The 72,089-nt window shown below is 39.2% G+C and overlaps 1 protein-coding gene and 2 long non-coding RNA genes across 4 annotated transcripts in view; 1 reads left to right on the forward strand and 2 right to left on the reverse strand.

Moving 5' to 3' along the window:
* Nucleotides 1–11,788: 11,788 nt before the first annotated feature.
* Nucleotides 11,789–59,331, forward strand: LOC118018795. Of its 2 annotated transcripts, XR_004681485.1 has the most exons (3): nucleotides 11,789–11,833; nucleotides 56,132–56,190; nucleotides 58,789–59,331. It is a non-coding gene; the product is annotated as an uncharacterized LOC118018795 (long non-coding RNA). The 2 variants fall into 2 exon arrangements; XR_004681484.1 differs by lacking the exon at nucleotides 11,789–11,833 and having other exon boundaries at nucleotides 56,074–56,190.
* On the reverse strand, nucleotides 39,134–55,938 carry LOC118018793. Its single transcript, XR_004681482.1, has 3 exons — nucleotides 55,188–55,938; nucleotides 54,623–54,678; nucleotides 39,134–43,447 (listed from the first exon to the last, which is right to left on the reverse strand). It is a non-coding gene; the product is annotated as an uncharacterized LOC118018793 (long non-coding RNA).
* Nucleotides 59,332–68,566: 9,235 nt separating the features above from the next.
* CYYR1 (cysteine and tyrosine rich 1) overlaps nucleotides 68,567–72,089 on the reverse strand; it is a 100,918-nt gene continuing 97,395 nt past the window's right edge. The window contains exon 4 of the mRNA XM_035017534.1: nucleotides 68,567–71,965. Coding sequence (XP_034873425.1) covers nucleotides 71,781–71,965 — 185 coding nt within the window. The 3' untranslated portion in view covers nucleotides 68,567–71,780. The remainder of the gene's footprint in view (nucleotides 71,966–72,089) is intronic.

Below are 72,089 nucleotides of genomic sequence, written 5' to 3' on the forward strand. Positions count from 1 at the left end.
ATACAGTACAACAGAACAGTACTGGTCAATAATTGGATTTAAAGCCAGAGGTGCACGCATGAGTGCACACGCACACGCACACATGCACACACACACACAGGTTTTACAACATATTCTTAATTATTATATTTATAGAAGTTTGAAAGGTAACTACTATTATAAATAGGCTACTATTTATAACTACTAAATAACTACTATTATAAATAGGCTAAAAAAGCTATAAAAAAAAAGGCTAAAGGTAACTACTATTATAATGTAAAAGATCGGACCTCTAAGTGGCAAGGTCATACCAATTCTAGCAGTCTACAGGGTTGAAACCTAAGTACAATTGAATCACATCTTTTCCACTCTAATTATCAGTCCTTAAGGATACATTTGATCTAATGCAGGCCTTTATTATACTTTTTATCAAATTATATTCTGCTTGCCTTGAAATGATGATAACATTCTTTAAGAGACCATTAGATTAACCCACATCATGAGCTTTTGGTGGCAAGTAGATGGATATTTGGGGCCAGGAAGACATAAATGGTGACAAGAATTACTTGTTTTCTCAATAAACATAGCTTAGGGGAGTGTTTTCCTGGGAGAGCACTCTCCACTTCCTCTAGTCATCTGACCCCCTACTTCTTCATGTAGGCTAATGTACCACTGGCCAGAATAGTCTTAAGATACACCTCCACCCCACCATGCCCAGCTTCCTTTTATTGCTTTCTCATGCTCTCTCAGGACAGCTACGAGAAGAAGAATAGAGAATCAAATTTATTGATGCCCCATAACATTTCTAGTCAAGGTGTGGACATGGAGTTCCTGTGAGTAATTTAGTGGCTCACTTCTATAAATGCCATATGTGTGATTAATACGTTCTTGAGACATGTCCAGGACAAAGCAGCCCTCATCCGTGCTATGATTTATGCTTTGTTTGCAAACATGGACCTTATTGTGGCCTGCAGCTCCCCACTGGCTCTCTCCCTTAATTGTCAAACCTCTTCCAAAACAAGCTTTGCCATGTTGGGGCCACCTTCTCTCATCTCAACGGCTGCCATCCTGCAGAGCCTTTATTCTCAACCAGCTCATTTCAACTGGTTTTGACTGTGGCAGAAATGTTGACATAGCAGATGGTCTTGATATTTCTGAAAACCAGCAACATGTTTGCCATTTCCACCTCCACCCTCTTGGCTACTGTTTCTCCTTTGAGTGGTTTGGGTCATTTTTAGCAAACCTGTATATTCTGATGATTTTTCTTAAATATCAGATTTAGAGCAGATTAACACATAAATACCCTTACAGAATATAGACAGAGGAAGAATTTTAGGGCTCTTCCACATACATAAAAGAAACCCTTAAGCTGAGATCAATTTTGTTTGGTATGAGGGATTCCTAGATGAATTAGACTGAGCAAATAGTGAGTAGATTTTGAATATTTCCAGCATGAAGTATCAAGCAGTGAGATGTAGCTAATGGGTTGTACTAGAAGAAATAGAGCCTAATATTCATGGTGTTTGAAACCTTTTCTAAGAGTAATATACCATTGAGTAATGTTTCTCCTTATTGAACACAAGAGGACTCAAGAGAAGGGTGAGTATAATTGGGTTAGAGAATATTCCCCAGCATTGACTCCAGAGCCAAAGCAAAACAAAGGTGCCATAACAATTTGATGATCTGGGACCCAATCCAGCCATTCTGAAAAATTAAAGCAGACTGATTTATTCTTTCTTGTTTACCCCATACAGGCAGGCAATGTGAACAGTCTCTTAACTCACTAAATAATGGTATAAAAACCTCTGCTTCTCTCTGAGCTGTATAAATACAATTTTGGAAAGTGCTCATTCTCCCAGAAAGGACTGCACAGATGGGAAGGAGACATGAGTAATGGTGGCCCCACAAGGTTCAGCCAGCCTCTTGTGAGTCAGCATGCTTCTCCAAGTCTGTAGGGCTCACTGACTGAGAGTGTGCTTTGGGTTGGCTAAGAAAGGATGGGTGAGGACCCTGACTCCAGAATGTCACAGTTAAGACACAGTTTACCCGGTACAAGTCTTTCCTTCTCAAGGCAGTAGTAATGATCATAAGAGCAGTGAAGTTTAGCTAATTGATTCCTCCAAATGCCAAAAGCGGCATTCTAAGGATAAGGACATAGAACTGTGGATAGGGTGAGTAAGTAAAAAGGATGGGAGGCATTTGTGTAGGTGAACATCAGATGTCCCAGGAATAAGGAAAACCAATTTGAGTGTGAGGTGTATGTGGGGGGTGGGGGAGGAGTGGGATGGGAAGAAGACATACACATTGCACAGTGGAGCAGCAGAACCAGCTCCATGGGTCATTATGAGAACCTAGGGGTAGAGGGGCACTAGGTATATGATTTAATTTTCAATCCTGCCTGCCCTGCTGATAATGTTAGTAGGGTCTCCAAAGTAATGCACTGCTTGAATTAAAAGGTTTACTCCATAATGGAAAACAGCTCACTCAGCAAAGAATATTCTTTGACGGTAGCCCTACCGTCAAATCTAGCTTGCTATTGCCAAGCACAGTAGAGCAAGAATAGTGAAGAGAATTTAGGTAATATGAAAAGTATTTAACAACTAGATGGACTGCCTAACAAGCAATCAGAATAAACGCAGTCATCGAACTGGAGTATTTGCCAGATCCTGGGGGCTCAGGGGGCCAGAGGTGGTGGGGGAGGGAGTTCTGGGATAATTCTCAGGGCACCCAAGGATTTTAGTACTTTAATAACCAGACATACCAGCAAAATATAAGCCCTGAAGACAATCAACACTCCTATTAAGTCATGTAGTGAAATAGATTTGTCTATAATAGGTTAAGAGTCCATTCAGAAGCAGTGATAAAGTTTATAGAGCCAAGAGCCCACATCTGAGACCCTTCTCACCTGTGAAGGCTCCTTACTCTTTATCAAACTGTATCTGTTAACCAAATAAGACAATAATAATAATAATAAAATAATAATAAAGGATTCTCCTATGCCTTTTCTCTTTGATAGTAGACAGGAACTTCAAGGGAAAATTATAAAGATTCCGCAAAATGTTTAAATTCAGATCACATTACAGGGCACCTGGGTGGCTCACTTGGTTAAACATCTGACTCTTGGTTTCAGCTCAGGTCATGATCTTGTGGTCATGAGACTGAGCCCCACATCAGGCTCCATGCTCAGTGTGGAGTCTGCGTCAGATTTTTTCTCTCTCTCAAATAAATGAATAAATAAAAAAATCTTCAAATACAGATTACATTAAACACAAGGATCATTAAAATATAAGTTAAGTTGATCTGGTCCTTCTGGGTTAACTTCTAAATTCTTTCAGTGTTCACCAGTAAATAGCTGTTGAACCCATCAGGGGTGCAATAATGGCCTATGATCCAGGTTATTCCCTGGACTATAGAACCCTTGACATATTTGAGAGTAGTGCTAATTCCCAGAGCGTATTTGGGTTCCAAAGCATTTTGAAAACATTTGGTAAACATGTGCAAACACACTATATGTGTAATTGTCCTTGAAAACAGGTATCTAATTATCTATTTAGTGACTATATAACTTGGGCCTTTTTTCTGAAGATACTGGAGGTGGTCAACATTTTAGGAAACTACACTTCACACAAACAAACTCATGGAACATAGCTCAAGTGATGTGCCTATGTGTCTTGAATATTTATTACTCTTTCCTAATAGAAAATGCATCTATCCATCCATTTTCTTACTACTTACTACAAATACTCCTTTTTTCTTTTTTAAGCAAAGAGTAATCTCAGTGATCTTATAAAAAGAATAAAGAATTTTATGTTAGTTTAAAAAATTGCTTTATACCATATCTCAGAAAAAATATTTCATATATTTTTTCACAAAGACCTTTCCTTTGAATTTAAAATAAAATATTTGATAAAATATGCCATATATGGAAAAATATGTATGGAGAGTTTGGGTCAAGCTCAAAATAGTATTGTAGATGTTAAATCGTACCAACTAGAGGTAGATTCCAATATTAGAAAAAGTTGTTTTCCAGGCTTTCTGTGGTTTTATTTAACAGACATTCCACCTGAGTTCTAAATTTATTTCTCAAAGCAGCTAAGCTTCCAGGGGAGAAATTATGCTGCAAGGTAAGAGTTTATAAGGCAACACACACAGATACTCCCTCACAAATGACAGTGAATGCAATCCCACCCCACATCCACCACTTGATAGTCTACTAGAATTCCAGATGAGATGAAAGGAAATATGGAATTAAAGTGATTCTTTCAAAATCATAATGATTAATCAACAAACAAGTCCTAACATAGGATTTTAAAAATTCATCTTTAATGACCTGTATTTTTAGCCTACTTGGGTATTACATATATCCATTTACAACCCTTCCCTCCCCCTACACCTTGAATTTACCAAAAGCCCTTGGACTTTGTCTTGCAGCAGGCAATGTAAGACATCATGTTTGTTCTACCTCTGCTTTTTCTTTGCTCTATTTCAAGGCAGAATCCAGGCTTTGAAATTCCTTGCTGCATAGGCGTTAGCCTGGCAGAAAATATTAGCAATCTTAAATACAAGCCTTCTTTTTTGTTTCATATACAAGCCTCAGCCCTTTAGAGGAGGTGGATTCCCTGAGTTCATGAGGAATGGGGGAGAGGTTTTAAAAGCAGGGAAAAAGCTAAGTCATAATGGGCAGGGAAGAGAGGACCACAAGTTGCTTGTGTGGTGGACAAGAGCCATCTGGCAGCAAACGAGGAGTCATCAGAAGGAATGGTTCTGTTTCCAGACTCACCCAAATCCCCATGCCCTAAATGTGACCTAGGGGCCAGGTTACAGGACGCAAGGAGAACATAAGTATTCTCAGAACTAGAGTAAAAATCGAAAGGTCTTAAAAGGACCTTTCCAAAAACAGTAACTTAGTTTTATCCTAACTAATGCCTTTTCCATGAGTGTGTGAGTGAGTGAATGAGTGTGTGTGTGTGCTTGTATGCACACATAGGGGTGGAGAGGTTGGAGGATGGGGCTAAGCATATGTGTGAACTCCAGTGGTATGGGTCACAGTTGAAATAAGTTGATTTAAGGAAATAAAAATGTGATATTTCTCCTACTTAATGTAGACTAAATTCAACTCTATCCCAGAGGACCATTGAGGATTATACATAAAGAACCAAACCTTTAAGCTTAAATATAAATGGAACCTATTTTTTTTCCAGAAAGATAAATACATCATACTTATTATGTTTATCTCCCACAGTTACTTCATGTCAAATCGTGCACATGATACACATTACCTACCCTGCCAAATAAGGTCATTTATTGTTTTAACACCTTTGTCCTCTAGAAAGGTGCAGTGAATGTTACTTTTTGCTAAAACTCAAAATGCACTGATTCACTTCACAAATGTTTGCAACTAGGATTCATCATACACTGTGTCTACTAGACACTGAACACTGACCTAGGTTTTGGAATGTGAAGATAAACGGCATACCGTCCAGCTCCCAAGGCACTCGGAATCCTTGTGCTGACAATCTACTTTACTCCCAGATTTCTTACCCTCTGAGGGAATCCTTGTATTTAACAGAGATCAGACAACCAACAGTTCCCCACTTGTGGATGTTTTGCCATGGAGTGTTCATCAGTCCCACTCCTCTGGAAGATAAATTTGTACCTAGAGCAGATAATGCTTCCCATTCCCCATCGTGTCTTAGGATGCATATGGCAGGAGTGATGACTATGAGCATATGCCAGAAATAAGACTATATTTCACCAAAATAGCAGCAAATCTTTATATTTCAACATGGGCTTACAGATCTCCACATAATGTGATTTCAAGTAAATTTACATTATATAGATTGGCCAACTCCCTAAATATTTGCTACACTGGTCAGTATCTTTATCAAATATCTCTTCATTGTCTTAAATGGGATTATCACCATCCAAAAATAACTTCTACTCCTTTTTTAGTCATTCAAGAATCTGTATAACACAACAGAAGTGCCAGGAATTGGTTGGATCAGGGAATGCAGGTTAATGGTTAGGCCATCCTTGATACTTTGGTTAAGCTCCATATCTTTTCTTGATTATATCAGCATTTTTTCAGCTTCTTTTATTTGAGGAAATACTTTTTTTTTTTTTTGAGAAAAGACCAAGTTATGATTCAACAGTGTTGAAAGTGAGGTAAAGTTTAGAGATATTTTTTAAGTGGTACTATAAACTAGACTTTTGTCCTAAGGACTTTTTTCTTCCTTTTTTCCCCTCTTTCTACAGCATTTATTTCCTCTGGTTCAAGCTATCTGTAGCAGAAAGAATGACTCAGAGATTAAACATCAGTGTTATTTTAAAAGCAATCATCTGCAAAATTTAGATTCTCTCTACAATGACTGCCTTGAAAAATGAAAAATTCAGTCACACAATTGGTTTTTTGGCCTTGAGAATATCAAGCAGTTTATTTGACTGACTTTTGCTAGAGTGACTGTTTAGTCATTTGTGAGATGATGTGCCCCTTAGGTAGGGCAGTCTGCCAAGTTGTTCCCAAAGCATTTGGGACTCACAGCTTTTTGTACCCCAATTATCGGCACAACTTCTAGATCATCCACTTAGCTACCCAGACATCTTGTAGGGCACAGATTTAAGAGAACTGGTTCTAACGAGTCACTTTTGCTCCTTTATTCCATAAGTTTTCTTCTTTCAGTCCCAATCTGAGGGCAGAATGTTTTCCTCCCACTCTTTAATATTTTTGTTCACCTATAGTCACTGTTCAAAGGTAACCTGGAAATTGTTCACAGGGAGAAATTTATGATGCAGTGTATGAGACTATAGTCCTATGCTTTGCATGGTTACTATAGCTCACATATCAGTCAGAGTTGTAATCAATAACTAGTTGCAGAGTAAATGAATGAAAGAATGATTCAATGACTATAACCAAAAAATAAGTGGGTGAAAATGAATATAGGAGTTGCTAAGTAATAAGATACCATAGGAATAACTTAAATATTTTTAACAGATTGCATTTTTTTCCAAGTAAGACATATTTTCAGTTCCAATATTAGCCAACTTAGAATATCCTATTGTTTCACCCAGTGTCCAGGCAGGAAACAACATATTCAAACGCACCATTGGAGGAGTTTAATGGAGGGAGTGTTTACAGTGATGAGGACAGGGGTACATATAGTAACACAACAAAAAGTGGTGTAGTAGCTTGGAGGCAGTGAAAGCAGGAATTTTGAGGGGCTCTGTGGAAAGAAGTTTGTTACTGGAATATAGAGAGAGTAACTGGGTGAAACACTTACTCAATAGAAATTGTGGCCTTAAGTAGAGGGTCAGACCTGACTTGTGATGATGTGGTAGGGAGTTTGCTACTGGAATAAAAGTGCTTGCCTCATTCTCCACTAATCTTGCAATTTCTTGGTGCATGTCTTCCATTGGTTGGAGTGGAAACTGGAGAACAAAGACACCTATTGGTGTAGTCCCTAGAGGTTAGTCTTGGGGCTCAGAGCAGAGTGGAGAATGAATCTGGAGGGGCAAACAAAACTATCGAGATGCCTTCCTTATTAGCTGAGGTGGCTAATTGGACTACGAACGATTGACACTTTCTCCATATCTATATATGCAGGGTAATCGAAAGTAGGAAAAACACGTGTGTCAACAATGAAGGTCCAACAAAAAGAAAAAAAAGTATTGCAACAGAAAAGAAAAACAGAGCTTCAATCTATTTTAGATTCCTAATGGTGTCATTTGTAGAATATCAAAGTGAAACAGCATTAATGTGCCTCAAATTTATTTGATAAAAGGGCTAAAAATTGTCCACATTGGTTTTTTTTTTTTACCATTTATGTTAGAAAGAAAAAAGTCTTCAATTCTGTCTTTAAAAAATGCATTTGGGTTCTCTAAAAATGGAGTCTGTACAGGGATCCTTTGAGGGAGTGCTTTCAGGAGACATCTTCAAGGATATGAAGAAAGCAGGGAAGTGAAGGGGAGGAAGCTAAACAGAGGTGTGGTACTGCCTCCTAGTATCAGCCTGATTCCACAGGGAGCTCTGGAGTGTGAATGGTACCACGAGACTGTCCTGCAAGGAGGCTAGGCAGAGAATGGGTCATTAGGTGCAGACTACCCTGGTGGTGGTGGACGCATTCCTCCCAGTCATCTCCAGGCAAGAGAGTTCTCCTTGGCTGATGGCAAATATCCAGAAGAGGGTGCATCTGTGAACCACTAGAAACCAACACCAGCAGCCAGGGGATGGGTGCATTGGCCTAATAAAGGAGATCCTAATAAAGTCACATCTGCTAGATACATGTAAGCTGGTAGGCAGAATCCTCCTTACCCTCAAATACTCCCGAATTCTAACTTCAGGGGCTGAGTATGTCTTTTATTACACTGTAGAACACAGTAAATCAGCTCATCTCTGACTAAATGTCAACCAGGGAGAGTTATTTCTGACATTATTTGTTGTCATTGTGATTGTTGTGCTGTTTTGGGTTAAACCTGAATAGCTGTGGCTTTGAACCTTATAGCAGTCCCTCAGATAACAGAAGTCAGAAACCCATCCCCATTACAATTACAATCATAGCTCTAACTTAACCCCAAATCAAGATTCTCATGAAACTTTGGCATCTAGTATAAAACAAAAAGTTAAATAGGGATGTAGCAACTTACTGTTACTATTAGGTCATTATTTATTATACATTTTGACAGCAGGTGGATAAGAACTTTCCAATCACAAGTTACAACCTTGAGGAAATGAGTAGGTATCAGGCTATCTTAGCTGGCATGTCTGCAGCCAGTGATTTTTCTATTCATAACTTTTTAAACTGTGGCACTTTAATGCATGGTACTGCTAATTTATTTTTTTCCAGCATCATTTGTACAAAGTCTCCTAAAATCCATCACAGTTGAGAACAGAGTCTAGACAGTTATTATGATACAATGAAAGGGAAACCTGGCAAATAAAAAAGGGAAAGTGAATAGAAGTGCTGATTAAAATAACAGTACAGTTTATATGAGGCTCCTTTTAAATTTGTATTTTCCAAATTTCATCTTTTGGAAGACTGAAATCACACTAAAGTATTGTAGTACTGGAAGTCAGCTTTATTTTATAGGCCTAAAAAGGAAAGAAGAAAGATTTACATTTATTTCTCCATAGAAAGAGTTCTGCAACCTAATTAAATAAATATTATGGCAGTGCATTCGAATAGTTTTCCTATCTGTGAGGAAAGAAAATGCTCTGTTTTCCTAAAGCCACACATTTTCTGTCACTGTTGAAGAGAAGAAAGGCAAGTCAGCCATTGCTGAATAAATGGTTTTATCAAATCTATATCGGATTTGAGGAAGTCAGCTTTTTTTATGGAAACTAAAGATGTGAAATTCACATAATCCGGTCCTTGAACACAATCTTTCCCTTTAGGTTTCCAGAAGATCTCCTACTTCAGTTTTAGAGCCATCTGCTGTTGTCTTTTGCCGCTGAGTATGTGGATGGATAATTTCTCCGGGTGTGGTTAAATGAACATGAAGAAACGTGTTCTGGGATCTGGAAAAGCTAACACATAAATGATAACATCAGTGAAAGGTGTGAAGAAAGGGAGGAGGTAGAGCACGCACATTAGGCACACACTGTCAATACAGAAGTCCAAGTTTCAGGCAAATAAGCTGAATGGGACAATGATTTCCAGAACACAAACTCATCCCTGTCAAAGGGGTAGAAAGAATGAATAGTTGGTCAGATGCATTCACGGGGCATGGAGAGGCGCAAGCAACTCAACTGATGCCGTAAAGAAACAAAAAACAAACCCAGCCCCGCTTGAATGACAGACTAATGAAAACTTTCCAATCTAACACAGAATTTCATTAAGTCCGAAGTGTCATGATGGAGATTGTCTGTTCTTCACAGGGATCATGGTTTTTGTTCTTTCTTGGTCCCTGCATCACATGCCCCTGTTGTAAGACATTGGCAGATGAGCTTCGTAGCAATCCTTTTCCAGGAGGGATGTCCAGTCCTTCATATGGCAAAGTCACAGTTTGGCAGGTGTGAAGAGATTTAATTTCACTAAAAGCCTACAGCAGAGGTTGCTTTCTCATATTCAACACAGAGGGTGCCCATTGGACGATTAATGCAATTTTCACATCCTCTTCAATTTGGCTCTACAGTGTCTCTTTCAATGACCATAATTCTCTGACTGATAACTTTTTCCGGATGGACCATTTAAAGCATTTTCACCACTTCAGATTAATGTGGAGAAAGTTTTTCATTAAGTCTTTATTCTTGGTGTTAAGCATCTTATTTTTTAGGGTCAATTTGAGCTTAGAGCACTGCAAGTGTTTGGACCTCAAGTTCCAAGCAAAGGATTAAGCCAGAGGCAGAAGCCTCTATTCGTCTTATTTCTGTATCTCCGACTGCCTCTCCTCCTCCTCATCCCCACCCACCTTTCCATCTTTTTCAAGGCTGAACTCAACTCCCATTTCTCCCTTTAAACCTTCCCTGGCCCCAGGGTGCCTGGGTGGCTCAGTCTGCATCTGCCTTCCACTTAGGTCATGATCCCAGGGTCCTGGGATTGAGCCCCCTGTCTGACTCCCTCATCCTCTCCCTCTGCCCTTCCCCCCCACCCCCCGGCTTGTGCTCTCTCTCTCTCTCTCTCAAATAAATAAATAAATAAAATAAAATGAAAATAAACCTTTCCTGGCGCCTCTAGTATTTATTGGCCACACTGAACAACTCATGACTATATTGGTGAGCCTTCTTGCCATGGTAGGGCTGGGCTTCCCACAACTCAGCCTGCACCAGCATTACCAGGAGGGTTTGTTAAACACAGATGTCCAAGCCCCAGTTCATAGTTTCTGATTCTGTAGAGGTGAGAAGGGGTCCCGAGCATTTGCATTTCTAGCAAGTTCTCAGGGGAGGCCGATGCTGCTGGTCCAGGGACCACACTTGGAGAACCTCTGCTGTGGGGATGGCCTTTTTCTCCTTCTACACCCACTGCCACATTTGAACTCACTTTTCAAAACTCTTCTCCATATCATAATTTTCTAGGGCTGCTGTAATAGAATACCACAGGCTGGATGGTTTAAACAACAGAAATGTATTTTCTTACAGTTCTGGAAGCTGGAAATCCAAGGTCAACGTGTCAGCAGGGTTGGTTTCTTCTGAGGCCTCTCTGCTTGGGTTGCAGATGGCCGTCAGGCTGTCCTCACATGGTCTTGCCTCTGTGATGTCTCCCTGGGTGTCCTGAATCTCCTCTTCTTATAAGGACACAGATTGGATTGGAACCCATCCTAATGGCCTCATTGAAGCTGAATTGCATCTATCAAGGCCCTATCTCATAGTACAGTCACATTTCGAGCAATGAAGGGTTAGGAGTTCAACATAAGAATTTAGGGGGACACAGCTCAGCCCAGAAGAGTAGCAAACTCAGATACCTAAAGGCGCCCAGATAGTTCTGCAAATCTATGCATTTGGTGAGATGTAAGACATGAGAAATGAAAAGTGGTCATGCTGGTGGTTTCCCAATGGATCATAAACATCTTCACAGAATATATACACTGTTCAGACTGAGCTACACAGTGACCATATTTGGGACACGGTTACTGTTCAGACACGGTCACACTGCAAACACAAAAATGACTAATCCCCACCCCCTTTTGTCTGCTACTTTTACCCATGATAACTCTAAACCTCAATTTAACCCTCCTGCCTCCTACATAAAAATTAATAATCAGTCATGAAAAACGCTACCTCCTGATGTCCTCCAGCCCACACCTCCATCTTCCTTAAATCCTCCTCAGAATCCTCCACATCCCGTAAGAAGCTCCTCCCAGCTCCTCCCAACTGCCCTGAAATGGCTGTGGTTCCTCAGGAATGCGCTTCTCCTGTGCACACGTAAGTTCAATAATGGGAACTCTGACCCAGCTCTGATCCCAGTGCTCCTTCATCACTGGGATTTATGGACAGTAGGAATGATGTGGTTGGCTCTAACATGAGAATGGGTTTCGAATGATGTGCCATTTCTCAAGGTGTTCAGAATAAACAAGATGGAACCTCATGCATGTCACATCCCAGAAGCTGTGGGCATGTTTTGCTAGCAGCATATTGCCAGCTCGTTGCCCTTGTTCAAAGGTTGAAGACTTCTACTATGAGATCTTTGACATCTTCAGTTCTTATCAGTTTTTCTCACCCTTCATGGACACAGTGAGAGTAAGCTGTGAAAAAAAGCAGCAGACATTTGCACTGTTTCCTGTTTACAACCCTTGCCTCATTCAATTTACATTCACAGCTACTAGTGAGGTATGGTAGATTCATTTTAAAAATGAGGAAACTGGTCCTCAGAGATGTAGGTGTCTCCACCAAACTTAATATCAGTAGTGTGACCAACTGCATACAGTAATTAAGTAAAAACGTCCAGGCCTGAACCCAGGTTCCTGTGTATCTTTTTGCTCTACTGTTGCTCCCTCAGCCTCCCAGGAACCTGCTCCCTGCCACTGAGTGAAAACAATGCTCTCCTCTGCTCTTGTGTTTTGTTTTCCTTCCCTTCTAGAGCATAGCATTCTTCAAGTTAGAGATGGTGTTATGTATTTCTCTGGCATCCCCTGGAGATAGATCTAATGTAATGCTGAGCACATAGCCGACCCTCAGTAAGAAGTCACTGACTGAATGAAACTCATAAACATTTCTCAGAGTCCAACAAAGGGCAGGCATTGTTTCAGAGCAGGGAAACTTTTCTGTCTTTGTGTCACTGTTGCAGGACCAGAGGCTGTAGTTACTTTAATTCTTCAGGGTGCTTGGCAGCAAAGAATTTTTCCTACCTCACAGTTTTTCTTATCCTTTTCTGATCCTCCTCAGAATCTGCCCTGAAAACTGTTGGGAGGTTCAGACTTCAATTCCATGTGCACTTCCTGGGATTTGGTGCGTATTAGAAATACACCTGAGGAGAATGTGGTAGAGACTGTGATGTGCTATCCAGATCCTCCTTTAAGGAAGGATTTGTTGCTCCAGCTGTTGGGGGGCACTGTCGTCACCAGCCTTCACCTATCAGCCCCTGCTGGGACTGCCTGAGCTACAGTGAGCTACCCTGCTCCCAAGGGTGGCACCTTTTCCTGGAATGGCATCCAGTGATTAATCAGTGAAGGTTTGAAGTCTTGGCCATCTTGGTCCAACTCAGGACAACTCTGAAGGGATCTCATGCATCAGCGCTGTCCATTAAGTTGTTGAGGTTGTCCTGCATCAGGATTATGACTCAACTTCTTCTGTCAAATCCTGCTTTCTTTTCTTTCCGTCCTCCAGTGTTGAATCTTAGGACTTTCCTAAATAAACATTTTTGCACGTTAAACTCTGTCTTAGAGTCTGCTTCTTGCAGAAACCAGCTTGAGACAGAGAAGATTGGTGGGCAGTGAAGGTATGGGGAGAAGGAAGGGCTTAGTTGATTCATGTGAAGAAGATGAACACTGAAGCCTCAAGAACATAAATGAATAGAATGTGTTTGGCTGTGGTCTGTTACAGCTGGCCATGCATTACATGGAGAATGTCTTGGTATGTCTTTTGGTGTTGTTAAACACCATTTATGCCTCCTTTACCCTGAGGGTGATAAAAGGAAGGGGCACAGGCTGGAGAGGGCTTCTCTGAGCTACTTGGGGCCGCTCAGGGTTCATTCAGCTGCTTAATATCTTTCTAGGTCCTCTTCCTTTAAAGCTAAGTAGACGGTTTATTTGCTTTTATAATATTTGCGTGATCTGGATCATTCTTAATCCAGTGAATGGGGCCCATGTGCATCACGATGGCCCTCCTGTTTTCTCCCTAACATTGTTGGTAATCCCTGAACTTCTGATTGAGTTCGTGACATTTTTTTTCATTTCCACCCAAGTTCAAGCCTGGTAATAAAGACTTCAGGTGGTCATTGGTTTACTCTTTTAATCTTCCTTTCTTCCCTGGAACCAAAGGCACAGGCCTTCTACTAATTAGCATTTTTTTGGCCGTGATGTCCACAGTAGCAAGCTTGGGGCTCCATTTACTCCTATACATTCCCTGTCACTTAGATGAATTTCGGGGCACTCTTGGACCAGGCCTCCCTCAGGAGTTTCCTCAGCAGGACTAATTTGATATATTGCCTCGACAAATCCCATCAGCCCTGCCTGATTTGGAACCGAGGGTAAAAATAGTTTATTGGGGCAATAACAACAGAACTGTTCTGTCTGAGACAGGCAAATAATTTCCTCTCTGCGCCAGTCCAGTACTGTTTCCCTTAATCTTCTTAATGCCTAAGAAGCTGCTTCTTCCAATGTCCTTAAAGCCATTTTCTCCCCTGAAAGTTAATGCCCTGAGGGGAAAGCAGGCCCATCATTTCTGCTCCTTTGGGCAGGCAGCCTATTTTCTTTAGTTTCATTTGGCATTATATTAAAATGGCTCAGTGTTAAAACATATGATTCATAGTCATTGATGGCATGGGTTAAGCTAAGACCCCACATTGCCTCATCTAAGAGTCCTTTAAGACAGAACCAAACTGGCTACCTGAGTCCTCCTGGGTCTCTTGACGACTGCGACTGCTGATGACCCATTAGCCTACTCACCCAACTTGTGTCCTTGTCGGCTTCTAGGCCCCCGTCTCTCTTGGTGCCTAGCTCAACTTTATTCCCATTTCCTCCATATTCCTGCACGGTTTGTCCCTTACCTTTCTCCCTACACTGAGTTTCCTGTCTTTCCACCCTTCCTTAACTACTCTGGAAAGGACCTCACGCCAGTCAACTGACATCTTCCATCTCTGACTACTTCTGGTTTAGGGGAAGGAGGGGCCAAGGCTGGACTGGTGTGAGTGCCCCCCCTGAATCTTTAGTGACTTCACTGAAATCTACTTTGTTTCACTGTTTAATCAATGCCTCCATTCTCAAATTTTTAAAACCCTCTTTCCTTCCTAAAACAGTTCCTGAATTTTATTCACAGTTCTGGTGTGCCTGTCCAGCTAGCCTAGTATTTTCTCAGCTGTCCTCTTGGATGAAGACCTGCTGTGCTCTGTTGACAACACTTTTTGATGGAAAAGGACCAGGACACCTTGACCTGGAAACCCTCTGCCTATAACAGCTCCCTCCAGGTTTCTACTATTTTTTTTTCGTTCAGAGTCATTTTTGGTGAACTTATAAGGAATGGGATTTTTTGGTAGCTTTATGGTAATCACCTATGTGGTACATGAATAACTAGATCATACAACTTTAATTATAGAGGATTATTTTTATTATTTATAATCCCCCCTTCCATTTTTTATGGATTAAGTTACAAATTCCTTAGGTTCATTCAAAAAGAGGGTATGTGCTGTTGAGATTTTTCAATTAGTTGTCTTCTTAGTGATCTCTTTTATATTAGCTATTAATGTCTGGATCCAAATGCTGTCAGGATTTTAAGCAAGTTCTTAAAAACCCGAAAGGTGTATTTTAGAAGTTGGGGCTGGAAGTGGCATACTTCTCATTTCCTTTCGCTGTGCAATCCAATCAGTTGTGGCTTTGGTCCCCTCTGCCTCTCTTTGGCTATCTGGGCCTTAGTTTATTTATGAACAAAATGAATGTCTTGTACCAGATGACCTCTAAATTCCTTTCCAGACCTGGCATTCTATGTGTCTATGGAAATTATCAACATTTTGAAGTTTGGGATTAGACATTCCAAATCACATTTGAATATGCCATTTTGAAAAGCATTACACTTCCTTTTGTTCAGAAATATTTTTTTGCACACCCTGATTGGAGAATTGTTAGAGGGAGGATCTCTCAAATGAGACTCAGATGGGAGAAAAGAGGGGGAAGGGAGAACTGAGTTTCAAGAATTGAATGAACGCTTCACAGATTGTAAGTAGCTATCTTCCAGTGGGCCCTGAATTCTGGGAAAGGAAAAAAAATGTAGAACAAAGGTTTAAACTAAGTATTGGGAAATTTTTGTGGTTCCAAAAGTGGGGTAAAGTGTCAGTAAGGAGTGTACTATTGATTCTTTCCACTGCAGTGAACTCATTGCTAAGGATTTCTTTACCCCAAACAACAACTTTGTTTACCTTGATCTTGAATCCTTCCTTATCCTTCTTCAGTAATATATATATTTTTAAAGATTTATTTATTTATTTGAGAGAGCGAGAATGAGAGCGAGAGAGTACATGAGAGGGGGGAGGGTTAGAGGGAGAAGCAGGCTCCTTGCTGAGCAGGGAGCCCGATGCGGGACTCGATCCAGGGACTCCAGGATCATGACCTGAGCCGAAGGCAGTCGCTTAACCAACTGAGCCACCCAGGCGCCCCTTCAGTAATATATTTGGTAAAACATTTTATACACACACACACACACACATATATTTGCATATATGATAACTACATTCATATTTATATATTTATAATATATCTACCAAATCAGAGAGAAATCCCATATATCTTGGATATATATTATACAAATATATATGCATTAGGTATCTCTCTGTTTTGGTAGCTAAATTATAGTAAGTACAACATCCTGTTATTTATGCTAGCTGGAAATCAAAAGCTTTCCATGGAATAGAGAGTTGGCTTTCATAGACATTTATTTTCCATGTCACATTTTTTTTCTACACAGGCTTCCCATCTGAGTCCAGGCAGATCTCTCTTTTTTGAATTTCTGGTAACTAAGGACATTTGTGCCTTTCTGTGTAATCTCTTCAAACCTTATAATCCAGTTAAGAATGCCCATTTCACATATTGAGCAGTAATTGATTCCCTTAATAGGCATTTCCATGAACCATTCTCTCTCTTTCCCAGACACTTTTTATCTGTCTGGAGAAGTTTCTTTCAATAGCTGTCTACAACACTCAAGCCTTTTTTTCCCCCCCATACCTGATTCACTTCCGTCTGTTATACTCTTTGTGGCTTCTACTTCCCTCCAAGCCTTCTGTCCTCTGCCCCGAATCCTATTTCCAATGTCTTGGTCTCCAGTTCAAGTATTCATTCTCTTGCTCACTGATTTCTTTTCAGTCATTAAATTATAATTTAAAAATTTTTAAATATGATATTTACGATTAATGTCACTTCCACTTCATGCTGGAGCAAAGATATGTACAATATTATTTTGGACATATACGTGTATATTTTGGGAAGACGTATTTCTTCCATGGGTTCTGGAAGAAGAAGCTTCTTTGCAGTGCTGATGGACTGAATGTCTAAATGAAATAATATTTTTTAAGACACCTAGCTTGGGGTTAGACTTTTAGAAGGTACTCTGTAAGTAAATGTCCTTTTCACTGTCATTGTGGACTTTCATAAAACTCAGTTGATGAATCAGGGAAGATGTTTTCCTCAAGAAGGTTCAACTTACCTGGATCCCTCACTTCATACCATTAGTGTCTATTCTGCCTATTCCCAAGGCCCCCACAGACACACTTCTCATTTTCTCATGGCACGAAACAAGGATTTATGTTTCCAAAATCAAGCCTTTCAAGAGAGATTCACTGTCATTTCCAGGTCCAAAATTCCCATGGAAAGAATTAGTATTCATTCATCTTGTGTGAGGTCCTCACTTCCTGACTATCCAAAAGGTTTAGGTCTTAGGAAGGATGGGATTAACCAAGTTTAGATTTTGCTAGGGGGCATCTGTAGTACACATTCCACAGAGAGGGCAGAGAATTAAAAACTCTCCCAGGCAACTATTCATACCTTTTGCTCTCTTCTTCTTTTTTAAAGATTTTATTTATTTATTTGAGAGAGAGAGAGAGCGTGAGCGTGGGTGGGGGGGAAGGGCAGCAGGAGGGGGAGAGAGAATCTCAAGCAGACTCCCTGCTAAGTGTGGAGCCCGACTCTGGGCTGGATCTCATGACCCTGAGATCATGACCTGAGCCAAAATCAAGAGTTGGATGCTTGATTGACAGAGCCACCCAGGCACTCACCTTTTGCTCTCTTCTGAAGCCTCCAACATCACCTTTTCATTTCTCAGTCTCAGCCTTGCTTTTTATTTCACTGATACATAAAAGCAATTAAAAAAGAGAATTTGACATGTTCTGTTAGTAAATCGAATACTTCTTTTCTTTTCCTTAACTCCAATAACCATGGTTGATCTGTCCTCCTTCATTCTGTCTAAAGCCATTTCCTCTACTTTATCATTAGTTCCCATTTTCTGTCTGTTACCCTAGGACTTCTCTCTTCCTGCATCATCAGTTTTCCCTCTCACTATGTAATTTCCATAAGTATATGGATGAACCATAAAATCTTCTGTTTAAAAAAATCCTCCCTTGACCCACATGTTCCTCCAGCTATGACTCTATCTCTCTGCTCCTCTTGGAAAACCCTCTTAAAATAGTTACCCATGTTCTATATTTTCCTTTCATTCTTCTTGAACATCCTATTGTTAGGCTTTCTTCCCCACTACTTCTCATAAACTATTCTTGTCATGGTCGCCAATGACTGAAAGTTATTAGATTCAAAGGTAAATTTCAATCTTCATTATATTGTAACCATTAGCAAAATTTGTCATAGTTGATCATTTCTTCCTTCCTAAGACATTTTTTTAAACCAGGTAAACAGGGAATTAATTTGGTTAATTACAATATTAGAACTCAACACATATTCTACACAAAGCACTACTAAAATCCATTAAATACTCCTTGTCAAAATACAGATGATAAGCATTTGAGATACATTCTGGTTCTGCTGATAAATGAACTGAGAGTTGTGCCTTCCACAGTTTTTAAAACTGAGGCTAAATTATTTAATAAATCTGGATGTGCAATAAGCCAATGCCCCTTGAGAGAGGAGTTAATTTTTCTTTGCTATCTGAGAATGTTCATTTATTTCTACTACATAAACCATTACTCAAGATCTATAACTCCTACATCCATGAAGAAGCATCATACTCTTAATGGACTGGTGATCCTTTAGCCTAATCCACAAAAAATAAAACAGTTCTTTTCTAAAATACAGGATGTTGCCCCCTCTTAACTCTAATGCAGGAGAAAGATATCCTGAACATCTACTTTACTATGTTACATCATTATTATAGGTCCACCAACACAACACATCCTTATTTAAATTCACACCATACATCTTTTAGTGATTACATCTTATAATGGTTACCATATAAATGTTTGCTGTTATTATCTCTAGGCATCTCAAACATACCACATCTAAAATTAAACATTTTATTGTTCATCTTCCAATCACCTTCAAAACACAGAAGGCATAGACAATTAAATACTTTCCCAATTAGTTCTCCTTTCTTCTCAACCTCCAAATCTCCTCTTCATTTTACTCTCAGACCATAATATTGCTTCTTATTTCACTGAAAAAACCTATTCCTCATGCTGACTTTTCCAATTGAAGTGAAGGCAGTTCTTTTCTCCTGGGTACATAGACCAAAATGCTTGGTGTCAGGACTGGCCCATTTTTCTTATTATAACTCATGTCTAATCTGTCAGCAGATCCAGTTGGTGTTATAGAATTCAGTAATTTTCACCATGGTTACCACCCTATACCAAGAAGTGTCCAATTACCTCTTGACTGGACAACCTCAAGTGGATAACTGACCTCCCAGTGTACACCTTTGCTCCTCTTCATTTTTTTTTTAATCCTTAAAGCATCCTGAGTATTTACTGTCTGCTTTCCTTACTGGAGTGTCACTACCATGAGAATAGGAACCTTTTCCCTTTTGTTCACTGCTATTTTCCTAGCACCTAAGACTGTGCCTGGCATATCGTAGGCATTCAAAGCAATGTTAGTTGAAAGATCCGCTAATTTGTGAGCTCCTTGTCAAACAAGGACCTTGGCTTATCAAACTTTGTATTTCTTATACATAATGCATTATAGACAAAGAGCAGGTGCTCAAAATATATTTGTTCAATGAATCCCTGAGTTACTGGAGAGTAATACAAGAAAGTCCAAATTTCCCTGTAGCTCCTTTTACAGGTTGTCTTTTGTTTTCTTCATTGTAAGGGCACTATAAAAAGTCAAAGGGATAAATCTCTCCAGAATTAATAAAGGATCATTTGTTAGGATGAAAATCTGCAGATCACAGTGGATAAAAAAGGCTGGAGGTAGGGATTTGATTCAATAGGGAGCACGAGAACAGAGCTACCTGGGAGATTATCTGCAGGGAAATGAGGTAATGGACTCTACCTGGGACATTACAACACCTCTTGTGGCAGGATAATGGGGTCTATGAGTTTTCAGAAACTGAAGAAAAAATATCCTGAGACTTTAGCATAGTGAGAAATAGCTGTTGTCCCATCTTTTATCCATTCATTCTTAACTTTCTGTTTGCTCCATTCCTTCTTTCTTTCCTTCATTCATCTACTTGTATTGAGCACTTACTATGTGTCAGACATATGATGAGATGAAGAGACAGACAAGATTCTTTTATCTATAGAATGGATGGCACTGGATTGGGGGGAGGAAGGAGGAAGGAGGAGACAGGCTGAGAAGTACAAACAGAATAAGGTGATAAAAGCTTTAATGTGTTTATAAGAAGATGTAGATACACCCAAGGTGCCATTCCCACACATGAAGACGAATCTCTAAATGAGACTGTGGGAAAGAGGATTTTCCCAGGAAATTTTGAAATTTGTTCTGAATTTTAAAGAATGAATATGAAGCTAGCTGATAGAAAGGAGAAAGACACTTTGGATAGAGGTGATAGCAATGTAGATATGCTGAGAGTACAACAGGGTATGTTCTGGAAACTACACTGGTCCCATGTGTCTAGAGTAGAGACAACATGTGAATGTGATTAAGGAAATAAAGTTAAAGGCAGGTAGAAACCAAATTATGAAGTTCATGGAAACTAAAATGAGGAGTCTGGACTTATTCTGGGTGCTCCAGGAAGTAATTTTAGGATTATAATCAGGAAAGTAAAATAACTACTCAGATTTGTGTGGTAGTAAGGTAACATTAAAAACGGGAGAGTCTCTTTCTTGAGAATTTTTGTGGCAAGCAATGCTTAAGAGCTACTCATTTAATTCTTCTACCAAACCCCTGGAAAAGTATTATTAGGCTCATTCTAACGTTAAGGAGACAGAAATTTAGACAACTTCCCATAGGGATATGGGAATTCTCAGAATTCTCAGATCTCTCACTTAAAACTCTGTAATTCTTAATCATCACTACCATAGTTGTGCCTAGAATAGAGGTGAATAGTGGTGGAGTTGGTACAGGGAGATGAGTTAGCACACTATTTCACTACATCTGGAGGGAAATGATTAGAGTGTGAACTGTGACAATGGCAGTGGAGATGAGGAAAAAGATGATTTTGAGACAAATGAAGGAGATACAATTTATAGGATGGTAACTAGCTAGATGTGGAAGAGCAAGTAAAAGAATGAATGTGAGGTTGATGGTCATGGTAAGTGGGTGGGAGGTAGGGCCATTCACAGAAATAGAGGTAGATCAGGCCTGGAAGGGGTCAGATGTGTGGAGTGTGAGGGGCTTGTAGAACATGGGCAGTTGGATATACAGGATTGAAGCCCCTTAGAGGGCTATGAGCTAGAGGACAACTAGCACATAAACATGGATAATTGACCAAGGGATGATTGGTAGCATAATTAGAGCAGAGGGCTTAGGATAGAGCTATGGAAACTAAACATTTAGTAGATTACAAGAAGAAGAAAACCTGCAAAAAGAGTCTGAGAGGGAACAGAAGGAGAAAAAGAATAAAGTGAGGCGAGAGAGATCCCAGACCCAGGAGGGATTCCAGATTGAGGAGATGGGCAACAATGGAAAATATTACAACAAGGACAAGTAAGGTAAGAACAGAAATATGTCCATTTTATTGGATGGTATCAGGCTCATCGTTCAACTTATCCAAAGAAATCTACTTGGTAAGGAAGTTGGTGGACCCATGTGGCAGATGGAGGGAGTAGTGGGAAGAAAGTGAGGGATTGGAACAGCCCAGGGGTAGGCAAGGGAGGTGTGAAATGCTGGCTAGAGCAGGTTGAGGTCATGGGAAGGATTTTTGGAAAGGGCTGTGGAAGTGATTTGGGAGGGATAGACTCCAAGAAAATGTTGGAATGATGATTCTTTGGTAACAATTATGTTGGGAAACCTCAGAAATAGATCTTTGACTTGTTTCAACTGTGCATGTGAGGTGGGGGGGGGCATTTATGTATATCCTTTCAGCTTTATTCAGACAAATTTATTCAGATTTATTCAGCAACCTGCACAAATATTGCTACCTCTTTATGTACAAAATAGGCTTTTTAATTTCTTTCCTCCTTCTTTACCTTTCTTTTTTTCTATCAACTGAAGCATAGGAACTTGGAGAATAGAAGCTGTGATTTTAATTCACCACCAGTGAATTTTTTTCTTTCAGTAAGTTAGTGTTAGCGGTTCCTACCAGAGTGCTGCCAGGGGAAGATTTTGAGCTGGACTAGGATCCCTGTTTGATACAGTGCAGGATCCAGAATTATCAACAATGTCAAACTGACTATTTCCATAAGCCTTTATCCCTCTCTTCGAAGCAGTCTTTGTCCTTGAACCCAGCTTTTGTTCTCTTGAGTGAAAGACTGAACAATGTCCTAGTTTAGGTGTTTCCATACAAGGATGAGAAATAGCTTCTCCCTCTCTTAACTAGAGTAGGGGCACAAAACTTATAATCACATAGAGGGACCATTGTGAACATTGTCATCATCTTTATGTTCAAAAGTAAAGACTTTAGATAAGTTGGAGTTCATTGATTTCAAAAGCATTCGATTGCAATGAGGATGGTTGGGGAGGGAGTAGAGATAGCGGGGGTAAAATGGATGGGGAAAATTCCTCAGATGGAGTTGTGTTTTTAAAGATTTTATATATTTATTTGAGAGAGAGAGCAAACGAGCAGGGGGGAGAGGCAGAGGGAGAAGCAGACTCCCCGCTGAGCAAGGAGCCCGACGCAGGACTTGATCCCAGGACCCTGGGGTCATGACCTGAGCTGAAGGCAGACACTTAACCAACTGAGCCACCCAGGTGTCCCTGGAGTTGTATTTTTATACCTCAGAGACTGAGGATGCTGGAAGATGTAGAATACTAGGTTGGCTCTGTCCTTTGGCACTTGTATGTAGACTTTAACTTTTCCCAAGGATAAGTGTGGCAATCTGCACTTTCTTCACATCTGAGTGCCACTGGCTTCACTCATAGGCAGTATCAAATGGCCTGGAACCAGTGACATTTGCCTGTTCTGCCAGGGGTTTATGCCAACCCTACCTGGAATCTGTGGTTGTTCTGGTAAGGAGGACTTTGGTGCTCTAGCTGGGCACCAATGAATGTCTAAAAACTCAACAAAATCTTCACACTGGTTACTGCAGATACTCAATGGTAGTTTAAAAGCTGGCACTGACTGAACTATAACCCGTAAGTTAGTCAACCAATAAATAGTGTTTGGGAGCCTTAGCACAACTTGGCAAAAGTGTGACTAGCTGTGGTGAGTTGTTTGTTACATTTAAAAATTGAAGTTTGCCTGTTCTCCTGGTTTCCGAAGAAGCTCACGGTGCTGAAGTCACTGATTACTTGCACACTTGTATCATGCTCACTAATTATTAAGAATAACAACTGAAATTTGTATTATGCTTTCTATTTATACTTTCCCATATGTGACCTTATTTGAAGCTCATAACAACATTGAAGAGAAGGTAATTACTATTGCTAATTTAGAGATGGGGAAAACAAGGCTCAGCATATGTCAGTGCCATAGCTAAAGTCACAGAGCCGGTAAAAGGCCAAGGGGAACTTCGTCTTCTGTCTTCCATGGCTTTTCTCCACCATGTAGGCAGAGAAGTTTGCTCCTATTCTGGTGTCAGGAATCTTTCAGAGTTATATCAGCTAGTAAAATCAGTAGGTTCCTGGGGTTAGGCATTCCAGGGCAAATAGAGCTTGGAGGTTGCTGGAGAATGAGTTTCTTAGCATTGGTCAGCCTTGAGGTCAAATGCAATATTAGTAACACTGAATAGCTTTGCCCTTGAGAAATTAAAACCCCATCACCTCTAACCAGACTTGGATGAAGCATGTTCTTAGGTCTCATGAAGGGTTTAGCACATTCTATTTTAATGTAAGGCATGGGAGCCTTAATAAGTTTTTGCATATTTTCCACAAAAGCATGTAAAGGAAGAGTGAAAAGAAGAATAATTGGAACAAAATCAATAAGTTACCAATAGCCTTTTTTCTGTAATTCAAGCATTGAGTTTTTTTCACCATAAGCCAATCTTCTAAAGGAAACAGATAAAAAAAATGAAGTAATTTATTAATATATGGTACATTAAAAATACTGTATTGGTTGAGTAAATAATGGTGCATCCACACAATGAGTCACTGCAGTCTTTAAACTTGATGATGCTGCAAATATCTCATGAAACAAACACATACACAATATATTGTTATTTTTTTCAAAAGCAGCATATGTAGCAATATGAATGTGTGTGTGTGTGTGTGTGTGTGTGTGTGTGTGTCTAGGGAGAGATGGAGAAATAGGGAAGGGACTGGAAGGATACATACAAATGCTTAGCTCGTTTCTACCTCTGGCTCAGGGATGTGCTGGTTGGGTTATCTGGGAAACAGATATTGTGACACAGGAGTGCAAAAGGATTATTGGGGATTCAACAAATGGTGTTGGGAAAACTGAATACATGCAAAAGAAAGAAATTGGGCCCCCTCATCCCATGAAAAGGAAAGAAGTTGGACTCTTACCATATACAAAAATTAATTCAAAATGGATCAACCACCTAAATGTAAGAATTAAAGCTATAAAACTCTTAGAAGAAAATAGGGAAAAGCTTGATAGCATCGGATTTGATGATGGTTCTTTGATATGACAACAAAAGCACAGGCAAGGAAAATAAAAATAGATAAATTGGATTCCATCAAAATTAACAACCTGTGCATCAAAGGACACAGTCAACACTACAAAAAGGTAACCAATAGAAGAGGAGAAAATATTTGCAAATTATAGACTTGATTTGAAGTAAGCATCTAGAATACATAAATAATTCTTACAACTCAACAAATAATCCAATTAAAAATGGGCAAAGGACTTGAATAGACAGTTTTCCAAAAAGGATATACAAATGCCCAACAAGCATATTGGAAGATGCTCAACATCACTAATCATTAGGGAAATGCAAATCAAATCCACAATGAGATACAGCCTCACATTCATTAGGATGGCCACTATCAATCAATCAATCAATCAATAACAAATGTTGATGAGGATGTGGAGAAAATAAAATCCTTGTGCAGTGTTGGTGGGAATGCAAAGTAGTCCAGCCACTCTGGAAAACGATATGGTAGCTCCTCAAAAATCTAAAAATATTTTTACTGTGTGATACAGCCATTCCATTTCTGGGTGTATTTCCAAGAGAATCAAAAGCAGAGTCTCAAAGCAATATTTGCTCTTCCATGTCCAGAGCAGCATTATTCACAATAGCCAAAAGGTGGAAGCAACTCATGGACAGTGGATGGGTAAACAAAATAGTCTATATACATACCATGTAATAATGTTTGCCTAAAAAGGGAAGGAAATTTTGACACATGCTACGACATTATATTAAGTGAAATAAGCTAACCACAAAAAGACAAATACTATATGATTTCACTTGCATGAGGTGTCTGGAGTAGTCAAATTCATAGAAACAGAAAGAATTGTGGTTCCCAGGGCCTGGGGGAGGGAAGGATGGGCAATTGTTGTCTAATGGGTACAGATTTTTAATTTTGCAAAATGAAAGCTCTGAAGGTTGGTTGCTCAACAATGTGAATGTACTTAACACTACTGAACTGTGTACTTAAAAATGGCTAATTAGGTAAACATTGTATGTTCTGTGTGTTTTACCACAACTTAAAAAAGATTAGTGGGGAGTAAGGAGTAACGTCTGTTAAGGAAAAAGGGAGGAAAGAGAATTAGGCACGGGAACTATCACACTGTGATGTAGACAGTCTCTAGGAGACTGTCTAGGAGAATTCTCGTAGGAGTTCTGGAGCAAAGCTCACCTATTAGAAGGGGTCACTTTGGGTGGATACACCAGGCCTTTGCATCACCTCTTGACTTTGGTTATCATGAATTTGGCCACCGTGCCTTACTCAGTCATTGTCAGGGGCTGCCCTGAGATGAGTAGGACCTCTGCTTGAAAGCTGACAAGTGCTGAAGGAGTTAACAGTTGGAGGCTGTCAGGCAGGCACACTCCTGGAGCTGGGCACCAGTTCCTTCTTTGAAAAGGGATCTGAGTGACAGATCTCCATGTCTGCCACATGGGAGTAAGAGGGAGTTTTATCTTCCTTCAATTTGCATTTCTGTGTATCCCATATTTCTAACAACGAATAAAAAATGACTTTTTAATAAAAAATAAATGAAAATAATTATAATATATGGCAACCAGTAATCTTAACTGTTATTAAATATCCATTTAAGATTATTATGTGTAGACCCCTACCATGTAAACAAACACATTCTATCCTAATAAATCAAGGAATTATGAATTCTCCTGTGAAGCTGAAAGATGTTTGTTCTGCCATGTTGGTTGATATTCGTCAATTTGATTTTGGCATATGAAATGGGCATCACTGTAGATATTGCCTACTTTAATTTTATCCTACCAGAGTACAGAAGGCATTCAGATGGATTATTGCAAAAATATTAACCACAATACACAAACCTTGGAAAGTATCATTTTATTTCTGTTGAAACAATGAAGTTATCACAACAGGCTTAAAACAGTGGTGGAGACTTCCAAAGCAGGCAACCATAGATGCAGGAAGACAGTCAGGTGTGGTCATCCAATAATGCTATTAAAAAATTGTCAGATCCTCACATGAAAGGCAACTTCTAAGAAGAAGATGCAAGGGAAATCATCAGAGTGACAGCTCTTTTAACTTTAAATTACTTATGGGTTATGTACCTGCATCTTGGGTAGGCTGGTGTCAAGAGGGCTTCATTCACAAAAGAATAAAAATTCCCTAATTTCAATGAAAGGAAGATGAACTAACGGAGCAAGAAAATTGTAGAGAGAGTTACAGATCCAAAGGCTGAGAGAAATGCAGGGCGGTTGGCTTTTCTATATCTGTCAGGAATAACTGCATTGAGGTATTGGGAATTCATCCATGCAAAATTACTTGAGTAAAAGATTACTTTTTCCTACAAACTCACAAAATAGAGGATCGATATACTGCTAGGAGATAGAAAACACTGAGTAATCACACATATCAAACTAAAACTGTTCCTGCTGTACACTTCTGAGACCTGGTTTTATGTCTAATTAAGCAACTGAAATGATTTATGGGCTTTAACATTTACTTTAAAAGTGGAATTTGAAGGGCAAATCTGTCTTTCTAAATTTTACCGGTTTAAAAAGGTATCTTAAGTCACCAATGGTGAGACTCAATAAAATCTCCAGTTAAATGACTCTCCTGAGTTTGGATAAGGCTAAACTGATCAGAGTAATTTACCAAAATTTGGCAAGATTTTCAAGCTTGCTTAACCTTGTGGGGGTTTAGGAGGGTTTTTGGTTTGTTTTGTTTCTGTTTTTGTTTTGCATGCATTCAAAAAAAATGTCTATTCCATGATAGGCACTGTTCTAAGTGTTCATGATATAGCAGTGAATAAAACCAAACAAAAGTTTCTGACCTCAGGGAGTTTAGCACCTAGGGGGAAGAGGGGGGAAAGCCATAAATAAAACACAGAAGTGAATAAGTTTATATAGTAGAGGATGATAAATGCCATGGAAAAGAACAAAGGATGAAAAATGTAGAGGATGATAAGTGCTGTGGAAAGCAATAAAGTAGGAAAAATGTACAGGGAAAAGAAGGTGAGGAGAAGTGCAGTTCTAAATCAATCTATAGAACAGGGAAAGGTGACATTTGAGCAAAGACTTGAAAAGGGCTCCAAAGTGAGTGATGTGCCTGTCTAGGAAGAGTGCTGCAAATAGGGGAAATAGCATGTGCAAAGGCCCTGCATCAGTCTGAGCAGGATACTGATGACACAATCAAATGGGGTACTTTGAGGAGAGTTGAAAAAAGTGATTATTTACAGAGATGTGCACAGGTTGTAGGAGAAATGACAAAGAACAATACAGTATTCAGGAGGAAAAGACAGTGGAGCCCCATGATCATCACTGAGCCTGAGTGGGTGACTGGTAAGTGGTTATTGGAACTCAGAGTAACAAACAACTGTGTCAAAAGTCTGCCTAACAGGAGCTGTGTGACCTAAGGTTAAGGAATGTGTGCCTGCAACACTGCAGGAAGGAAGCACAGGGAAGGAGAGAAAATGAAAGACTAATCTCACTTTCATCCCTCCTTCAGATCTTCTGCTGGGCTCCCCATTGACCACGTGAAAATTAAGAAAGAGAAACCTCACTAATGTGGACTCCAGGGGCTAGAAGGGGAGGCTGGAAGGGGGGTTGTGCCATCCATGTCAATTAGAGGAAGAATTGGACCCCAATGGAAGAAATGCAATAGGAAAGAATCATCAATTACAGGCCCTAACAGGGAAAGATGTTTATTGCGTGTTCTAGAAAAACTATCCGTGCAACTCAGCAGATGAGAAACTATCATCATCCTGAACTCTTGCTTTTCTCCAATGGGCTTTCATTCAAAACAACCCCTCTCTACTTCCTCTTTCTTCTCTATAAAATAACATTCCTCTTTTTTGTTTGCTGGACTTGTCTATGATTTTTGCCATAGCTTGCATGTCCCAAATTGCAGTTATCTGTTATTCCCAAATAAACCTCTTGTTGCTGATAAAATAACAGACTGATTTATTTTTAAGGTTAATAGCCAAATCCACCTGGAAGCAGAGGGCCAGAGAGATCATTGTGGTAGGTCATAAAGTTTATCCTTACAGGGCACAGAGCAGTGATGAGAAGGAAGGAGACTAGGTATCGGGGGTGAATGGAAAATTTATTTTACAAGCTTTGAAGTGAGATTATGGCTGACGTGAAGAGGAATAGCAAGAATGCCATTGTAATTACAGAAGAGGGATTGCGTAGAAGAATACCAGGAAATGAGGTCAGAGAACTAGCAGACTAGAATTTGATGGGCATTGTCAGGGATTGTAAAGCCCTTAGCTCTTACTATGAGTAAAACAGGGAGCTGTTGGAGAGTTCTATGAGAAAAGGTGACAGGAGTTGGTGTGCCTTACAAGTGTATCGCTGGATGTTGAGTTAAAAATAGACTCTGTTGAGGTGGCTGGGTGATGGACATTGGGGAGGGTATGTGTTGTACTGAGCACTGGATGTTGTGTAAGACTGATGAATCACAGACCTGTACCCCTGAAACAAATAATACATACATGTTACTTAAAAAAAATAGACTCTGGTGAGACAAGGGTGGACTCATGAGACCAATGAGGATGCGGTTGCTTAATTCAAGCAAGAGAAATAGCAGTTTATAGGTGGACACAGTGAACAGGGTGTGTGTGTGTGTGTGTGTGTGATAGAGAGGGAAACAGGAATCGAGGATGATTTCAAGTAGGAAGGACAGAGTTGCCATTGATTGATTTGGGAAAGACTGTAGAAGAACCATTGTTTTTGAGAAAATCTCAGCAATCAGTCGGGCATCTTGTATTTGAGGTGTCTGTTAGGACACGGTGAGCAGGCAGTTGGCTTTATATGAGTTTTGAGTTTAGGAGGAAGGTCTCACTGGGAGATAGAAATTTTGTAGATGTTAGTGTTAGAAGGTATTTAAAACCATTAGAAGAGATGAGATCACCTAAGGAGCAAGCATGGAGAGAAAAGAGAGGGGGGTGCAGAACTTGGGCTTGGAGAAGCCAACAGAGGGGACGGAAGGAACATCCCAGGTAGCAGGGAGAAAAAATTAAAAAGAGAAGGTGGTTTCCTGAAAAGGAAGTGAAGAAAGTGTTTCCAGGAGGAGGGAATGATCAACAGTGATGATCAATGATCAATCACTGCTGATAAGTACAATGAAGATGGAGTTGCTACTTAACCATTGGGTTTAGTAGCATGGAGGTCATCAGTTCCTTGATACATCCAGATTTCAAAGAGTAGTGAGGGGAGTGGCTTTAATGAGAATGGGGATAGAAAGAAATGCACTGGAAATAATTAGTATAGATTTCTCTTAAGAGCATTTTGCTGTAAAGGTGAGCAGAAAAATAGGGCAGTAACTGGAGAGAAAAATAGGGCAGTAACTGGAGAGTCAAAGATTTTTTTTAACAAGAGCTAGAACAGCATGTTTTAGGAAATTAAGAATGAGCTAGTAGAAAAGACAAATTGAAGATGCAAAGGAAAGAATAGAGAAGAGAATTGCTGAAACAATGTCCTTGAGGAGGCAAGAGGGGGTGGAAGAGCCTGATGAAATTGACAGATTGTCTTAGATCTGGGTATGGACATTTCATTCATAGCAGTGGTTTCCAAACTTTTGTATTAGAATCACCTGGGAAGCTTTTAAAACTCCTGAGATCTACATCTCATTCCACTAAAAATTAAAACAGAGTATCTGCGAGAGGACCCAGCATAATAAAAAAAAAATGTTTCCCAGATGGCATTATCAAATCACTTGGGGAACTTGATTGCTGGCCCTACTCCCAGCGTTTCTGATTCAATAGGTCTGAGTCCATCTGAGAATTTGCATTTCTGATATCCCTGGTGACACTGATGCTCCTGCACTGGGGACAACTCTTTAAAGATCACTGATGTATAGTAACAGGAGCAAAGTTACAGTGTATGGGGGCCAATGCTGGTTGGTGGGTCAAGGTAGTGGTGGGAACTTGAGGACGTTCTCTTCTTATTTAAATATTCTCAACGAAGTGAAAAGAAAGGTCATCATTTGGAAGTGTGCAAGGTTAGGAGGGTATGGAAGAGTCGAGAAAGGAGAAGGTATCTTATAAAATTTAGTAAATGGGACTGTGAGTGGTCTAAGGAAATGTAACACAATTTTGGAGCAATTTTGGGGCATCAATAGGGCTCACGTGAAGTTGTAAGTCATAAATTTAAAATGAGACCAACCAGCATGTTTGTGCTTTTCACTCTAGCCACACTTATTTGCATAGATGGAAGTGTAGATAAGGTAGAGAGATGCATTTGACCAAGGTTCAGGTTTTGCTAAGAGTGCAATAAAGTAAGAGGGGAGCCAGGGATTGGGAGTGTTCACAGGGGAGGATCTATAATGATTGAAATGGAATTGAAATTTGAGTAAGGAGGAAGAGAAAGACATTAAGAGAATGAGTAGAAAGGGGGCAAGGTTAAAGGAATGAAGATTCATTGGAGCAGAAGGATTGTTGTATGTCAGACAAGAGAGTTTTTGAAATTGAGATTAAGGGGGAGTTGCATTTATTTATTATGACAAGGCCAGTCTTATGACCATGGGAGTGTGTGGTTGAGGAATTGTTGAGATTGTGGTTATGGAGAGGAGTTTAATGAGCCGAGAGCCCATGGTGTTAAAAAAAGCATTCATATGAATATTGAAATCAGTAGGATAAAAGATAGACACAGTTTTGGAAAGAGACTAACAGTAAGCCGGATGCTGAGGGTTTTTGCAAAACAAGAGGAATTCAAAGCTGGGTTTTTTAGGAATCATACAGTGGTGTGGAAGTGGCAATGAGAAGCAGAGAGGACACTGTTCAAGCTCCCCACTTAGTGTATGGGGTTGTGGGAGAAGACAATCATCGCTTGAGAGGGCTTTCGAAGCAGCATGCCCTCACGAAAATCCAGATACTTGTTAAACTAAGAAGATCAATAAAGCCCCAGAGAGAGGTTGAGGTGGTTGGGTGTTTGGGGATGTTTGGTCTGAGAACCAGGGGGCACGTGGAAGAGTTTTAGGAGTTGGGAAAGAGTCAAGGACTGGAACAGACTCGGGGATATGGAAAGATGTGGAGGATTAGAGGAGGTTAAGTGTTGCTTAGGAGTTTGAACCTCTTGGGATGATGCATATAAATAGTGCAAAGGGCTATAATGTGATGAATCCTGGCGGCCTCAAGACAGAGAGTGGTGTTGAATTTTCAAATGTAGAGAAGTAGTCAGGGGTGGGGACCTGGGACACCCCCTTCACAGCTTCTGAGTGATGTGTGGAGGCCAGGGAGGGGTGGTGTTATTTTGAGTACATGAGGTTTTCTCTTGTCTCCTGAAGATGGAGTTTTGAGTGTATGGAGAGGGGATGTTACCTCAGAGTGCCCAGCCAAAATTATTTTAATTAAAGGAAATGATCTTGTAAGTGTTGCCAGACTCAGAGAAAAGGAACTCAGATGATTACATGGAGAACTGATGCAATATTTGGAAAGGGTTCACCCCTTATTTCTGGTAAAGGAATCCATAAACAGTGACATAAAAATGGAGGAGAATCCCCACCACCGATCCATCTCTTTGTTGGTTAATGTGGTTTCATTTTTCTTGCTTTTACAGATTTTGTGTTTGATGTTTCGTATCCAAATTGCCCAAGTCATTGCTTTGGCTTTCTACTACACTTTAGGAACAAGGCCAGTTTCTTGGCAGAACCCTGATCTGCAGGCAATCTCAGATACTTTGTTTTGGTGTTCCTTTAAACCTTAATTTCTCAGGATTTGGTGGCATAAAATTCATTCCAACTAGAATTTATTGAGTTTTGGTATGCATAGTAATTGGTGATGTCCTCTGGGAGCTGCAGAAGAACTTTAAGATGCTGGGTAGCTTAAATGAAACTGAATGTTGCTTTGCATTTCTCAGCATTTTTTTCCCCACTGAACATTTCCAGATAATATTGAAAGTGCACCCTGAGCTTCAACTTGCTTTATTATGGCTATTATTAAAATTAGAATTTATAATTTAAGAGAAGGCCTGCACATTTAGAAACCCCCACCTATGAACATTGAATTGATTATAAGGCAGAAGCTAGTTTATAGCTGAACCAGAAAATCTAGGATACTTAAACAGGCTTCTCCTTCAGCTACTGCCACATATCTCTGTTCTTTAGAGCAAAATTCCTGGAAAAAAAAATTTTTTAAAGATTTTATTTATTTTTTTTGAGAGAGACAGAGACAGAGAGAGAGAATATGAGTTGGGGGAGGAGCAGAGGGAGAGGGACAAGCAGACTACATGCTGAGTGTGGAGCCCAACACAGGGCTCCATCCCAGGACCCTGAGATCAGGACCTGAGCCGAAACCAAGAGCTGGATGCTCAACCAACTGAGCCTCCCAGGCGGGCCCCTGGAAAATGTTTTTATCCTTGTTAGCTACATTACTATTACCTTCCTTGCTCTCTGGCATCTATTCCGTTTGGGCATTGCCCCTGTATTGTTCACGGAGATCATTAATGTCTCTGGGTTGTCCATTTTTAGTCTCCAGCCTGATTTCTGTGCAATGAATGTTTAGCACCCATCCTGTTCTCTCACCACATTTGACTCCATTGATAATTTTTTCCATCTTGAAATACTGCTGTTGCCTTCTTAGATCTCACATTCTTTAATTTTCTGCTTCTTCCCTAGAAATTCCTTATCAGACTCCTTTGCTGGCTCTTCTTGGTCTTGCGAGTCTGTAAGATGCTGTTAAAAACTCAGCCCTGTCTTTGGCTCTCTTCTTTCTGAATAGACACTCATGTTGCAGGTGCTCTCATCAATCCTGTTGTTTTAAAAATTATCAATAGAATGGTGTTTCTCCAATCGTTCTTTCTAGCTGTGAGCTCTCCCTAAACTCCAGGCTCAAGTATTCAACTGCGGGACATCTCTAGGTGCCTAGTGAACATCTCAAACTTCCCAGGCCCCCAAACTGAATGCTGATTTCCTCCTCTCTCCAGGAGTCCCTGTTTCAGTAAATGACACCGCCACTCACCTGGCTGCTCAGGCCCAGTGATCATGGTTCTTTCTCTTATACCCAAAATACGTTTGTAAATCCTCTGGTTCTATCTCTGAACTATGGCTAAAATCCAACTACTTCAAAGCTCCTTGTCATTATTTCCCCAGTCAAAGCCTTCACCTGGAGCCCCAAAGAAGGCTTTGTTACGCGTCTTCCACTCTTGTTGTTCCCCTAGATTCTAATTTGCATACAGAAAACAAAGTGACCTTTTAGAAAAGCCAGACAGATTATGTACCTTCTTATCTCAGAACTTTCCAAAAGACTTTGCATGACATTGACTACAAAATATAAAGACAAGCCCCTACATTTCTGTCATGCTCCCCCTGTCCCACACACCTAAGCTATGCTGAGCTTGATTGATGTTCCTTGAACACACTAGATACATTTCTGCCTAGATCTTTGCCCTTGCTATGTCCTTTGGCTACAGTGCCTTCTGCCAAGATCTGTACAGACTTTATTATTTTATTCAGGTCTCTGTGCAAATGTCATCTACTCAGAGAGGATTTCCTAGACTGTTATATTTGAATACTAACTCCCCACCTATTACCGTCTATCTTTCTGAACTTTTTACTGCCTGACATTCAATTATGTATTTATTTGTTTATTTTTGTTTCTTCCAATGGAACGTAGGCTTCCTAGAGTCAGGAATTTATTTTATTTCTCTGCTGTGCCTGGGGCACCTAGAACACTTTGAGCCTAGGAAAAATGGAATTACTGCTGGTGAGGTGAGCCAGAGTTTCATCTCCCTCCAGGGAGAGTTTTGAGAATGGTAAGCATTTGACAGATGGCCTGGAGTTATCTTCTTCCAACAGTTGTTATGGTCTAAGTGACTATTTCTGATCAGGAAATAGAAAGAACATTTAAAACATCTTATATTTTTATGTTTTAGTGGTGATGTTTTATATTTTTATAGTGATGAACCAGACCCATAATTAGGGCTTAACAAATTTTTGTTTAGTAAAGAATGAATGCAAGTAAAGAATGAATGAATGCACATGTATATATATATATACACACACACAGAGATCATGTTACAAATTACAAGATCTTTAGATAATTTCTTATTTTGCAACAATTATGCTTCTAATGTTAAGGATGTTAGTTAAAGAAGTAAAAAAAATACATTTCACTTAGCTTTATGTGACTATCAGGATGATTGTGACATTCTTTCTCTATGGCTTAGTTAGGTTTCAAGGCAAAGAGCATTCTATAAGGGAAAGAAAAATATGAGTGTATCTTAATTGACTAGAAATATGAACTCTTACCAGAAAGTGTTTTTCTGAATCCTAGAAAATTAATCTCTAGGATTCCGTAAACCTCAACTTCAACCTCAGGCAGTATTTAATGTGTTACTACAGAGTATGGCCCTTTTATTTTACTTTATTCACATTTTAAACATAGCTTATGAAATAATCTTATTTTAACCAGAAAAAAAATATGAACTCTTACAAATATACTTAAATTGTAGCTTGAGAACAATTTAAGACAAAAATTATGTGTGTTTTCAAGCTTCCACACATCAAGTAACTCCACATTACAGAAATTTCTTGCAAAACTACATATCTACAGGAAAGACATATCCATATATAAGCAATATAATTTATTCAATTTTGGAGTATTGTTTTCTTCCATTCTCACATTTTTAAAAAGGATTTATTTATTTATTTGAGAGAGAGATCGAGTGCAAGTGGGAGGGGCAGAGGGAGAGGGAGAGAGAATCCTAAGCAGACTCCCTCCTGAGCCTGAAGTGGGGCTCCATCTCAGGACCCTGAGATCATGACCTGAGCCGAAACCCAGAGTCAGACGCTCAACCAACTGTGTCACCCAGGCGCCCCTCTTGCATTTTTATCATACAAAGAAATTAGTGTTTGACGTTCCTGGACATGAAATTCTGTCTCCTTCTTTCTGTGCTGTTCATGTTAAATGCTTCCTTCTCTCCTTTGCATTTCACACAGAGCATAACAAGAACTGAGTGTGGACAGAGCAGGGGTTTGGAATGAGCATCAGTTAAGTTGTCAGGAAATGTGGTTTCCAGTCCCTGTTTTACCTCTCATTAGCCGTGTGACCTTGGGCAAAGCACCTAACCTCTCTAAAAAGAAGACATTCTTGTTGGCCTCTAAGAGGGCTTTTCATTCTGTAAGTCTCTGGATTTATGGAGTTCCCCACAATTCATTCCAGGGTAAGATTTCCTCCCACTGAAGTACAGCCCTCTTCAACATTGCGCTCCATGGATGAAACCCAAGTAAAGGGGTTTAAAGCCTTTTGGGATTCTAAATTTTGGCCACTCTTTTTATTACTTCAACATTAACTCCATTCATATTCTTATGTTTTAAAAAAGTCAGCTCTTTATCAGGAAATCACTTGGTTTGTGCAAAATATAAGCAGCATTCAACAAGACTTGGTTCATGTTATGTACCAGGATGAACGGGACAAATGGGCATCTTTTATTCAGTTTAATATGCTGGCTCTAATATAATTTAAAAATGTAGGACAAAATCAGAGCTCATCCTTTTAGCACCCTATTGTACTCAGAGAAGAGCATAAGTTCTAATATGCATTTTACATGTCAAAATTTTCATAGATGTCCAATTTTTCTATAATCAACTTTATTGAAGTATAATTTACATGGTTATAATGTACACATTTTAAATGTACACTTTTGTGAGTTGTGTCAAATGTATAAACCATAGCTATGGGTTGAATTTTGTCCCCCTCCCCCCAAAAGAGATATATTGGAGTCCTAGACCCTAGTACCTCAGAATGTGACCATATTTGGAGAAAGAGTCTTTACAGAAGTGGTCCAGTTAAAATAAGGTCATTAGGGCAGGCCCTAATTTAATATTACTCTTATCCTTATAAAAAGAGTAAATTTGGACACAGAGACACGCACATAGGCAGAATGTCATAGAAAGACTGGAATTATACTTCCAGAAGCCAAGCAACTACCACAAGCTTGGAGAAAGGCCCTGGTCAGAACCTTTAGTGCCTTCAGAGGAAACATGGCTCTGCTGATACCTTAATCTCAGATTTCCAGCTGCCAGTATTGTGAGACAATAAATTTCTGCGGTTTAAGCAACTCAGTCTGTGACACTTTGTGATGGCGACCCTAGGAAACTAGGATATACCTTGTAGCCATTACTCCAAATAAGGTATAGAATATTCCCATAACCCCAGAAATTTCCCCGGTGTTTCCATGTAGTCAATCTTTACTCCCTACTCCAGGCAAAACACTGATCTGATTTCTATCACTATAGATTAGTTTTGACTGTTTTCAACTTCCTATGAGATGGTGCAGTATGTTCTTTTCTGTGCCTGGTTTCTTTCACTCAGCATATTATTTTTGAGATCTATCCATGTTTTTGAGCATGTCAGTACTTCATTCCTTTTTATTGTCAAGTGTTTTCTACTCTCCATGAGTTGTTGCAACTCAACTGAGCGTAAATGTATGAGTCTGTTTCTGGATTCTCTGTTCTGTTCCTCAGCTGTTCTGAAACATGTGTTCTGCTACTCCAAGTAATATGAAAATAAATAATTCGTATACTATCGAAATAAATTATTACTGAAACTCAACTCCAATCCTAAAAGAAATGGTTTGACTCAGTTAGTCAGTCAGTCACGAAAGATTAATACTATCAACACATCTTATTGTAGAGATGTCAAACGAAGCCATCAAAGAGGCCTTTCAGTGGTACCATTTTGCCTATTGTGTGAGATCCAAATACTCGAAAATATTGACATATACCCTAATTTGGGGATATTCCTTCCTTTTGCTTCCTCTTTCTCCATACATGTGCTTTACTGAAAATCCTCTACACAATGAACCCTGTCATGCCTTGATGCAGAAAGTGATCCATTAAATATTTATGATGATATCATGAAGCTTATACTTAACTTTTATCCAACTCCATTCAGGTAATAATGACTCTTCTCTCCAAAAGTTGCTATAAAAATTCCTTAACATTTATGTGGTACTGGACCTTAGCATTATATGTTGATTTTACATTTTCTAACACACTATGCCCATTACAATCATGTCATTCTTCAACATGTCCCCCATGCATGTGTACACTTGTGACTTTTCATTTGGAGTGTTTTTCCCCCTACTATCCACAGGACCTTAAATGGATTTCTTTTTCTTCTACAAAACATTCCTTAACAGTCCTACTTGGCAGTGACCATTCACTTGGTCTACTGAAACAAGCACTATGAAGAACACATGATGGACACTGTAAATATTTGTTGAAAGAATGAAAGAAATCAGTAAGCACATCAGTATGATAGAATTTCAACTTGGTAATGTTTTTCTCCCCAACTCTTAAGTTCTATGAGGACAATGATAATTTCCTGAACATAAGGATCTTTCTTATACATGAAAGGCTAATCTTCAGGGTTCAAACTGTATAATCATTCTAAAATGATTTTTTATGAGATCTCATTTTTAAAAATCATTCTGTGGTGATAATTTACAAAGAGTCCACTTTGAAGAGAAAGATGCTTGGTGAAAAAGTGTTAAGACAGTCTACTGGATGTGTGATCTGGGGTGAGCTCTAGATATTTGATGTCAGTCTATCAGTGACAGAGAACCATTGGAAGCTTTTAAACAGAGAAGCAGAGGATAGTTGTAGATTGAAAGAATGAAGGACTAAGAGAAGGAAGCATTTATAAGAGTATTATAAGATTTAGGATTATGGGGATTTAGGAATCATGCATGACACCACTACACCAGCAAAGCTGATGGTTTAGTTATGAGGATTTGGAAGAGGCAGTAGAGGATTTGGTAGAGGCAGTCTTGGGAAGAGAGACTAGAATGTACATATATTTAAAAATAGGCTTATTGACCAGTTGGATATAGGGCAGTGGAGTGGAGAGGGAATCCAGAATGGCTTAGTCTGTTCAGGTTCCTACAACAAAATACCATAGACTGGGTGGTTTATAAACCACAGGAATTTATTTCTCACCATTCTGGAGACTGAAAAGTCCAAGATTAATATGCTGGCATATTTGGTGTCTGGTGAGTTCCTGATACCTGGTTTATAGACAGGGCCTTCTTACTGTGTCCTCACATGGTGGGAAGGCAAGGGATCTCCCAATGGTCTCTTTTATAAGGGCACAGATCCTGATCATGAGGGCGCCATCCTCATGGCCTAATCACCCCCGTAGGACCCACTTCCAAATGCCATCACGTTGAGGATGAGATTTGAACGTATGAATTTTGTGGGGACACAAATATTCAGTGCATAGCACAAGACAGCTTAGATTTTTTAAATTAAAATATTGATAATATTTTCAATGCTCCAGTTCCTCTCCATTTTATTTATTTATTTGTTTATCTAAAGATTTTATTTTTAAGTAATCTCTACACTCTATCAGGACTTGAACCCACAATCCCAAGATCAAAAGTGGCATGCTCCACTGACCGAGCCAGCCAGGCACCCCCAGTTCCTCTCCATTTTACTTTCCCCTGTCTTTTTTTTTTTCTTCCTTAGAGTGTAAAGGAAGCCATAAGGCCAGAACAGTGGCTTCAGAATTTGTCTCCATTAGATAGTCTCTGACAAATAATAGACATAATCACTGTATTACGTAGACGTTTCAAAGTGCAGTCTATTTTAGTAATGTTTTTATGTATAATCAAGTGACTTTAAATTCTGTACATAAGGACAGAAGACTTACTTGGCTGAAAATCAGGGAAATGACACCATTTTGAAGGGAGAACAAAGTAAAACATACAATGTGGGAAGGATAGGAAGGAAAACATAGAGGAAAGGCTGTTGGTAATATCTTAATGCTTTTGAGCTAATGCTATCTTCTGTCAGTGACTAGTATGCAGACATTATCTAACAATTGCTCTTAATAAATAGCATTTCTGATGAGCCTGACATTCCACATTCCTTTTGGCTTCTCTGTACTTCATCATATTTTGCTACGATTGGAAAGCTGTTCAATCTGAAAGTAGCATATTCCCTATATGGCTTGGGTAGAGAAGTAAAAAGAGAAACAAGGAAGAGATGAAGTAAAAGAGAGATAAAATGGAAATAAAAAATGTCTCGCATTATCCTTATACAGTCATAATTGTAGTATGTGTTTGTAGCACTTAACATTCTTCACATGTCACTTTCTTATTTTACATTTATGGTAAGATTGAGAAAGCAACATCACCTCCCCCTCATTTTACAGATAAAGGAATTGAGTCCCTGAACATTTAGGTAATGTCTAGTATTTTATAATTTATGAGTGGCACATCCTTATCTTGACTTTTGGTTCTCTAACTCTTTACTCAGGTTTCTTATTCCAATGTGTTTTTTTGTTTGTTTGTTTTGGGTTTTTTTGATGGGGGTGAGGGGTGTAGCAGAAATAATTGGAGGATTAGCAGAGAAAGACACCTTCCTTTTCTAAGCCAGTTGTCTCTCCTGTACTCTATCTCACACATGTGAAATTCAATATCAGTGGTGACAGCTCTCTGCAAAGTGAGTTTGGCCAAATTCCACTACCCTCAGACTCTGCATAATTTTCAGTAGGTATTAGTCACTGTAACTACTGTTTGCTCCACCATCTCTGACTATATGGTCTTGGATATGTGGTAGTTTACTACTTACATATCTGATTGGTCACTGAAGTGGTTTTACACACCTGATTCTTCTGATACATGAAAAGTGAAGAAGAGCTAGAGCAAGAACTTAACAGTGTGTGCCTTTTGTCAGGACTTTAAAGAATGAAGTCATGATGGGAGGGCAGACCCATGAACTCCCCAGCTCCCTGGTTCCCCACCTGTTGCATTAGTGTGTCACTTCTACGACACCTTTTTGGGTCCCAGTCTGGCTTTGTCTTGTGCAGACGGAGCTCAGCTTTGCTCTGACTCAGCTGGCTGATGCTCTGACTTGGTTGGTTCCCATTGTCTCTCTTAGAATTGCTGCCAACCTGCCTTTTCAGCAGTTTCTAGCTCCAGCAGCTCTTGGCTTCCTGCCTCCTGACCACTCACCTCTCCATTGCTACTTAATTTGCCTCTGTCTTCTGTTCCACCCCAGATTTCCCAAGCCATATGACATTCCCTGTCCAGCAGGGAGCAAGCCCAGGTGTTTTGGCTCCAAGTTTTGCCTCTTTTTTGAGTCACTTGAATCCTATCTTCTGAAATTGCTCTTGGGAAAAGGGCTAGTGGACAGTACTTACTTTTGTGCTTTTCATCTCCTCCCACATCTGATGTGCCCTGAATGAGGTATATGTCTTAGCTTAGAGTGAGGATCTACTTTCAGAAAGGCTGCAGCCTGGCCACCATCTTAACCTTCTGGGTTTGGGTTGGTGGGGGGTTAGCTCCTCCTGGGGCTTGTGCTCATTATTTCTGGGGCTTGCTACTAAGTACTGAAAAACTCTACAAGGAAGTGTGAATTAGATTCATTCAATAATCCTGGTTGCTCTAGTGACTGACGATAGACAGCAGATCTGATTCCTACCCAGCTCTGAAGATATTATTTGAAGCTGAAGATCATGAATCCTCATCTAGAATACTTTTTCCATGCTAAAATAATAGAATACATGTGTATTAAAATTGCATGAAATTCTAGTTGTCCATCAAGTATCTGAAGAGACTCTCAAGGGGGTTAGCAATCTCTTTCTCTTACTGACTTAACCCTTTCTGTAGCCATGTTCCAACAACGTTGAGGAATAGCTGATATCAATGTGGGGGAGAAGCAGAGTCTTGAACATTCGTGCCACCTATGTCACAACAGATTTCAGCAGTAAATTAAAGCTGAAGGAGTCAAATATGAGAAATGTCAAGTTTAGGATGACAGGGCCATATCCCAATGTAGGTGAGCTTGGCTATATGTTGGGCTGGCATCTCCAACAATGCAAGCGAGTGGAAGAATAGAGAAGTCAGCACTGAGAGGAACCAGGGATGGTTGCAGAGGTGGATGTTTGCCTACATTATGATGCTCAGAGGGATAGGTTCATCTCAGCTTGACCTGGGCTGGCCTAGATTCTCTTTCAAGACTGAATGGGAGGTTTGGAATAGTGAGAGGAGAGCCCAGTTTGGGGGTCATTGTAGAAATGAAAGAAGTAGTAGAACTCACTATCAGGTGGGAAGTTGAACTGGTTCAAGAGAAGACTCTGGCTTTCATCAGGGAGTACAAATGGCAGGCACAACCCTTTCATGAGAATGGGGGAAGGGTATGGCAGGTTGTCAGGGCCATAGATAAGGGGTCAGGGGGTAGCAAGATTTCAGATCCAGTACATTTCTTGGTTGAGATAAAATCAGTAACTGAGTGGAACTGAATCTTCTGACTGAGGGTATTAATTCCTATGGGAGAGAGGAGCTATGGAGGATGTGGGTTGGAGTGGCAGTAGTAGTATGGTAGTGACATAGGGTGACTAGCCTTCCTGGTTTGCACTGGCCTAGGAGATTTCTGGGACATGGGCCTTTTGAGTTGTAAGACTGAGACAGTCCTGTTTTAACTGCTGGTCACCCTATGAGGAAATAAATGTATTCGATAATCTTGGTCAAGTGCCTCAAGTATTGCTCAGGGTTAAATATGAAAAAAAAAATAGTTCTTTATGTTTATACAAAATGTGAAATGTGGGCTTGGAAATAATTTTAGTGAGAAACTAATATTCACTTATTTTTGCTGACATATTTAATCATAGAACCTTAGAATTTCTGAATCAAGATGGAAATTAGATGTCATTTAAGCTCTCATTGTGAGAATGATAAAATTGAGAGCTAGGGAGATTCAATAAATAAGTCAAGTTTGGATAGTTAATTAAGGGCATACATTTTTTTTGCATCCAAAGTCTTTACTTGGCCTCATTATTTTTTCTCTGCAGCACCTAAGGATTTTTCCTTTTTCATCTTGGCAAGAGGGTTTAGGGGAAGAGATCCTAAGAATTTTTCATCACAGGGGAAAAATAACCATTTTTTTTGTATCTATATGAGATAATGGATGTTAACTGAACTTACTGTAATCACTTTACAACATATGAAAGTTAAGTTTTTATGCTATATACCTTAAACTTATACAGGGCTGTATGTCAGTTATATCTCAGTAAAACTGGGGGTTGGGGGAGAGTCTTTACCATACATAGGCTGATAGGTCTTTTTTCAATTAGGTTCAGTCAGCCTTCTTCAGAAAGTTATAGCAAAATCTACTATAGAACTCTAAGAATATCAGGTTTTAATGTTTCTATAACAGTTATTACTATTATTACTAACAACATGACCACCATTACCACAATTACTGTAGTATGGGGAATATAAGACCATGTTTGTTTCAACCCCAATTTCTTAGGTGGGTTGAAATGAAGAGCACCATAAATTCAAGGACTCTAGAAGTACTTCTTGGCTACTAGATATCTCTTCATGGTCCCTACCGTAAATCTCTGAGATGGATGCTTAGCTCTGGGGTCAGTCAATTTATTCTTTCCTACATGTTGTCATTTTGGTTACTGCCTGGGCTATAAGTCATATACGGGTCTTCCATCTCTGCAAAAGGAAAAGAAATAGAATACTGCACAGTGACCAAAGCTTCGACCCCATGAACTGTTACAAGAAAATTCCATACCTGCAGAGTGAGTGAAAATGACAACTCTTTACGCTTCAAAGTTGAAAGGAACAGATCGATTTCAACTGGAGGGTCAGCCTGTCATTTTTCATTCCACATATTGTCGGGTCCATCATGTCCAACATGCCCAGAGTAGCTCCTGGGCGGATTGTCTGCTACTGAGACTCACAAATAGAAGAATGTTTTGAACAAGTCCATGGATAAGATGTGTTCATACTTTAAAGGTGCTCCATCCAGGTGAGTTCTGGAGAAAAAAAAATAGTCCAGATTCTTCATCCCTTAAAATTTTCTCTAGAATATGACCCTTAAAATTATCCCTTGGTGTTTCACCAGGCTCCCTTCTAGGTTGGATTGAGAATAAATTTGATCTGGGTTAGGGGTTGAAAACATAGACTCATATTTTGGCTCTTGAACCTGTAAAATTACCAAATGCAGGTTAAGTAATTAAATATCCCCACCACCAATGTTGTTGTTTTTGTTAACATGACATCATGGATTTAATTTTGTTGAATAAGCTGATTTATTTGTCCAAACAGTGCCTTGACTATTTTGGAATTGAATAGATACTATTTTTGTGGAAAAAAAACACTTCTCATTGTTTCCAGGGAAATTATGGATTTTTGGAATGGTGAAGAAAGAAAATGGATGTTACTAGAAGCCCAGAAATGACATATCTGGGATGGAAAATGTATTCCTCCATAGTGGCATCAAATCAGGGGAAGGGAAATTAATGTTTCTGAATTAAATGTTTCATCCCTAGAATTCCAGGAAGTATTTTCTAAACCACCCCAGTATTGCAAATCTCCAGGTAGTTCTAAAATGTCCCTTGTTGACCAGTAGGCTATTTCTAATGAAGAGTTTTTAAATTTGGCTAATGTCACCTCTATCATGCTCTTACATAAGCACCAAGTTTAATGTTATATAAGTGGTAATAACCAAGAGTTTCAGGCTTCAGTAAATATAAGGCCTATTAAGTACAAACTAAGTGAGGTTTATTGCTTTTGATACTTAGTAAGTGTTTAGCTTAAAATAGTCACTTTTTTTTTCTGGTATAAAAGACCTTGCATGTACTTGTTGGACAATTAAAAATTAGCTTCATGAGAAGATCAAATTTAGATGGTTAATAAACCCACACTGGAACTGGGAGATTGCTTTCTCAGACAGAGTGTTTTTCCCTGTAATATATTGTTTTCAATAAAGAATCAGTCCCTACATTAACTATTCCAATATTCATTACAAAGGAAAACATAATAAAACATATCTTGTCGGATTAAGAAGCTCTTGAATCAACCTTTGGAAGACAAAGTGGAGTTTCTGAATAAACAGATTATATTATGTAGGGCAATGCCAATAGGCAATCTTAATTATGCTTTCTTCCAGCATGTGATAGTATTTCCGATGAATTATTATGGACAAAAACCTGGGACAGCCAACAATAGTTTAATTTTTAGAGTAGCTGAGATGTGCAGTGGCTCTTTTGCTTTTCTATTGTGCTTAAGAATGTCTAGTTTCATCATTTTCTTTAATTTGATTTAACTCATATTTGATTTTGTAATTTTATCAAGAATAAATCCCTATCTAATTAGTAAAGCACAGAAGGAAAGTAGGGAGAACACACCCCATGGTTTAGGCACATGCAAATGAGCAGTATCTTCTTTTTGTGCACACAATGGAGGTTGAAAACCCGTACATATTTTCCTGTGCTGATACACTTTGTGAGAAAAGCAAGCCAAAACCATCTTCTCTTCCATTTTTCCATGGATAAACATTTTACCCATGTTTTATGCACAAAAAGATTCCTGAAAGTTTTCATTGTTTAGCTACATTATATGAATAGAAAATTACATTCACTAAGGTTAGACTGGTTATTCGAAATGTCATTGAGTAATTTTCCTGTAAAACAGATTTTCATTTCTCATGCTTGCTTAAAACATGGGAGAAACCATCAGTAAAATTAGCTCCTGTGTTTATAACAGACTTAATGGCGGTTTCTATATTTTGTGATATGGAAGTCTGTTTTGTAGCCAAAGTTTGATATAACATTGGGAAGCACTTGGAACCATTTTGAGAAGTCTACCCAAATCAAGGAATTCCTCTGAAATGATCTCACAGAATTTGTCTGGATTCACCTGAGTGTGCTTCTAGACCAAGGCTTCTGCTTAAATATCACAGGAAAGCAAAATGCCTTTGTCAATTAGTTTAGTAGTCTGATGTATGATGCACACCATTCTACTACTTTTGATATATAATCAATTCGAGGTCACCAGAAATAGTTTCTAACCAACAGTTTAATTCCAACATTTCCGACATGTACTGTCGAAAATGTGACCAAGATAATGTGAGGCTTGCTTTCTGAACTTCTAATGCTATTTCCTCTATAAAAAGCATCTTTATGGGAAGATAATCTGTGACAAGCTTGACTTTTTAAGGTAATTTCTCAAAATGACAACTTTGCCATATTTAATTTATTTTCACCCCCAGTCTATATGACAGGAATCAGCCTGACTATTAAGTGTTCTCACATCAAATAAGATGTCCCAACATTCACATGGTTCAAAATTCAAAAGGCATAAAGGAATATTCATTGAAAATTCTCTCTCCACCCCTGTCAGCCACCCAGCTTCATTTCCTGGAGATAACAATGTCACCAATTCCTTGGGTATCCTTCCAGAGAGGTTCTGTGCTGCATACATAAACATATACATCTATAGATATAAATATATTATATGCTGGGTATCCTCTAATGAGCTATGCGGAATGTACCTCAGAGTTGCCTGACTTTCTATGTGGTGTTAACTTCCTCGTACTTCCAAACTGTGCATGCATCAGAATGTCTGAGTGGTTTCCTCAGGTGTACCAGGCAGTAACAGCAGAGAAACCCTGGGACAGGAAGTGGTGGGTCGGTGGTACAGTGAGAAGAGGTGCCGTGAAGCTACACCTGTGTTGAGGTGGGTCCTGAGTGACAGCTTGCAGTAAAAAGCTGAAGCAAGGGGCACCTGGGTGGCTCAGTCGGTTGAACGCCTAACTCTTGATTTTGGCTCAGGTCATGATCTCAGGGTCATGGGATCGAGCCCTGTGTCGGGGGCCCCACACTCGGCACAGAGTCTGCTTGAGATTCTCTCTCTCCCTCTGTCCCAAACCCTGCTCATGCTCTCTCCTCTCTCTCTAAACAAATAAATAAATAAAATCTTAAAAAACAAAAAAGTTGAGCCAAGAGGACATGAGAAAAGGCACAAGAGACGCCCAGTACACAGGACATTCTGGTGTGAGTATGCGTAGCCAGCCCATCAAAGTTAAAGAGAGGGCAGGAAGCAGTTGTTGATACTGAGATTATAGCACAGACTCAGGTTTAATAAACTTTAAGTCTAGAAAGAGACTCATCTTGAGAATTTTCACTCCAGGAACTGGCTTTTCCTACTAGGCTTTCCTAGTAGGCTTTTACTTTACTTTTCTTTTTTCTTTTCTTTTCCTTTCCTTTTTTTTTTGTAAAATATACGTAACATAACACTTACCATTTTAACCATGTTTTAGTGTACAATTCATTAGCATTAAGTACATTTATATTGTGCAACCTAGTAGGCTTTTTAGAAGTGGTGCATGGTAGAAATTTTCAAATTTTTGCTTATCTTGAAAGTTGCTGTTTTATGCCTATTTTTTTCACTTAGACCCTTGATATATTGAAAAATGTATGACTTTGAAGTCTTTCTGTGAATTCACCTTCTGCAGATCCCATGCCACGGAGATCATTAAAAGAATAGTGTTATGTCTGGAATTCTAGAACTCCATAAATGGCTGAAAAATTCCAGGGGCAAAAATAATTTAAAATGGCTGTTATTTTACTTATTGTTTTGAGAAATGCCACTTATTGAATTATCTAGACATGCGTTATTGATGCTGTTTATAAGTATGGGCAAACATCAAATTGTGCAAAGATCTTTCTCCTAAGCGGGAAGAGGGATGGTTGTTGATTCATGAGACGCATTGTCCTTGGATAAACTATGAAGTATCACATCAACTTCAGATTGTGTTGATGACAACTGGTAGAGATAGGATGTGTCTTTTGATTATATAATCCTTAGGAAGCAATATATCTTTCTGCATTTTAGTGGGTTTGTGCACTGGCTGGCATAGACATGATTTTTCCCCTTTAAGTCCACAATTCCTTAAAACATGCCTTGGAAGGGGCACCTGGATGGCTCAGTCAGTTGAACGTCTGACTTGGTTTTGGCTCAGGTCATGATCTCGGTGTCCTGAGATGGAGCCCTTTGTCTGGCTCTGCACTCAGTGGGGAGTCTGCTTGAGATTCTCTCTCTCCCTCTCTCTGCCCGCCCCCTCCCACTCTCACACACACACATGCTCGCTCTCTCTAATAAATAAATAAAATCTTAAAAAAAACATGTCTTGGAAAAATAGTTTTCAATAATCGGTTATTTCTAATGGCACAAGTATTAAATACTAGAGTACTAAATCCTAAGAACATGAAGCATATTCCTCTCAAGAAGCATTTTAGCCTTCCTTCCTCTAGGATGGATGAAGCTTCGCTCTAATGGTGCCACACTACACATTTGTAAACTCCAACTTCAGCAACATCAGGGCTGCGATAGTTGGCAGACATATGCACACAATCATACATTCACACAAACCACTGGTCAAGGATCTTGACAGAAAATATTTGTCAATATCTTTTCTAATTAAAATAAGGCAAATCAGAGTCGCCCTCCAACTTGCATACACAAGAATTTATAAGAATTGGGGTCAATGCTGCTGGTTGCTGTCTTCCTGTGTTTAGGCTACTGTAACAAATACCATAGATTGAATGGCTTGTAAACAACAGAAATTCATTTCTCACAGTTCTGGATGCTGGGGAGTCCGAGATTAAGGCATTGGCACATTTGGTGCTTGGTGAGAACTTGCTTCCTGGTTCATAGACAGCTGTCTTTTCGCTGTGTCCTCACTCGTTGAAAGGCGCAAGGGAGCTAGCTTTCTGGGGTTTCTTCTAGAAGAGCACTAATCCCATCCCTGAGATCTCATTTCTCATGACCTGATTACCTCCCAAAGGCCCCACCTCCCAAAGACCCCACCTCCAAATATCATCACACTGGGGATTAGGTTTTAACATAGGAGTTTTGGGGGCACACAAACATTCATTCTGTGGTAGTTCTTAAAGCATTTTGTCTTGGGAAATGTATATATGACAAAATTTTAATCATCTCACGGTCATGTTAATAGTTTAATCGGAGCTCTTTGAGGAAATAACTTGCTGTCATTTTTTTCTGAACACACGGTCTTTCTTAAAGAATCTGTGGTTGGTATTTTTTGACTTTGCAAATGGAACATAAGTAAATTGTTCAATGCCTTTGGTATGCCGAATTGATCTGAAGATGTTACTGTGTCTGAGGTTTCCTGTTTTATCAAGGAGCAAGAGAAATATGCTTCACGTTATGAGGAGCACAGATATTAGCAGCTTTGAAGTTATTTCCATGTTATGTCCTGTTGGATTATTTCGACCATTGAAATATCAATTAATCCTGTAAAAGAATATTATTAGAAGACTTTATTATAACTTTTATACAATGTTCAAGGCAGTATTTCTCAGCTTGGGCACTATTGCCATTTGGGGCCAGATAATTCTTCCATTTTTTTTTTCAATTGAGATACTGGTTGATCAGGTTACTCTTTATTGTGGAGGCTGTAGGATGCTTAGCAGCATTCCTGCTCTCTAACCTCTAGATACTGGTAGCTCCAAAAATGTCTCCAAGTGTTGCCAAATGTCCCTGTAATTGGAAGTCGTGGGGGGGATGCTCACATTTTAGAATCACTGGCTTAAAGGAATCCCGATTTAGGCATGGTTTCTAGAGCTAGTTTCCCTCTCTCTCTCTCTCTCTCTTAAAGATTTATTTATTTCTTTTGGAGAGAGAGAGCAAGTGAGAGAGAGAGTGCAAACAGGGGGAGGGGCAGAGGGAGAGGAAGAAAGAGAGAGAATCTCAAGCAGACTCCCTGCTGAGCAAGGATCCCGACCAGGGGCTCGATCTCACAACCCTGAGATCATGACCTGATCCAAAATCAAGAGTCAGATGCTTAACTGACTGAGCCACCCAGGCACTAGAGCTAGTCTTGATGCCAGGTGCATAAATCAAAGATGCGTAGGGCTGTAGCATTGTTAAAATCTGGAAATAATTTTATACCAGTTGCTAAATGGTTCTTTTCTGAGTCCTCCAAATTCTACTTCTACTCTGCTCTGTCTCCTCCACATAACCCATTTCCCACATCTCCACTAGGCAGAAACTCAAAGATTAAAACCGGCATAATAAGGGGACTCCAGGATCTGCCTTATTGATTGTTAAATTTTATTATTTTTCTATTATTATTTAACAATTTTATTTTTTATATTTATTTTGTTGTCACTCCTTTACACAACTTAGAAGCAGCTGGGCTTACCATACCTCTCCATTCACAGTTGAGTCCTAGAACAGAAAACCAGATTGCTGCCTTTAGTTTGTTGTCTTGATAGACAAATACTACACATTTCCCTGTTATACACATCAACCCTCTTCAGAAATGACTGAGCTCTCTTTACCCCTGATCTCATGTTAAACCACATTCTGTCTGGAGTTTAGTTTTAAGATGGGTTTGTTTGGAAAATTAATGGGAAAATATCCAGAGAGAAATTGCTATGCAAACTTACAATGCAGAAATAGTTTCAACTGAGATGATAAAAAAGCTCTGTCAACTTGCACAGGATAGAGTCAATGGTAGACAGGGCTTGGAATCCATCTGCATGTATCTAAGTCACTCATTGACAAACTGCTCATGCATCTCCACAGAGTTAGAGACACTGACAAACGTATTTATTCAGTAGTTACCATGGCTCTCAGCCTACACTCTTGTCTGCAAGGTTATTGAGGATTTCAGTAGTTTCTTGTGGACTCCTTGGATTTCAGAGAATTGTTTGAATATGGAAAAAAAAATCCACTTCTGCTTATGCTTTACATTAAGAATTACTGACCAATTTTCTGAAACCCTGAAAATTAAAAATCTCCTTAAAATATGTGAAAACCAGTATTTTATATTAGTTTCTCTCTAGTTAGAATTTTAAATAACTATTTTTTCCTGATTATAAAAATGGACCATTTATCCCCAAAAAGCAATAAAAAAAAGAAATAATAGTACTCTTTCATCTAACGTCCCAGAGATAACAATTTCTTGTATGTATTCTTTGAGATTTTATATACAGATAATATTTTTGTTAAAGCAAAATGGGAGCATGCTCTAAATCCCCCTTTTTCTGCTTAATATAATATGGACATAAAATAGTTTTGCATGATTCATCTGTGGTAGCTGTAGACTATCTCATTGTATGGATGATCAATATGCATTATCCTTATGGATAATTATACTGGTTTTATTTTATGTTGTATTCAACATTGGAATTATGACTCTCATGCATACATCTTTGTGTATTTGTTTTCTTTCTTTTAGATCATTTCCTTAAAGTGAAAACATAGAGTCAAAAGATATGCACATTTTGCATTTTGGTGTATGTTGTCAAACTGCTCTTTAGGAAGATCTGCCCAATTTCCATTCTAATAGGGCATGAGTGTCCCCGTAACCCTTTCCTAGACACACATCTTTGGAAATCAGTTTTTTAATACATGAAGAAAACCACCAAAATTTTGAATTCGTGAATTGGTTTAGGTTGACTCTGGAAGTTTGCGATTGTGTTTCCTTGAGTGATGATCATAAAATTGAACATCTTCCCAAGTGAAATCAGGTTAACCTACATTAGGAGGCTTTAGGGAGTCCAGAGAGAGATGAAAGTGAATTATATGTCTGGTTATTGAGAAATAAGACCGTATCAATAAACCTTATGAAAGTAGTGTCAGCTGTGTAACTGAGCTGACTTTGGTTTAAATTTCTCCCTTAGAAATTCTGATCAGGAGCGGTGATGGTACTTAAGGACTTGCATTATTTTTATCACATTCAGTGACAAAGAAAAAGCTCAGCCTCACTTTCTAGTGCTTCTTCTAATGGAGCTATTTTTGAGTCCCTTTTCTCCGATTGCTTTTGAGAGGCCAGAGCCCAAGTGAAACACAGTTTGGGTCTGGGTTTGATGTGAGATGGTTTCCAGAAATCAGGTCAATAGCTCTCATTTAAAAGATAATGACTCCAGCCAGGCTTAGAGCCCTCTCCTCTGGCAGAATGAGACCCAGCCTAGGGCTGGATCTGGGCTGAAAGACAGCAAATAACACACTGGACTTTAAATTTTTTTTTTTTTTTTTTTTGGTCTCAGGCAGCTCCTGTGAGAGCGTCTATCCTGTATGATTTTCTCTCCTTCCGCCCCCTTCCCCAGCTCTCCTGCAGATCCTAAAGGACAAAGCCAATTTGCTTTCAGAACTTGCCTTATGAGTGGACTGCTTGTAACTTTTGGAGGAGAGGGGGTAGTGGGGTAAGGGACCTAAATGTACTGAATACGTACAATATTCTAGCCTCATGGGGGACTTTTTTCATTTCCATGACAACAACATGAGATAATATGTTAGTCAGGATTCTTCAGAAAACAGAACCATGATATGTGTGTGTGTGTGTGTGTGTGTATGTGTGTTTAGAGAGAGAGAGAGATTTTATTTTAAGGAATTAATTCATGTAATTTTGGGGGCTGGCAAGCCCCAGATGTGTAATGCAGAGCAGTGGGCTGAAAACTCAGGCAAGGTTTCTATGTTGCGGTCTTGAGGCACAATTGCTTCCTCCTTGGGAAACTTCAGTCTTCGTTCTTATGACTATCCATAATTTGGAGTGTCATCTATTTTACTTAAGTTAGCTGATTGCAATCGTTAATCATATCCGCAAATGCCTTCACAGCAACATCTAGACTAGTGTTTGTCCAAACGACTAGGCACCGTAGCTGAGGCAAGTTGACATATAGATTAACCATCACAGATAGTTCTTAGAAGTTTGCACAAAGCTATAGTCCATACTAAATGACTTACCATTTACAGATGAGGAAACCGAGGCTCACAGAAATTAGGTCACTTCAACAAAGTCCTACAGCTTGTAAGCAGTGGAACTGGGACTTCAGTCTCACTCTAACTCCCAAGTCCAGTGTGTTCACTGTGAGTGCACCCACCCCCACACACTCTCACATGCATTCACATTGATGCACACAGCCACATATTCGTACTCATGCAGCACACTCGGGCACATGCACGCACCCCTTGTGCCCCCACACATGAACCTCTCTTACTTTTTTAGCCTGAACTCTGAAAATCCAGGTCATAGAAAAAGGGAAACTAACCCAGATCAGCTTTCATAATCATTGCTATCTAAAGGGGGAGGATGCGGGTGCCTGGGTGGCTCAGATGGTTAAGCGTCTGCCTTCCGCTCAGGTCATGGTCCCGGGGTCCTGGGATCGAGTCCCGCATCGGGCTCCCTGCTCCTTGGGAGCCTGCTTCTCCCTCTGCCTCTGCGTCTCTCTCTCTCTCTTTCATGAATAAATAAATAAAACATTTAAAAAATAAATAAATAAAGGGGGAGGATGCACCATAGGGTGGGGATAAATTGAATCAGAAAGGAAGGCAACTGTCACACTAACAAACTAAAACCTTATGATTTTTTTCAGGCTATTTTTTAGGAAATATCCCTAGTGAAAATTGTTCAGGGATCTGTAGTTGAAGCTGAATCTTCTATGCACAGAGCTTAAGAGGAAAGTTAACAACCCGTCAATTGTTTGAAATATTCTAAAATATGTATTTGGAAGCAGTGGTCTACATGTTTCTGGAGCATTTTAGAATTTTTTAGACTCCTTTCTCACCCCTTCCCTCTTTTCAGGGCAATTAGGATATTCTATTTTTTTTTCAGCTACATCTGAGGGTATTGAGTGTTTTGATAATTTCAATATTGGATTCAATTCATTTTCATTCTGTATGTATTGAAGAGTTGTGTGTTCCTTTATGCCACTCAGAAATGTGAAATGTGAAATTTAAAAAGTTAGAAATCAAATGGCATTACTTCATTAGAATATAATCATTCAACCCCTAAATCATGTTTTGGCTCTGAGTTAGGAGGTGGCATTGTTATTTCAGAAAAAAGAAGTTTGCAGAAATAGCAGTTTTTTGGAAAATGTCCATATTTTTCTTTTTTCCTTTGACTCATTTTATGAGGATAGCTTTGAGAGAAAGCCGGAAAATGCTATGAACTATTGACCCAAGGAAAATGCTGATCTTATAATGAAAAACAGTGTAGCTATTTTCAAATTGGAGATTCTCCTTTGAATGGTTTAGGCAGGTGAGCAATTAAAATCTGGTAATTCACATAGGAGACATTTGGCTGGTTTATAAATTTTATTTAGTAATTGACTAATTTGGGGCAAACAGTGATTTATATTCATAAATGTGAGATGAATTCTCTAGATTTTGACATTACCTCCACATCCATCTGCTTTGAATGCTTAAATGAGCATCAGACACATACACACCAAATTACTCATCATTGGAAATGTAGAGACTATTGAAAAGTTATAGCAATAAACTAGAAATTTCTACTTTGGACATGCACACACTCCTTAAATTCATTTTAAAGGCGAAGGATAGTAAGATAATATTTTCCATTCTTACTTTCTATCTTCCCAAAGGCATGCACAAAGAATATTAAATATATACCACAAATTACAATACCTTTAGGAAGTGAAAGTTCCCATGCTGCATGTCAGTCTGACAGAAAGCTAGTAAAACATTCCATAAGAACATTCACAAGAACCAAGGACCTTACCAGTCCTCATATACTTTTAGTTATCACAGTCCTTCTTGTCTCTAGTCACAGCCATAAAATGGATAGACTCAACTGTGTATTTTTGTGTAGTGTCATAGAGATTATAAACATTCAGAAGCATAGACAGAACCACACATTGAACCTGATTCTCCAGTCCAGGAAACAATAAATAGGGTGGTAGAACATTTCAGAGAGAAGATCTAAAGACTTTTAAAAATGAAAATGAATGCTGGAGACCTAATTTTATGTTGTGAAATTTTATTTCTTGGTATGCCTCTGGGAGGCTGCCTAAGAAAGGCTGGGCAGAACTTGACCAGTATTCTCCAGGCATACCGTAGGGAGATATTTAGAAGTAAAAAACAAAACAAAAAAACTTTAGGGAACCATAAATCCTCACTTGGAAGTCCTCCTAATTTTATTCCAGTGCCACTTCTCTGCAAACCCCTCCTCACTGCTACCCAACACCCCAACTATGCCCCAGTCCCCTCAAGATCCATGGTGGTGACCCAATTTCCAGAATTTTCTTTTTCATCTATAGTCTGAAAATATCCATTAGGGATGTGCTAGATGGAGCTCTGTGCTGATAAATTAATGCATGTTATGATGGGACAGATAACCAGGCTTAATTTGATATGGTCTCAGGCTGCATATTTACCTTAACCCATATATCTCTTTTTCACAGCTTTCCCTCACACTCCACCACCAAGTCCCCTGTGAGGATAAAAATGCAGTTATATAGATGAAAGCACACTGAAATTTGAAAAGCAATATACAAGTATTAAATATTACAGCAAAAGGATATATATATTACACAATTTAAATATTTGAATTAAACACATAGTAACACCATATATATATAGTGTAGTTATATATATATATATGCCTTTCAGTGACTTCCTATTTCACTCAGAATGAAATCCAGAATTCTTACCATGGCGTAAAGCCTTTGCCTAAACTGTTCCGTTACTCATGTGACCTAATCCCCCTTTGCTCACTCTGCTCCAGCCACAATGGGCTCCTTGCTCTTCATCAAATAGGTCCTGTGTTCTCCCTTCTCAGGCTCTTAGCTTTTGCTCCTCCCTCTCCCCAGTACACTCTTGCCCTAGATATTTGCCAGCCTCACTCCCTCATCAAGAGATTTTCTGCTTAAATGGCACTGAATCAAGAGCCCCAGATCTTCCTATCAAAAACACGGACTTTTGTTCCCCAGCTCCTTTTACCTTGCTTATCTTCTTCAGAGCATTTCCACAGTCAGTGCTCTATTTATTATTTTTATTTTCTGTCCTTATCCTTCCCTTAGAATGAAGCTCCGGAGAGTTTTTGTTCCCTGGTAAAGCCCCAGCACCTACGATCCTGACTGACACATAGGACGTGTGCAATGTCTGTTGAATGAATGAAGGAATATTAATTAGTAAAGGTAGCCCCAGGTAGCACTACTCTTCCCTCCTTGTTCATTGACCTGATGATTTGTACTTTATTTTCTTGGAGAAGTTTTAGGTTTGCCGCAAAATGAAGGGGAAGGTAGAGAGATGTTTCATATACCCTCTGCCCTGACTTTTGTCTCTCCCACTAGCAAAATCTTATACCACAGCAGGACGGTGGTTGCACTTGGTGAACCTACGTTGACATTTCAGCATCACCCAGAGTTCCTAGGTCACATTAGGACTCACTCTTGTTGCTGTACAGTCTATGGGTTTGGACAAATGTATACTGACATGGATCCACCGTTATAGGAACAGACAGAGCAGTTTCACTGCCCTAACAGGCGTCTGTGCTTCACCTATTCATCTCTCCCTCCTTCCTGACCTCTGGTAACTACCGATTGTTTTATTATTTCCATAGTTTTGCCTTTCCCATAATGTCATATGGTTGGAATCATACATCATGTAGCCTTTTCAGATTGGCTTCTAGAAAGGGCTTTTCCAACTATAAAGTACTGAGCCTTGCTAAAACTAACCAACAAGAAAACGAACCGTAGATACATATAACCAATAAGGCTTCACAAAACTGAATGAAAACAGCCAACGTTTAGTCACATTAAAACAGTACAAAAGGAAACCTCTTGGGTTTAGAAGACAATTGTTCTTAAGGAAGAATTTTTGGATGACATGAGCTATGAGTCTAACTTTAGCTAAAGCGCACTTTGTTGAATTTTGTCTTTTAGGGGTCCTGTCAGCCTTATGTGTCGACGAAGATCCTCTGTAACTTCCCCTGTGTTAACTGGTATGAGCCCCAGGCCTGCAGCTTCCTCTGTGTACACTCAACTCAGCTGAGCCACTTCACCTTCTACGATTTTAGCATTCCTACCTTTGAAATAACACATTCAAGCTTAATGACCTCTAAGGGTTGCTCCTTGGACTGATGTGACTTGACAGTTGCATTTGATAAATTCCTACAATTGAATTTAATAAATTAGTTTTGTAGTGACTGGTATTTTTTTTCTGACACAGAACGTAGAGATTACTGTAATCTCTATAGGTCAAGGTACCAGGCCTATTTGCTTATTGCTTATTATTGCTTATTGCTTATTATCCAGGTGTCATTGCTATCAACTCAAAATTTAGTGTTTGACACAAAATAGGTCCTCAATAAAAATCTGTTGATTGAATAAATGCCTGAATGCATGAATAAGTGAATGAAAGTGATTCTAAAGTGGGTGTCTACAAATGTACCAGGTTTACTTTTTAGTAACCTGATGGACTTTTCTGTTTTGTTCTCCTTAGTATTAAGTAGAAATATTGCCTTTACTATTTTAACTTTAATGCTATCTCATAGTTTTAGGGCCTGATTACTTAAATCCATGCTCCAGACATGTAAAAGCCAGTGTTTTTATTTCCAAAGACATACTTCAAGTGGTGACATGAAAACAGTGCCGCCTGATTGGATTTTCCCCTAAAGAATGGAGACCATAAAAAGGACTTATGTTCAGTATGTTATTCATACTCCCAACAACTTGTACATTCACAGGTTATCACTCGCCTCTTCACCAACAATAAAATGAAGCTCTGCTTTGAATAGAATACAGGTTGCTGTCAGGTGAAAATATATCCTAGCTTGAACAATGGATATTTGCATCCATCCCCTTGGGGACAGCCACATGTGGCCATTACTTGGGTGAAACATAGCTATCAAAGCAAAATTGCAGTGAGGGAAGCTAAAACACTTCTTGAGATGTTCTTGCTGTGTAACCACCAGTCTCTGGAGTTGGGAGAAGAGAATAGAGGCAGAACATTTATTAATACTCCTTTGTTCCTCAGACCAGCCAGTCAGCTGAGCACTTCATTGCCGATGGCGTGTGTTAGGGTCATTAACTATCGGAAACATTCAAAATTAATGATAACTTCATGTCATCATGGATTTGTATCTTTTGGGTGACTCTGAGTACCTGAGGAAGGAAAATCTTGGAGAAAATTTTGGCTCCTGCAACATTTGGGGGCAGGGCAATTCTTTGTTTTACACGATTGCCATTTGTGCTGTAGTAAATGCCAGGAGCATCTCTTTAGAGATAGTGTCACCCGAAATGCCTCCACATTGTTCCAAAGACTCCCTGGTTCTTGGTGGTAGGGTGGTGGTATCATGCCCATTAGGGAGGGCTGTATAGAAAAGGAGCAGAGAGGGAGGAAGATATTTTCTTGAGATGATCACTTTGAATTTAAGAGCTTTGGGCTTAAATCTAACTTTTATTATGGCATTTGGACAACTACATCCTATACCCTAGTTTGTAGTTCTGTAAAACATTCACTAATGAATTCAACATATACTTTTACTGACTGCCTATATTGCCCCAGACATTTTACTGGGTGTTGGGTATAGAGTTATGCATTAAACTATGCATTAAATATAGAGACATGCTGCTGGTCTCAGGGAGCTTAAGGTCTAGTGGAGAAAGGGGACAGAACAGAAACAAGCAAGCAGTATTTGATTACATCTTGGGATAAGTGCTGTGAAGGCAACACAGGAAATTGTGATGCAGAGCAATGCTAAGGGGTCACTGGAGACTTCCTCAGATCATGTTGTTAGGGAAGTCTTATTATTTGGTATTTCAACCGAGATCTGAAAATGAGAAACATGGGGCATCAGTGTGTGAAAGAGCAGGGAAGAGTGTGGCAATAACAGCCCAAACCAACAAGTGTGGAGAGAAGTGACACAGTGCAGTGAATAAAAGCAAGGACTTCAAGGTTCTGCTGGTTGCCCCTAAGAAGTATGCTTATCACCAGTGACTTTGAAAAAGTCTCCTCTCTCTTCTGTGTCTGTTGCCTCACCTAAGAAATAAGGATGTTACATAAAAATATTCCTATGGTGTCTTACAGCTCTGAGTCTATTGAATTGTTTCTATTGGCTTGTTCATTCTTGAAAGCTGCCACAAAGCAATTTATTAGTCCCTCATACGATCATAGAGCTGGAAATGATCTTAGAGATCATTTAGTCTAACACCTTTAATTTGTTTTTAAGAAAACATTTTAAATGTATAACAGAAAGCTCACAACCAGTTCCGTAGGAATATTGAGATATGAACAAAGTAGATACCAATTTTTACAGTTTTCATTCGTGCTACCAACATTCCTGACTGTCCCTTCAAAATTATTTGTTAAAAGTTTACATCATTTTGCATATGTCCCCTTCTTTTATCTCTTTTTTATAAATATTGACTCATCCCTTTGTCCTGGTCAAAAGGAAATATAGAGCATTCACAGAAAATTTAGAGTGGTTTCTGTATTAGTGAAAATCATGCCCTGGGAGATAATTGGGTGAAGGTGTCTGCTGGGACCCGGTGCTGTATCAGAGATAAAAGAGTCCTTTCACTCTCCATTTCATTCACAGTGTACATAATAACTGGAACTGAAGAAGACTAAGTGAGGAATTGCAACAGAAGCCCAAAGAGAAGAATATGAGTCATTAAGATTGTTCAAACATGTATAATCATCCACTTGGAACTCCAGCCATGGAAAGGCAGCTTCTGTGACCAGCCACAGGATCACCATGGGTAGCCCTTACAAGCAAAGAGTAAATATGCAGATATTTCTTTGCATCATTAGCAATTTATTCTCACTGGAAAAAAATTTGTTAAGACTATAAAGTGATACATTTGCAGTTTCTAGATCTGCAAAATGGGACTAATAATATGTATACCCTGGGATTGGAAGATTCAATGTAATTAAGTGTAAAGTGTTTAGAACAGTGCCTAGTACCAAAAAAAAAAAAATATGATGATGTAAGGTAATAGATTTCTAAGGATCATTTCATTTAGAATCTTTTTATAGTTGTATTACTCCTTTTCAGAACTTGGATAAATGCACTGTTGCTCTCTATACATATCAAATAATAAAAGCACAAAAGTTGGTAGCCATTTTATTTTAAACCCTATTTCCAGCAGTTTTCTTCTTGCTTCATTTCTGAATATTCAGTGTTTTGTTTTTTGTTTTTTTTTTACAGACCCCAAAGAAATGGCACTGTGAAAACTGTGACATCTTATTTTAGTAAAAATGCCTTTAGTGAATCCTTTGGATACTGCTTCTGAAGTCTAAATTACATTGTAATCTATTCTATGGGAAAGGTGATTTATGAGGCAATTCTTTTCTGATATTTGGTTGGTATTAGCATCCTTTCTTGATTAAAACTCTCCACTGTGTAGGGATAGAGGAAACATACCTCAATATCATAAAAGCCATATACGAAAAGCCCACAGTGAATATCATTCTCAATGGGGAAAAACTGAGAGCTTTTCCCCTAAGGTCAAGAACATGACAGGGATGCCCACTCTCACCACTGTTGTTCAACATAGTACTAGAAGTCCTAGCTTTAGCAATCAGACAACAAAAAGAAATAAAAAGCACTCAAATTGGAAGAAGAAGTCAAACTTTCACTCTTCACAGATGACATGATAATTTATGTGGAAAACCCAAAAGACTCCACCCCCAAATTGCTAGAACTCATACAGGAATTCAGCAACGTGGCACAACACAAAATCAATGCACAGAAATCAGTTGCATTTCTATACACTAACAATGAGACAGAAGAAAGAGAAATTAAGGAATCGATCCCATTTACAACTGCACCAAAAACCATACAATACCTAGGAAAAAACCTAACCAAATAAGTAAAGGATCTGTACTCCAAAAACTCCAAAACAGAACACTTATGAAAGAAATTGAGGAAAACACAAAGAAATGGAAAAACATTCCATGCTCATGGATTGGAAGAATAAATATTGTTAAAATGTCTATGCTACCCAGAGCATCTACACATTCAGTGTAATCCCTATCAAAATACCATCAACATTTTTCACAGAGATGGAACAAATAATCCTAAAATTTGTATGGAAACAGAGAAGACCCTGAATAGCCAAGGAATGTTGAAAAAAAGAAAACCAAACCTGGTGGCATCACAATGCCAGACTTCAAGCTCTATTACAAAGCTGTCATCATCAAGGCAGTATGGTACTAGCACAAAAACAGACACATAGATCAATGGAACAGAATAGAGAACCCAGAAATGGACTCTCAACTCCATGGTCAACTAATCTTTGACGATGCAGGGAAGAAAGATAGTCTCCCAATGGAAAAAGGACAGTCTCTTCAATAAATGGTGCTAGGAAAATTGGACAGCCACATGCAGAAGAATGAAACTGGACCACTTTTTTTTACACCATACATAAAAATAAACTCAAAGTGGATGAAAGACCTAAATGTGAGACAGGAATCCATCAAAATCCTAGAGGAGAACACAGACAGCAACCTCTTCAACCTTGACCTCAGCAACTTCTTGCTAAACATGTCTCCAAAGCAAGGGAAACAAAAGCAAAATGAACTATTGGGACTTCATTAAGATAAAAAGCTTCTGCACAGCAAAGGAAACAGTCAACAAAACTAAAAGGCAACCTACAGAATAGGAGAAGATATTTGCAAATGACATATCAGATTATGGGCTAGTATCCAAGATCTATAAAGAACTTATCAAACTCAACACCCAGAAAACAAACAATCCAGTCAAGAAGTGGGCAGAAGATATGAACAGACATTTCTCCAAAGAAGATATACAAATGGTCAGCAGACATGAAACAATGCTCCACATCACTTGTCATCAGGGAAATACAAATAATAACCATAATGAGATACCACCTCACAGCAGTCAGAATGGCTAAAATTAACAAGACAGGAAATAACAAATGTTGGTGAAGATGTGGAGAAAAGGGAACCCTTTTACGCTGTTGGTGGGAATGCAAGCTGGTACAGCTACTCTGGAAAACAGTATGGAGGTTCCTTAAGAAGTTAAAAATAGAGCTACCCTGTGCCCACCAATTGCACTACTAGGTATTTGTCCCAAAGATACAAATGTAGTGATCCGAAGGAGCACCTGCACCCCAATGTTCATAGCAGCAATGTCCACAAGAGCCAAACTGGGGAAAGAGCTGAGATGTCCATCGACAGATGAATGGATAAAGAAGATGTGGTATATATATACAATGGAATATTACTCAGCCATCAGAAAGGATGAATACTTACCATTTACATCAATGTGGATGGAACTGGGGGTATTATGCTGAGGGAAATAAGTCAGCCAGAGAAGACAGTAATTATATGGGCTTCACTCATATGTGGAGTATAAGAAACAGGGCAGAGGACAGTAGGGGAAGGGAGAGAAAACAGAATGGGAAGTCATTGCAGAGGGAGAAAAACTATGAGAGACTCATAATTGTAGGGAACAAACTGAGGGTTGCTGGAGGGGAGGTGGCTAGGGGGAGATGGGTAGCTGGGTAATTGGCATTAAGGTGGGCACATGATATGATGAGCACTGGGTGTTATATGAAACTGATAAATTATTGAACACTAGACCTGAAACTAATGATATACTATAAGTTGGCTAATTGAATTTAAATAAAGAACAGAGTCTGGCACATAATAAATGCTAAATCATTGGTTACTGGTAAAAAAAAAATGAGCTTGATTTTAATCTGAAGAATTATAAGAGCACCACTTCCAAACTGGCATGTTGTCTTGTTTCACTGAGTCAGTCAAGATGAGCATGTTCATTTACTTAAGTGGACATGTATTAACACTATGCTTAAGAACACAACCCAGCTATATCTGGATGGACATATATCATCAGTTAAAAACTATGAAACTGTAGCCTCTTATCCAGTTCTCTGACCCCTATCTTGGATTATGGACCACCACAGAGAATATGCTGCTCACTCTAAACTCTCTTCCTCTAATTCTTAAAAACACATTTAACAAATCTGTGACAAGATATATAAGAAGGGTACAAAATAGGTACCAACAGGGGCAGAGGTGAGAATCCATGAATTCTGACTGGAGAAATAACCACACCTCTTAGAGTATAAGCCCTTTAGCTATGTCTGGAAAGATGAGCAGAAGTTCCACAGAAGAAGTCAAAGAGGTTTTGAAGAAGAAAGTTTGTCTTGTGTGTTCAGGTGGTGGTGAGAGACCCAGGGAGTGGGTCTCTCGGTGCATTTTCACAGACAAAGCAGAAGGAACTGGACTTTCAACTATTTAATTCTTCTGAAGTGCCTTCAAGTTCTTCCCAGTCAACAGAGAAAATAATACACAAGATGTGTAATAATGAAGACACTAACTTAACAAAAAGATACAAAAAATGGGAACGTTGGATCATTTGGTTCTATCCATCCTTCAGGTCATGGAAACAAGATGAGATCTCTTATTTGCTTATTGCCTACATCCAAATGTGATTCAGAAAATGATTTCCCTGCCTCCTCTCACACTAAGATGTGTCAGGCAGCACACACTGAAAAGCTGCTCAGAGCTGGGTTGGAAGAGGCGAAGCAGAGCCAAAACGGGAATCAAAGCGTCTCACCGAACAATTTTTTAAAACCATTTATTCCTTAAGGCATCCAGAGAAGGCAAAATTCCCAGCACATGTTTCTGCAGTTCCAAACATTCCCTTAGATTTGTTTTCCATTTTTAGTGAAGGTATTCAAGATTAGGTTAGGTGGCAACTCGATCTGCTGAACACTCATCTGGAAACTGGTCTCGGAATTCTTTTCTTGATGGAGATGAAATATCTTGGAATGAAGTTGAAACAAAGGTTCGAACTGGGGCCACGTTAAGACTTGTTTATAAGGTATGTGGTGTGTGGTTTACTTCATTCTGTGCCAAAATGCGATGTGCTTTAGTGCAGCTCGTAAATGAAGCTCAGGAGAAACACAAATGTGGTGCGTCTCCATTCAGTATTCCTGAGCAGCACTCCCCCAGGTGGCATGGCCCCATGATTGTCGCTGGCTCTGTCCTACCCCTGTCAGTTCACTAAAAGAAATTTGGTCACAGCCAAGCTTGGCCCTGCGATTCTTTCAGCTGTTGAGCTGGTATATTCCTGTTAGAGGGAAGATTGCCTAAACTCCAAATAATGGACTTACAGAGAATGAGATGAAATATCCCTGCCATGGTAGGCTGACTACTAAGATAGCTAATGCTCTTGCTTCCTGGTATTTGTGCCCTCATGTAATCTCCTCCTCTTTTTGTTCAGCCTTGACCTAGTGACCTGATTCTAAGGAACTGAAAGTGGCAAAAGTGATAGGATGTCACTTCCAAGATTGGGTTTTAAGTCTGTGACTCCCCTCTTGCTGGCACTATATTTTGCTAGCATGTTCTCTCACTTTATGGCTATCGTTGCTTGCTTGCACTGGGGAAGCAAGCTGACATATTTCAAGTAGCAGGTGGTCTCTGGCAAATAGCCAGTGAGTAAATGAGGCCCTTAGTCCAAAAGCCTATAAGGCATAGAATCGTGTCAACAGAATCCTCCATGTGTGTGAATGAGCTTGGAGGCAGACCCTCAGATGCACACTGAGATGACTCCAAAGGGAGTCCCTGAGCCAGGGGACTCAGCTAAGCCACACCCAGGTTCCAGGCCTAGAGAAACTGAGATCGTTAATGGTGTTGTTTCAAGCGGCTAAGTGCTAAACTAATTTGCTACACAGCAATGGTATTTATCTGCTTATAGAAGTGGTAAGGCTCGGAAGTGGGAGTACAAAAATTGGAAAGAGAATAGGTATATATATTTGTGTCTGTCTGAGTCACCAACCCAGATAGAATCTTTATGACAGACGTTTTCAGTATACTGTTTATAATCATTGCAACAACCTGGCAAGGGTGGTGTTATTCACATATTTTGGATAAAACTGAGGTTATGGCAACCAAGTTACTTGGTGTAGAGCACATAGCTAGAAGGTGACAGAGATGAAAGAGAAACAAAGTCTCTCATACTCTGAAGCCTTTGATCCTTCCTCTGCCTTAACGTTCCTAGGTGGCAAGGGTGGGATAAGGCTTAGGATGGAAATCAGAATCACCTGGAGATCTTTTTTAAAGCTCGTTATGGTGCTTTCTTTTCTGGAGTTCCTGACACAGTTTGAAATGAATCATACCACACAGTGGGATTGTAGCAGAAGAGCATTGAACTTACAAGTTCAGCTATCCCCCCTCTGGCAGCTTGGGCCTATAATTAGAAAATTAAAATTCCACATTTCAACTACATTCTGACTGAGGATCTGGAAGTCCTTAGCAACTTCCGTGGTGATTAGGAAGATGATCATGTGACTTGGGTAGTCTGATGTTAGGTTGTTTTAATTAAGTTACAAATAAAGCAATAGCACCCAGATCTCCACTTTTGATGGAGATCCACATAGTCTGATGCATCCTGGACTCTCCCTCACTTAGAGCCAAAAGTTAGTGAAATGGATTTGGCTAAACAAGGATAGGTTGAAAGTAGAATGGGTGAACGGTAAGTGCTGCTTTCGTTTGGTGTCAGGAACAAGATTATGAAATAATGGAAGAGCACACCTCAGTGCTGCACCCTAGGAAGATATGTTTGGCCCTGGGTGCTCGTAGAGTGGGTTCTAGAGCTGAGAAGGGCAGCTCAGCAGAATGGAGTAGCCTGTGAGCTATCTGACCTGCTCCTGGGCCAGGTCCAGAGTCCCTCTTCTAGATTTAGCCCTTCAGCTCTTGAAATAGCTTCCCTGCTTCTGGCCCTGAGAAGAGACTGAGTGGGCTTCTCATTGTAGATCACAGTCTTACTTCCACAGCCATGGCATCTATTTGTGGAAGACGTCACAATTAATGACAAAGTGCACAGTTTCTCCTGGACCAGATGACTGTAGTGCTGGCTTCTTTACCCCCTTCCTGCTACCTCATTGTATAGATTTTTCTAGAGAAGCACTGCCCAGTGAGCTAGCTGCTAGTTACTTGAGGCTATCGATGCAGCATTTGGAATGCAGTTAGTGAGACAAAAGAAGTGGATTTTTATCTAATTTAATTTCAATTTATTTAAATTCAAATAACCATATGTAGTTGGTGGCTAACGTGTGGGATAGCATAATTCCAGAGGCTGTCATCCTTATGGTATTCTTTCGTTAATTTATTTTTGGCTAATATTTACAGAACATTTCCTATGTGTCAGGCAGTATACTTAGAATTTTGCATGTATTCATCCAATTTTCACAAAACCTGATGAACCTCATTATATTATTTACATTTTCCAGAGCAGAAAGTTAAATTTCATAGAGACGAAGTGGCCTGTCTCCCATCATACAGGCAGGAGACAGGATTCAAAATAAAGTCTATTTGGCTTCAGTCCTGTGTTTCTGTACAAAAGAATGAGGCTAAATCAGCAGAAATGAAGGGTAAAACAAAATGGGCACAAGACAATTAAAATATAACCCGTTATGGTGCGTTATTTCATTTTATTGTTTATTGTAAACACTCTGGCCACAGAACACACATTAGTTTTTAAATAACCATAATTCAAAGCTTTCACATTATATAGTATTTTCCTTCAATGTGTATCATCTAGGAAAATATCAGTGAACTCCAAAAGTCTATATGGATAATGTGCACATTTATGCTCTTCTGACACTAAACATAAATAGTAAAAATAGTCATTGCTTGTAGGTCTTTGGGTCTATGCTGTGCCTTAAGGGAAGCCATAAAACAACGGTGTGGACTCAGATGGCTCCCTATGTGGGTAATGTTTGCAGAACATGGGAGGTATGCAGTAAATGTTTATTGACGGCAAAGATGATGAGAATTCAATTTGTGCTGGTCTTTTCCTCTCCATTTTTCTTAAGGAATTTATGGCTCATTTGCAACCAACATTGTGAATGTCACGGAGACCCCCACAATTTGAGTTGCAGAGCTGCCGTGTAATTGGATCTGATCACACTTGCAGAAGAGAGAGAAAGCATATGTACTGCTAAAATTCCAGTCCCTAGAATAGGCTGGAACTCTCGAATTCTTTGTGTCCTTTTAAGTCAGAAAATCATCAGCGCCTACAAATCAAGCAAGTCATTCAAAACAAATCTAGCTTTTAGATCTCACTGACAGATAGACCTCATTTCAGTCAGATCAATGTATTTGAAAGAAAATATGCTACTTATGTGAACTACTAAGTTTCCTAACTATAAGGACAGGAACTATAATTTTATACCTTAAGACATTTATTTTCATTATTTTATTCAGCAAAATTCTTAGCATCATTTTGGGACTTCACTGAATTATGATGATGATGTTACATTAAACATTTTAGATTTAATTGCAAAGTGACATAAAAATTTGAACATCTCTTCCCAGTATTTTTTTATGCATGCAGTGCAGTGTTTAAGCAGACTTGTAATGAAGATCTTTCTAGGGTTCCTGGGTGGCTCAGTAGGTTAAGTGTCTGCCTTCAGCTCGTGTCATGATCCCAGAGTCCTAGGATGGAGTCCCACATTGGGCTTCCTGTTCCACAGGGCATCTGCTTCTCTGCCTCTCTCTCTGTCTCTCATGAATAAATAACTAAAATCTTTTTTTTTTTTTAAAAGATCTTTCTAACTAGCTACTAGCAAGTTGTGTTCATCACAGTGTTCTTTTGGTGAATAGAAGTGATACACGGTTTTGTTTTGTTCAGTTTTATTGAGAAATAACTGACATGCATCGCTGTATAACTTTAAGGCATACAGCATGATGGTTTGATTTACATATGTTGTAAAATTATTATTATTGTAGGTTTAGCTAACATCCATCTTCTCATATAGATACAATAAAATGCAAGTAAAGAAGAATAAAAGAAAAAAATGTTCTTCTTATGATGAGAACTCTTAGGATTTACTCTCTTAACACTTTTCCTATATATCATATAGCAGTGTTAGCTCTAGTCCTTATGTTGTACATTACATCCCTAGTGCTTATTTATCTTATAACTGGAAGTTTGTAACTTTTGACCACCTTCCTCTAATTCCCAATCCTCCCACCCTCCACCTCTGGAAACCATAAGTCTGATCTCCTTATCTATGAGTTGTTGTTTTCTTTAAGATTCTACATATAAGTGAGATCATATGGGATTTATCTTTTTTTTTTAATCTAACTTGCTTTCTTAGCATATTACTTTTAAGGTCCATCCTTGTTGTCCCAAATAATAGGATTTCCTAATTTTTTAATGGCTGAATTACATTCCTTTGTGTAAACACACACACACACCTCACAACTTTCTTATCCATTCATTTATTGATGGACACTTAGATTGTTTCCATGTCTTGGCTATTGTAAATAATGCTGTTATGAACATGGGGGTACAAGATATCTTTTTGAGGTAGTATTTTCATTTTCTTTGGATATATTCCTCATTTCTTTGTAGATCCGTTGTTCCTTCTTTCTTATCCTGCTTTCTTTTTTTGTGTTTCGATTTTTTTGGTATCAGTATGCTTTGACTTATTTATTGTGTTCTTTTGTGTGATTACCTCAAGATCTTCCCTTGTGGTTACCATGAGGCATGAATAATATATCTTAAACTCATAACACCCTATTTTAAACCTATATTAAGCCTATAAATAAATACAATTTTTATACTTTATACTTTTACTTCTGCCCCTCACATTTTAGATTATTGCAGTTATAATTTATTTCTTTTAGCTGGTGTAACTAATAACAGATTATTGTATTTATGGTTATTTTTGCTACATTCCTTTAAAAAAATTTTAAACTAGAGTTGTGAGTGAGTGATGTATCACTATTACCATATTGCAGAATCCAGTTATGACTATATATTTGTCATTGCCAGTGAGATTCATGTTACCTTTTTGTGTTTTGTTTCTTGTAAGGTAGGCCTGGTTGTAATTAACCCCCTCAGCTTTTGTTTGTTCAGATAGTCTTTATCTCTCCTTCATTTCTGAAGGACAGCTTTTCCAGTTATACAGTTTTTGATTGACAGTTATTTTCTTTCAATGTTTTGAATATGGCATCCCATTTTCTCCTGGCCTGAAGAGTTTCTGTTGAGAAATCCAATAGTCTTATGGGGGGTTCCTTGTATGTAAGTTCTCTCTTTCCTCTTGGTGCTATTAAAAAATATTTTGTCTTTGACTTTTGACTATATAATTATAATGTGTCTCAGTGTAGCCCTCTATCCTTAGGTTCAAACTCTTTGGGATCCTTTGGGCCATGTGGATCTATATATCCATTTTTCTCCCCAGGTTCAGGAAGTTTTCAGCCATTATTGCTTTCTGTCCCTTTCTCTTTTTTTCCTTCTGGATGTCCTGTGATGCACATATTGTTTGTTTTCATTGTCATATAATTTCCATAGGCTTTCTTTGCTATTTTTAATCTTTCTTTCTCCTTGGGTAATTTCCAGTGTCCTATCCTTCAGGTTGATGATTTTTTTTTTCTGCATGTTTGAATCTACTTTTGAAACTCTCTATTGAATTCTTCAGTTCATTTATTGTATTTTTCAACTCTGAGATTTCTGTTTTTGTTTTTTTGATGGTTGCTATTTCCTTGTCAAACTTCTCCTGTTCATGCATTGTTTTCCTAATTTTGTTAGTTTTCTGTCTCTGTTCTCTCGAAGTTCACTAAACTTCTTTAAGAGATTTGTTCTGAATTCTTTGTCTGATAGTTTATAGGTTTCCATTTTTTTTAGGGTCAGTTCTTGGAGTTTTATTAGTTTCCTTTGGTGGCGTCATATTTACCTGATTTTTCGTGATCCTTGATTTCTTGCATTGGTATCTGAGTATTTGAGTAATTAATCTCTTCTTCCAGACTTTATAGGTTTGCTTTGGCACAGATAGTTCTTCACTAGTCAGCTCATTTTATTTTGCTGGGTGTGTCTATTGGTAATGTCTTTGGGCAGGCAGGGCCTGCTATTATGGACTGCTTTGGTCAAGGCAACTTGCCTTGGATGGACAGGGATGGGGTATTGTACCACTGGACGAAAATAGTTGGATATGACTCCTGGCTTGGTTCGCTATCCAAGTGAGGCTGTAGGATGGGGTCCTCAGTTGCCTTATTCTCTGCTCAGGCTTACTAGATGGTTGGGACTGGGTCTGTATTCAGTAGTAGATGGAGTTATGTTCCCTGCTTCTCTTCTTGGCAGGACAGCAGCCCAGGTTCAGGGCACATAGAGATCATTGTTTGGGGGCTTCAAATCAGGCCTGAGTGTCCACTGAATTCCCTGCTCAGGTGATGCTCTGCAGATGGAGGAAGTTGTGCTCACTGTTCAAGCGCCACTGTATGTAGGGCTGTTAGATGGACTATATGGCTTCCCTTGTGCTCTGGTTAGGTTCCCTGGTCAGATAGCCGAAGGCTATATTTAGCCATGAGCAAGGCCATGAATTAGATTCCCTTTCTGTGTGCAATAGGAGAAGCAGCTGTAAAACTGGTAAAGCTCTTTGTCTTAACTCAAGAAGACCCACGCCTTAAGTTCCCTGGCCAAATTAGGCCAATGGCTCTGCAAACTACTGGCTCTGTCTGCTCTTCTCTCAGCTCAAGTGCCACTGGGCCACACAGCTTCCAGGAGTTGTCTCTAGCCCTTCTGGTCAGATGGTGCTGAAGGCACTCTTCACAGTGTGTGGGGCTGTGACTCAGTACCCTGCCTACGTATGAGCAAATTGGGCCATAGGACTGGCAAACATCTTGTTTGAGGATCTGAATCAAGCAGATCTGTACCTCTCCAAGTTCCCCAGTCAGAGTGTACTTCTAGCTTGGTTCTACAGATGAGCAAAGCCACTGGTTGAGATTACTATTTGGGCACTGCCAATATGAACTTGGTCTGCCAACATCCATGTGCTGGTTGTTGTAAGCTCCTCCCTCATTCTCTGTCATAGTTATATTTCCAGTGGCTGAGCCCTGCAATTCCAGTGGTATGGGATGAGAGTAGGGGTGCTCACGAGTGACCCACAATGCTGGGGGGGCAGTGCTGGTTGTTCCCTCTTGGGTTCTCTTTTCCACTGGAGGAAGTGGAGGCTCAGAAGACACCTCTCCCCATGGTGCTGCACTGTCCTGGGGAACAGGCAATACAGTCAACATGCAGTAACTTCTCTTACCCCTCTAATACAGTCTATCTCAGTCTCTGAAGTCTGTGTGGGGGGTATTCTTCAGCTTCAGTCCTACGTTCTAGGATTCTCTCAATGACGTCTTGTTTTGGGATAGCTGTTAGTTGTTCTTGTAAGGGGCAGCAAATTCAGGAATGATGTATGTCATCATTTTGGTGGCATCACTCTCCCCCAATATTTTGTCAATGTAAATTTTAAATATATGAAAGGGCCCACATAAAAATATAAATGTTAAGGTCACTTGCAGCAAAATACAGCACATTAGAATTATTTAGCCAAAATTTTATACTTGAAGGTAGGCACTTCATAACATTTGGATTTTGGCAAAAGGCAACAGTTTGATGTCAATAACCTTTCTATTAACTGTATAACTTTTTCAAGGGAATATATTTTCAAAATATTACAGAAGAGAAAGCTGTCTAAGCTACATATGAATGGAATTCCACAGAACAGAATGCAAATTTCATTTTCCCTTCTTCTTTTCATAAACTGTTATATATCTTCACGGTCAAGTTCTACAGTTTTACTCCCTGATGTAAAATCCCATGGGAATATTCAGCTTCTAATCTTTTAATCTGAAATGAAGTATCTGTTGTTTGTAGAACTTGATACAGTGTTTTTTCCCCACAGTTGGAATAACTTTTGTCATAATAAAACACTAAAGTCAGATGATTTTTAGATGGCAGTAGCTAGCACTGAAGAGTTCTTGGCTTCAAGCAGCTGTCGAGTCCCTTTGATCCTGTTTTAACTTGTCAAATTAAATAGATAAGATTAAACTGTTCTAATTGTTTTCATTCTTGGAGGCATAGAAATTTACTTCACACTTAACTAAACCGTGAGCAGAATGTTTGGGTCCAAGTGGACCCATCTACCATTTGATTTAGCTGTCCTTTCTAGAACATGTCTCTACCAGATAGATTCTGTTTGAAGTCTTGGTAATAGGAAACTTCACAAAACAATCTAGTCAATAAGGAAGCTCCAACTCCTCTTTCTTATCCTGAAACCAAAGTTCCTTGTTCTTATCCAGAAACCAAAGTTTCTGTAGCTTCCATCCAGTGCTTTAAACAGTGAAAGGCACAGAGTAGGCTCTCATGCACTTGAACAGTATTTACTGATGAACAAAAGAATGAATAATTCTAGTTCTGACTTTTAAAGCTACACAGAATATAGTTGTTTCCTTATGTACTCCAGGCTATTCTCCTCTCTTATATCATTCTTCTCTTTTCCAGGATCAATATTGCAGTTTCCTTAAGCAATATGATTTTCAGATGTTTTGTCTGTCTCATTACTCTTCTCTGAATGTGACTGCATTGATCAGTACATCTCTTCAAATGTGATACCATTGAACCAAACAGTACTCCAGATGGGGTCAGCTCAGAGAGGGGTAAAAACTCAGTATTTCTTAGCCTGGATATTCCACCTGACATATTGTTTGACCCAAAAAAGTATTCCTTAGAGCAATCCTTTCCTGTTTCTGAGTAGAGGCATTTTATTCCAGGCAAGATCTCTGATTGGCACATATTCTGTTCTGGGAGAAGGATTGTTTTCTTGAATTTCCAGGGTAAGGAGGGGGTGGAGAACGCTGTGCTGAAGCCTGTGGGGTCGGGGAGTAGGGAGGTGGCAAGTCGGCACAGTATTCCATCTCATGGTCATAACTATAGGGGGGTGGTGCCACTGAAAAAGAAAAAGTAAAGGGCATCAGGCATTTAGCAAATATTTGAGTGTCTACTATGTTTAAACCACTGGGCTGAGTACTTTGGGACAGGGCATAATTTTTGCCTGCAAAAATCTTAGTTTT

The sequence above is a fragment of the Mirounga leonina genome, unplaced genomic scaffold (genome assembly GCF_011800145.1).
Source record: "Mirounga leonina isolate KUSES-001 unplaced genomic scaffold, KU_Mleo_1.0 Mir_172, whole genome shotgun sequence".
Lineage (NCBI taxonomy): Eukaryota > Metazoa > Chordata > Mammalia > Carnivora > Phocidae > Mirounga > Mirounga leonina.